Here is a 72,089-nt window from a genome sequence, read left to right as displayed (position 1 = left end):
ACACACACACTACATACAGTTGAAAAAATAGAGCAAAAGAACTCCCACCCCAAATGACTTAAAGGCTAAGGAAATTGCCAGGAATAGAGAAAATTTTCTAATTAAATTAGCCTTTAGAGAGTAATCTTCAGTTTTGAGTGATAAATGAAAAAGAAAGAAGGATGTATCTAGTTGCGGGACTTTCACACACACTTTTGCACTTGAAACTTTGGTTTCAATAAGATATTGAAACCAGGGGAAAAGGAAGAGGACATAGTTTCAATAAGATATTGAAACCCGGGGAAAGGAAGAGGATCAAAATTCTCAAGAATATTCCCATTTTGATAAAGCAATGCCCAAGAATGACCTTGTTGATACTCAGAAGTCCACAACCTCCACCAATGACCATTCTGGGAAAAGTGATTGTAGTAGCCTCTCTAGCCAATAGTGCTTGCAGAACTTCCCTAATTTGAACCAATTAGCTTTGTTTTCCTGTGATGACTAGAAAAATTCAAGAGTGAATTTATGCTCAGAGTAGGCAATTGTCTCTTGCCTATTGATAAATGATTAAGTAACTAACATGCAAAAATTACATATGCTAGGATTTGCAATGTTGTGAATTTCAAAATGAATTCTCTCCTGTTGCACTCTTACAGATCAAATTTCAAATATTTCTAAGTCTTTCCCTCTTTTATTTATAATGCTTGCTTTAATTTACCATGAAAGAGAAGTGTTTTCTCGAGTAAAGGTACTGTATCTAACTTTATTTCCCACCCATTTCCACAACTTCCTCATGCTCTAGTTTTTCTTCAGCTGCTTTTGAATTTCAGTCATCAGCTAAGAATATACTTTAGGTTTTGGAAATCCTTAAGGCTCAGATACTGAATAATTTTTAGCACCATTTCATCAGTTTATAAAAGCAAAACCAGTTTGAGGGATGGTTGTTGCTTCACTAAATTTAAACCATTGCCACAAAAGTAAAAAAATTATAGAAAAATATTTTTCTCACTACTATTGTCATGCACACAAAACTATATAAATGTACATGCACACAGCTATATAGAGAAATAGCTATAATAGATTTTGACTTAAACTTTTATGGCAAATAAGTTATCATTTCTCATGTATTAGGAGGGTCACATGCTGAGAAGCCATATTGTAAAATACTTGGTTTAAGGAAAAAAAATTTCCCTATAGCTGAGTTTTCAAGGTAGCAGCTAAAAAGCAACCATGCTTTTGAATTGTACTTTCTCAATGGTTTATTCTTCTGAGTTTATGATGCTATATTGAACTTATGAATTAAAAGACTTTATTTTCACTTGAAAGGCTATCAATTATGAATAAATATAGAGAAGCAAAGTAGTAGAAAAATGATTGTTACTTTTCTTTTTTATTGTAAAGGTGATGTACAGAGGGGTTACAGTTATATGTCAGGTACTAAATAAATTTCCTGTGAACAGTGTCACTGCTTCCCTCATTTTCTACCAGTTTTCTCTCCATTTCCCCAAGTTGTAGGGTTTGTTTCCAACATAGGGTCTAATGAGTATTATTGTTGAATTAATTCTCCCTTTGTCCCATAGTTTCTGTGCCTCCCCTTCCCATCCTCCAATCAGACAAACTTATGCTAGGCAAAACTACACTAATCAAATATGTGACAAAAGTGGGGAAAGGTAGAAAAATAATGCAAAAACTGAAATTAAAAAAACCTCTTGTTTCTACTTTTGGAATTCATTTCAATAGACACCTTATTATTATTATTATTGTATTTTATTGTCAGGATAATGTAAAAAGGGGCTACAGTTATGTTCATCAGTTAGTAGATAGCCACCTTTGTATTGTTTACAATAGACAAGATATGGAATAAAACCAGAAGTCTCCTAAGTCTACAAATGGATCAAGAAAATGTGGTACATACAGACACACAGACAGAGACACAGATACACACACAGATACCCAGATACACACACACACACACACACACACACACACACACACACACAATTTTATGCTTCCAACAGAAATAATGACATTGTCCCATTTCTGAGGAAATGGACAAACTTGATTGTTACTTTTCAAAACTAAACTTATATGAGACACACACAGATAGACACACACACACACGCACACACGCACACACGCACACACACACACACACACACACACACACACACATGAAATTCTATCCTTCCATCAGAAAGAATAACATTGTCCCATTTCTGAGGACTTGATGGTTACTTTTCAAAACCAAACTTATATGCGCCTACTGATGCACACTAAATTGGAGGACAATTTATAATTCTTCAGATTAAGATATTTTGCTTTCTCTATGGGTTAAAAAATAATGTGCTGTCTGCTCATGACTCATTTCTGGCACATTTCCCCATTGTATCTGGAAGCAATTTCACAACACAGCACATGCTCCTTGGTCACATAGGCAACTGCAGAAAGCTGTTGAGGTGCGCAGAGCAACTAAAATCTATTTATGTTCTCTCTCTTCAGGGCTAGCATGCAGAAAGGAAGATAGTACCCATTGTTTCCGTTCTTCAGACAATTGGCTGTGATCAAACATTAGATGACATGGTTATTGATTAACTCTTATCTGTAATGCTTCATTTCTACTGATCTAAGACACCTGTAAACAAATGAATTGTTGGAAGTATCAGATATGATATATATATATGGGTTTACTCCAGTGCTTCTGTTACCAAGATTAAAGTCTCTTTTGTGTTTTTGAGTCCCTTTGATGATTTGAACTATGAGTCTTGGGAGAATATTTTCAGTTTCTCTTTTATTCTCATTTACCATGGACAGTGTTCCTGACGTGGTATATTCTTTAACAGTTTATTGGATGGATACTGCCAACAAAAAAAAATCACAATTTAGTAGCTTCCTTTATTGCACAGCAATCTATTAGAATAGATTCAGAATAGATTCAGCCCTCTTTTTTTCTGCATTCTCCCAATTTAGCAAAAATCAATCTTCTAATGGTGAGTCTGTAAAAAAATAACATTATAAAGTTTACTTTGAAGTAGTGGAATATTTTACTATTATTCTCAGCATTGGAAAACATGTATTTAAGACCCTCCTTAACATTTATGTAACATTTGGCAAGCTGTCTAATCTCTGTGGATTAAATAGGATAATATTAGAAATCATCTCATGTTGCTATGAAAATTAAATGTAATTAACAATTGTAAAAACAATTTCAAAGTGCCTGGAATATAGGAAATTATATGTAAAAACCAGTCACCATTAGTCTGCACCTCTATGATGCAGCTTAATTCCAACCATTTTACCAGGAAACTTTTGACCCTGAGGAAAAATTGAACATACTTAAAAAGAACGTGAAAACTGATCAGATTGAATCAAACATCATAGTTCCAAAACAAAAACCTATTTAGTGGTGGTAGATTTCGACAACAATTTATTTGAAAAATTTCTCTCCTATATTTATATTTGATGAAGATAAGATTTGACTGCTAAGTTTTAGAACATTAAGCTTTACAAAAAATATCATCAACAATTAGAACTTTTAATCTTAATGTAAAAAATTAACATTTCAGGGGCCGGGAGTTTGGCCTAGTGGTTAAAGTGCTTGCCTAGCATGCATGAAGACCCGGGTTCGATTCCTCCGTACCACATACATAGAAAAAAGTCGGAAGTGGTGCTGAGGCTCAAGTGGTAGAGCTCTAGCCTTGAGAAAGTCCAAGGACAGTGCTCAGGCACTGAGCTCAAGTCCAGGACTGGCAAAAAAAAAAAAATTAACGTTTTAAGTCTGGGACTGCATTAAACTGCAGAGCTCCTGTATGGCAAAGGACATAGCTAGCAAATTAACTAGAAAGCCTATAGACTAGGAGAAGATCTTCACTAACCATACAATGGACAAAGGCCTCATATCTAAAATATGAGCTGTTGATACAGCTCAAAAAATTGAATCACTCCAAAACTAATCTCCAAAGAAACAACCATCCCATTAAAAGATGGGCCAAAGACTTAAAGAGAGTGTTCTCTGAAGAAGAAATAAGAATGGCCTATAGACACATGAAGAAATGCTCGACATCTCTGGCCATAAATGAAATGCAAATCAAAACAACTCTAAGTTTCCACCTCATTCCAGTTAGAATGGCCAGGATCCAGAAGTCTAATAACAACAGATGCTGGCAGGGATATGGCCAGGAGGGATCACTACTATACTGTTGGTGGGGGTGCAAACTCGTTCAACCACTATGGAAAGCAGTATGGCAGTTCCTCAAAAGACTAACCATAGAGCTCCCCTGTGACCCAGCAATTGCACTCCTTGGCATTTACTCAGTAGTCCAGAAACAAGGGCATACTAAATCCACTAGCACAATGATGTTCATTGCAGCACTATTTACTATATAGCAAAGACATGGAACCAACCCAGATGCCCTTCAGTTGATGAGTGGATAAACAAGATGTGGTATTTATACACAATGGAATTCTAAGCTGCTGTCAGAAAGAATGACATCTCCCCATTTGTAAGGAAATGGAAAGACTTAGAAAAAATCATATTAAGTGAAGTAAGCCAGACTCAAAGGAACATAGGCTCAATGTTTTCCCTCATTTGTCATAATCAGTGGAAACCTTGGGCTCTCTAGCAGAGATTTACAAAAGAGCAAAACCTAGATACATAGGGCCATATAGAATGACGCTAAATGAAAGGACCTCCAGGATATAGAAACCAAAGCCATATAATGAGTGATTGTTTTCCTTAATGTACTATGCTATCTCTTATTTCTTTTGCTGTCCCTTGGTTATCTCATGTGGTTACACTTGTTATCTGATATATTGAATATATGTGTATTTAGGTTATTTGAAATAGGATAGGGAAGAGGGGAAAACAAGATGAGGGGCAGGAGTGGAGGAAGGGAAATACAGACCAAGCCATGAGAAAGGGTATCATTGTTTGTGAAGTAATGGAAGTTCTGTCTGGTGAATATAATGTAACCCTTCTATTAATTACAATAAAAAAGAATATATTCTTAAAAAAAAGAAATGCAAAGCAAATCAACTTTGAAATTCTACCTCAGTCCAATTAGAATGGACAAAAATTAAGAAATTTAATAACAGATGATGGTGGGGATGTAGCCAAGAGGGATCACTACTACACGGTTGTGGGAGTATAAACTTGTCCAACCACTATGGAAAACAGTGTGGCAGTCCCTCAAAAGAGCTTCATAGGACCTAGCAATTCCATTCGTTGGAATTTAGTCCAATGTCCAGAAACAAGGACATACTAAAGCTACTTGCACAATGATGTTCATCTTTAGCATTATTTACATAGCTAAGATATGGAACCAGCACAACTGCTCCTCAGTAGATGAGTGGAGCAAGAAGATATGGTATGTATACACAATGGAATTCTATGCTTCTATCAGAAAGAATGACATCTCCCCATTTGTAAGGAAATGGAAAGCCTTGGAAAAATCAAATTAAGTGAAGTAAGCCTAATCAAAAGGAAAATAGGTTCAATGTTTTCCCTCATTTTTAACATTTATTACATATCTAGAACTTTCCTAGCAGAGGATCACAATAGCTCAAAACCTGTGTACGTAAGGTCATATAGGATGAGACGAACTCTAAGACATGGAAACAAGAGGTTTATCTTGTTTGATTGCTGTTTTTAATGTACTATGTTATTTCTCTTCTCTTTCTTTGCCCGTATGGTTAATCTCATGTTGTTACTGTATCTGACTTTGTTACCTGGCATATTACACATACTTTTTTTGTTTATTTGAAATAGGGAAGGAAAGGGGGGAAAACAAGATGATTGGGAGGGGTGGGGGAAGAGTAATGAGGACAAAACATGAGAAAGGTATCAGTGTGTGAGAAGTAATGCACCTACTACTTGGCAAATGTAACTGTAACATCTCTATACATTATCCTCACAATAAAAGTCAAAAACTTGGATTTCACATTCAAATATTTTTTTAGATAATGGAAAGTGTATAACATTTTATTAATTAGTAATAGATACAATCATTTCAAATTTTTCTGTTAAAAACATTTTTGTTGTTTTGTACTTTGAGATTCCATCTCAGTCCAGTTAGAATGGCCAAAATCAAGAAATCCAATAAGAACAGATGCTGGCAGGGATAATCACATAAACTAAATCTCATAACTATTCATTGAACTCATTTCCAATTTTTTTGCTTCATTGATAACATCAGCTACTGATAATATTGCTACTTATACTTAATAGTTACAGGCAATTGGACTCATTGACTTCGTATTGATCTGTGTGCATACAATACTGAAATACCAATTAACCTTATAGAATGATATATGCATTTTGTAAATGTTTATGTCACTTCTCTTTCCAAAAGAGTTAGAGATCGCCATAATATAACAAAGTCAAAGTGTTAAGAGAAAATAACATTTTTGTAATATTATAAAATTTTGATTCAAAAATTACTAAAACACCACCCTGTGTTCTACTCTATTAGTCTAGTTATAAGGACTATTCTTTGAATAAATGATATACAATAGATCCGTGGAAAGGATAATAGCCCCCAAATGCTCACATTATGAAGATTTAATATCAAATATAGAAGAGATATTAGAAGAGATATTCCAGCATATTATAGGTATAAATGTGCTTATGATGATACACCTATGTTATTCTAAAGAGTATAATCACATGAATCAATTTTATTTTATTGTCTGGACACTGCCTAAGAGACTAGTACTTCAAAATAAGATACTACCACAGTCATTAATGAGCATCTTATCTAGAGCACATAGGTTCATACAGGTAGAGCTGTAGCTGAACATCGAGTTAAGAGCTGACACTTCCCTTGAAAATTCGGTGATATTTAGGAAGTTTCTTTATATGTGCTAGGAAGATAAGATATTTATATAAGTAATAAAACTGGATGCCACATTGCTACAAAATGAAATCTGCCAAAGATATCACCTTTTATAGTATCCAAGTAATATGTACAGTTCTAAGTGCTGTTCCAAATAGTTTCACTATATTTTCTTTCTTTAACCTCTTCATGTTCTACATATTTACATTCAAAACAATTACAAATTGAATACTAGTATCCTTAATTTTGAAGAATTTGTAATGAAATATTCTAGCTACATGCTAATGAATTAATACTCAATGGATGTTTAATACCAGTACTGCTTGGAAGTATTTTTTAACCAAAGCATTGCATACATATGGCTGTCCCTTTAGGGTAAGATCACCAAAAATGTACATTTGCTTAGCAATAGTCCCTAATATTTAGTATCTGTATCCTCGGCAGCCTAATACCAGTCATTCTCTTGTATAATTTAGTTTAAATATGTTTTTTAAAAGTCTTTTGAGACAATGTGTAGCCTAGGCTAGCCTTGAATTAAAGTCCTTCTACTATAGTTTCCAGAACTCTGGTATAATAGGCATGGGTCACAACACCTAACTCAGTTCTGACTTAGTAGAGGTAGAGTAATTTGTTGTTGTTGTTTTTAAGTTCTCCAAACACATTCCCTGGAGAACTGCTCTTGAAACAGCAGTTAGAGAATAATTGCCAAAAATCCATGACTGATAACTGACAAAAAAATCCTACTTTGCTTCTAAATCAGATCTAAGGCAATCATTTTTCTAAACATATGCCAATGAAAAAATTGCATAATTTGATTGCTTTGGCCTGCATAATTAGAAATTTATTTGGAAGTACCGAAATGAAAACCAGAATATATATTAAGGAAAGCCTGAAACTTAGAAAAAAATTCTCAATCCCAAAGTAAAGAAAATCTTGATACAGATATGTGTCACATGGCAAGAATTTTTAGCATCTGAGGAAATTAGAAACATTTTGCAGTTAAAGAGGAGACAACCCTCCTTTGTTCTGAGCTGACAATACAGCCATTCAAGAACATTATTAAAAAACACGAAAGTATCTTATTTTTAACTCTCATGGGCTTAGACAATTAGATCATCTTGGGTTTAATTATACAATTTACAGTCATACAAATTCCACTGTGAATGTGCTTATAGACTGCTTTTCAACATATAAAACACTATCTTGTGAAGAACATATTTTATATTAAATATATATCCTATGATTGATTCTTCGTGGTAGATCCCAAATACATTTTTCATTGGTGTCATATTTCAAAATATCTCTGGCTCCAAGTTTGATGAGATTAGGATTAGAGCTGGGCACAGAATTTTATTTGCTGAAGAGTTATACAGTCAGCCTCGTGACATCATTGAGGTCAAAAGTCACACATTTAAATGCACAACGAAAATTTCCCGTGTTAGAAAATGGATATTTTAATCTATAAAAGTAGGTAGAGTGGAATTGAAGTCTGACAATTTTATAAAAATCTTATATCTTATGGGAAAAAAGTAGGCTAGGCTAAAAATAACCACATGAAATCCCAAGGCACACAAAACAAAAATCTTTTCTTGTTCCTCACTTTATTTTGTTCTCTAGTGTCTTTCACTTTGATGACAAGACTGGAAGAAGGATTTAAGTTTCCTAAATAAAGGAAATACATTCTCTCTTGAGTAAGTATGGCATGATGAAAGCTTAATCTTCCTTCTGAGCCATTTTAATATTCTCATCCCTTCATCCTTCTGAGCACAGGGACAGATAATATTCTCATGGGACTTTAACATTTGTCACTTGAATGAAATCGTGTACCACGGCCTCTGGGCATGTGGTCAGAGCCTCCAATGTTGAAGTATGCCATTAACAGGGTGATAGAATGCTTTTTCATCCTGGGCAAAGAATGAAAATTGCCACCAAGAATATCAGAGCAGTTTTCTCTCTTCTCTCCTCAGTGTTGCAATTTGCTTTAAGTGTTGTAGCTACAGCTTTGAATGTTAATCCTGCATCCACCACCTTGTTTTGCGTTCAGTGATATTTCCATTAACTTTTATGGTCTACAGGGAATTTGTAAAATCCACACCATCACTTGAAAGCTGAGATTTCCTCTTGGGGCCATTGTCTGTGGCCCTCTTTCTAACTAAACATACCAGGACACTATTTCCTTTATGCACAGCCACTAGATATGGGATGTTGGAGTGAAGACACCTGGTCATCCCCTCTCTAAGTTCTGCAAAGCCCAAACTGAAGTTCCTTTCTTCTGATTCCTCACATCCTGTGCAAGGCCAGAAGTATTAGGGCTTGAGTGGGGAATGAGAGGTAGAGCACACTGCTGCTTTCTCAATGGACCAGAAAGAAGTCCATCCTATCCTTTCTTCTGAATCATTGCCTCTCCACATATGTCCATGCTTCAAAGTTACAAGAAATCTTTGTTTTCACCCTAAACATGTTAATTTAAAACTTCCTAACTACTGAACTTTTGGTAATATACAGATACGTAACTACCAATGAAATCCCAGTACTATTGAACAATACCAATCACATAGATGTATCCTTAAAGTGTATTGTTTCTAAATCATGAAGGTGAGTTCATACTAAATCTGAACTGAAACTGAAGATTCATACCACTTCAACTTTGTTTTTATTCTTATAATATTCATTAAAACATTTACAAAAGGAAATAAGAAAGTATCTCTACATCTACCATTTTTATTTAACATTGTATTAGAGAGCCATCCATTGTGATAAGGGAAAAAAGAAAACATAAAAACCAGAGCCAGGAACAGGTGACTCACACCTGAAATCCTAGCTACTCAGGAGGCTGAGATCTGAGGATTGCAGTTCTAAGCCAGACTGGGTAGAAAAGTCCATGAGACTCTTATCTCCAGTAAACTGCTCAGAAAAAGCTGAAAGTGGCACTGTGGCTCATGTGGTAGAGAAGTATCCTTAAGCAAAAGGATTTCAGTGGCAATGCCTAAGCCCTGAGTTCAAGCCACAAGACTGGCAAAGAAAAATTTTAGAAAGGAAAAATAATACTGATTCTATTTAAATCATCTAAATAGAAAAGTCCAACTAATTTACAAAATAATAAAAATAAAAATGAAGAGACCTAATAAGTAGGTTAGAAGACATTATAAAGCTCCACATGCAAAAATCAAATATGTATTTTCTACTATGTGCCATTAGAAATTTTAAAACTTCCATTTATAAGACAATAAACCTAAAAATATTAAGACAATGTTATAAAATATAAGTATAACATGCTGAAAAATGCTAACAGAAATGAATAAAACTGATAGATACTAATTTTTCATAAATAGGTGCATATTTTCAACACACATTCAATTAAAAGACCAGACTTTTCTTTTGTAGAGACTGAAAAGTTGATTCTAAATTTGTATGGAAAAAAGAATTTTGAAAGAAATTAAAAAGTAGAGGAGTTGAACTACAAGCTTTTAAGCAGTAAAGTTCTATTGATAAAGGGAATATTTATGTAAAGTATAAACACATAAAGATATGCTTACATATACATAAATTCAATTGACTTCCAACAATGATATCACAATAAATCAATAGAAAAAGAACAGTCAGGATTGTCATGGTGATTACATACTCGTATTACATTTGTTGAAAATAAACTCTTTGGGCAATCATTCATTGCAGTTTTCAGAAATACAGGCCAGCAAGTCAGCATGAGCTATAGAGATGCACTGTTAATGAGTATAAGTACACATTTTATAAGTACACAATATACATATGTATGTATGTATATGTGGATAAAATCCCTAAAGAGAAAAGGATAAACTTCACAGTGAACTGTATTTCAAAAAACCTGACTTAAAGTTAACTCAAAATTTAGATATTGGCTCTGAATCATTTTAAGATGATGTATAATGTCAAATTTCCTGAAATTATCCATATATCCATCTTAGATTCAAGATTCCACCTTCTGACTAATCAGACCCCTCCCAGGTGATGCTCCAGTCTCACTAGTTGTCCATGTGGAAAATTAATGGCATATACTTATTCCTTTCTCACTCTGCAGCAGCTGTCAGCTCTATCAGTCGCTTGGACCACTAATTTCTCTCAGGAGAAGAAAACAGCAACCTGACATCAGCCGAAGAGCAGCAGGACTCTGAGTTAATGGTTCCAAATAATGACAAGGAAGGACAAGAAGGAAATGAAGCATGATCAAAAGTAGAATAAGAGGTGAGACTGAAGGCACACAGCTAACAGTGTGGCACTTTAGACTCCATGCATGGCAGCCAATTGAGCTTCCAGCTTGTTTCTGTATCTTTTCCTGTCTTGTCTTGAGACATGCTCTTTAAGTGAGGGAAGTCACATCATGGTAATCGAGAAGAGTTAATAAAGCATTTTAAAGTCTTTAAAAATCACCTGACACTTGAGAGCACTATGCTTCTTTGCACACTGCATATTAGTGAACCTATCCATTCATGATATACAAAAACAAAATAGCATATGGATCTTTGAGAACAAAGACAATACCAAAAATAGTGACAAAATTACATGTGGTTATCATGCCTGTTAAGAAATTTAAATGTTACACTTTTAGTTAGTCATTCTGGCTTATATATGAATATTTACATGGGATATTCTTTCTGCCTCCAAAAACTAGCAATGAGTGGTGAGTCCCCTGAAGTGTAATACAAATGCAGTACTTTAAGTACAACAAGGCATATGTAATTTTTCTAAAACCTCTCAATATAATAAATGTGTATAAAAATTGCCTCTTACAGAGCAGCTGACTACCTTGTAGGTAGTTTCTAGGACTGTAGAAATATACAAATACATGGCCAACTCACTGTATTTCTGCTAATAACAAATTATCTTTAGAGGTCCATATAGAAATAGTAGTTAGCAATTATTAGGTGCTTTAGTGAACATATTAAACCACTTTTATTTTTCATATATTTTTTGTGATAATTAATAGAAGAGTTACATTATATTCACCAGATAGAAGGTGCATTACTTCACATACATTGATACCCTTTCTCATGTCTTGGTCCCCATTTCCCTCCCACCACCTCAGCCCCTCATCTTGTTTTCCTCCCTTCCCTATCCAACTTCAAATAACCAAATATGCATATATACAATATATCAGATAACCAGATGAAATATTGTAACAATATGAGATAACCAAGGGACAGCAAATGAGATGAGAGATAACATAATACATTAAGTAAAACAATCACTCATTCTGTGGCTTTTGTTTCTATGCCCTGGAGGGCCTTTCATCCCCTCCAGCATCCTTCCTGTCCACATCCCCTCCAGCATCTGTTGATCCTGGCAATTCTAACTGGAGTGAGGTGGAATCTTAGAGTTCTTTTATGGCCAGAGATGTTGAGCATTTCTTCATGTGTCTATAGGCCATTCTTATTTCTTCTTCAGAGAAGACTCACTTTAAGTCTTTGGCCCATCTTTTAATGGGATGGTTGTTTCTTTGGAGATTAGTTTTGGAGTGACTCAATTTTTTGAGCTGTTGATATATTTTAGATGGCAGTGGTGGCTCACGCCTGTAATTCTAGCTACTCAGGAGGCTGAGATCTGAGGATTACAGTTCAAAGTCAGCCCAGGCACTAAAGGCCATGAGACTCTTATCTCCAAATAACCAAACCAGAAATGGTGCCATGGCTCAAGGGGTAGAGTTAGAGCCTTGAGCTGAAGAGTTCAGGTACAGCACCCAGGTCGAGTTAGAGCCCCACGACTGACAAAAAAAACCTATCTTGCTTCTATTTCTTGGAGTGTATTTTGATAAGCATCATTTTATATACCCATATGTGTATACTGATTGAGCCCTTGCAATCCTCTCTTAAGAATATCATCTTTTATTCTCACTGTATGAATATTTAGACCACTGTTTAATTAATCATATCCAAGTGTAATTATATGTCTGTTACTATCTACTGGGTTTACTTGTAGGTTTATAGGAACATAATAATGATTGCAAATGAGGAAACTTGTTTTTTAATTTTGTGCCCTTCGTCTTGTATATGAGTTTACCTGATTGGGTGGGGAAGCAGAAGCACAGAAATGGTAGGACAAAGGATGAATCAATTCAGTTCTAAAACCAATTTGATACTATATTGAAAATGAACCATACAACCCGTGGAGAGGGACGTCAGGAGGGGAAACCTGGGAGAGAATGAGGGAAGGGTTGACAGTATTCAAAAGGAAATGTGCTCATTACCTGACCTATGTAACTGTAACCTCTCTGTACATCACTTTTACAATAATTTTTTAAAACATTGGTGCAAAAAATGAAAGATGTCTACACTCTCATGCTTATTGTATCTTACTCACAATAAGTTAGAGATGGAAGTAACTTAGTTGTCTATCCATCCCTTGATGAATGGGTAAAGAGAGTATATACATACACATATATATGTATATATTTTATATATAATATGTATAATTTTTAAATCTGAAAATTGAAATCCTGTGGCAATGTGGATTAAACCTTCAAAACACTGGGCTATGTGATGAAAGTCTGGCTTGAATAAATGAATAGTGTGTGAGCTCAATTATATAGAGAACCTTAAAAAGTTATTCAGAAAGTTAGAAAGTAAATCAGTTATTACCAGCATGAAGGAAAGTAGTTAGAAAAAGAGGAGAAGTTGATCAAAGAGTAACAGGTTTCAATTAGGAAGCATAGCCTTTAATAACCAATGTTATAAACTATAATAGATAATAACATATGCTTTGAAATTGCTAAGAAATATTTTAATATTCTGCCTACAAAAGAATACAAAATACACATATTGGGTCTGTACGTATTTAGTTTTATTTAATAATTTATCCTTGCTTACCTTTATATAATTATTTTCCATTGCAAATATATATCCAAATAGCCCATAAATATATATACATATGTGTATTCCTTGTCAAATGTAACTAAATGTATTTAAATGTACAATATTATGTTTTAAATGTGCAGCACTGAAGAACACATCCAGTTTGGTTGTATGACAACTCAAAAGACCTTTTTCTGTAGCTAAGTTTATAAACAATTGTTCATGCAAAGTTTTGTCAATTGCTATGAAGGCATGCCACAGAAGGAACACATTTATTTAAGAAATACTATTGCATTTGCAAAATACAGTGGTATGGCTTGATAACAGTGGTATAGAGATTGCTAAAATGAGTGGCTGGCTACCAGAAGCAAGACCTCTCTTTCTTTCCTCAAGAGCTCTGATTTTATTTGTAACCAAGAGTGGGACATTCAAATCAAAGGATACTGTTGGAGATTTTGATGGCAAGCAATTAAGAGAAGGCTGATAGCTCTGTGGAAGTACAAAGTTAAATTGTAGAACAGTTTGAAGCTTAATGGAGAGAATCAGGGACAGAAACAACTGAGAGTCTTCTTGGGATCATAACAAGCTTCAAACTAGCTTCAAAAGTGATCCCTGCAAAGAGGCCTACATTTAATGAGATCAAACTGTGGAGCAATATTTGCCCTAAGGCACTGTCAAATATAATAGAGCAATCATTGGGTATCACTAGAAGCTACTAATATGATATTAGAGGTAGTCAATTTTGAGAGAGCTCAGGAAAAGAGAGGGATACAAAGAACTCAAATATCATTGCCAGCTCATGAGACTGTTAATATGTCCAGGTCTGTGCTAATGAAGAATTCCATGAGGAAGTTGCAGACTGCTTGTAAATTGGACTTCATGCAAATCATCTGAACAACTGACTAAGGCTAGGAATGTGGCTTGGTGGTAGAGTGTTTGCCTAATATGCACGAAGCCCTGGGCTCATTTGTTGACTACCACATAAGCAATACTACTACTACTACTACTACTACTAATAAAAACAACTGACTAGTAATCTCATTATAGAGAAAAACTAATGAAAATAAAAAACCTCCAAGAAATGTACAATATCATTGAAAGCATCATACATAAAAGGAGAGTATGGAAAGAGAAATCAAAAACTCATTTTAGAAGAAATAATGGCAGGCCAGAAGTTTGGCCTAGTGGTAAAAGTGCTTGCCTAGCATGCATGAAGACCTTGGGTTTGATTCCTCAGTACCACACACATAGAAAAAAGTGTTACTGAGGCTCAAGTGGTAGAGTTCCAGCCTTGAGAAAGGCCAAGGACAGAGTTCAGGCACCAAGCCCAGGACTGGCAAAAGAAAATGAAGAAGTAGGAGAAGGAGGAGGAGGAGGAGGAGGAGGAGGAAGAGGAGGTGAAATAATAATGGTGAAAATAAGATTCTTCCAAAACTTAATGAAAAACACCTAAAAGTACTGACAAGCTCCATTCCATGTAGGACAAATGCAAAACCATCCAGATTAGAAACATCATAATAAAAATGTTATAAAGTTGAAGAAAATATCAGAAACAGCAAGAGAAAAACATCATATTCAAATAAACCTCATTAAAAGTAATATACAACTTTTCAGAAGTATTAAATATCTGAGGGTATGGGATAATATATTGAAACTGTTGAATGGAAACAGTGTTAGTCTAAAACCGTTTAAAATGTATTTTGTTTCTTAATGATTTGACAATGGTTCCTTCCCCTAGACAAAAATCTTGAAGTAATCCATAACATTCAGATAAATCTGGGAGAAAAAAATTATAAATATATCTACCCCTCTATACATTATCTCGACAATAAAAAAAATAAATCTCTATCCACTCTCAGAATTTATTTCCTTCAATGTCTGCTCTTGTCTATCTTCAGTAAGCCTTGAAGAAGGCAGTGGAGAAGGAGAAGCTACAGACATAGAAATCATTTTCAACGAAATACTATCAGAAACTCTGAGAAAGAAAAAGTTTCCTGCCTTATTGCTCTGAGTAGGAATTCCAATACTATACTGAAGAGAGGGGAGAGCAAACATCCTTGTCTCTTTCCTGATTTTAGAGAAAAGGGTTTTAACTTTTCACCATTAAGTATGTTATCTGTAGGTATATCATATACAGTCTTTATTTTACGGAGGAATTCTAGGATTTCTAGGTTCTCCAGAATTTTCACCATAAAGGGGGGTTGGATCTTGTCAAATGCTTTTTCGGCATCTATTGAGAATGATCATGTGGTTCTTTTCCTTGCTCCTATTAATGTGTTGAACTACATTAATTGACTGTGTATATTGAACCAGCTTTGCATTCCTAGAATGAATCCTGTTTGAACATAGTATATGAATTTTTTGATTGGTTGTTGAATTCTTTTGGGAGAATTTTATTGAGAAGTTTTGCATCAATGTTCATTAAAGAAATGGGTCTATAGTTCTTTTTCTTTGAGTTTGGTAGTGAACTTTCCCTTTCAATTTCATTGAAGAGTTTGAGGAATATTGGAGTGAATTCTCCATTTAAAGCTTTATAGAATTTGGATGCAAATCCATCTGGCACTGGGCTTTTCTTGGATGGGAGGCCTTCTTTGCCATTTCTATTTCGATACTTGATATGGGTCTGTCTATTTGGTTGGTTTAGATATTCTTTTTTTTTTTGCCAGTCCTGGGCTTCGGCTCAGGGCCTGAGCACTGTCCTTGGGTTTTCTCAAGAATAGAGCTCTACCATTTAAGCCACAACACTACTTCTGGCTTTTCTCTATGTATGTGGTACCGAGGAATCAAACCCAGGTGTTGGTGCATGCTAGGCAAGCACTTTACCACTAGGCCAATCTCTCGACCCCTGGCTTAAATATTCTTAGTTTACTCTGAGTAAACCAAGTATGTGTTAGAAATTCTTCCATTTCTTCCCAGTTCTCAAATCTGTCAGCATAAAAGGAATATTACAAATATTCCTTTGTAATATTCTGACTCTTGCTTGTTTCTGTTGTGATGTTCCATTTGGGTATGTTTGCTTTTAGTATACAAAACAGACAAGGCCAAAATAAAATATCTTCCTCACACCATATCATGATTAAAACATTAAATATCAATACAAGGAAAGAACATAAAAAGATGCAAGAGACAACCTCCAATAAAGTCAGTTCTAAAGGCAAACCCATCTAAATAATAGCAAAGTTCGCAATTTAAATTTTAAAGGTAAGGAGAACATGGAATGATGTATTTCAAGCTCTGAAAGAAAAGAAACTCTAAAACTAGATTAATGTACTCAGCAATGCTATCTTTCATAAGGAGGAGAAATGAAACTTCATCTAAAAAATCTATCATCTTAATGATTGGCAAATCTGCTCTACTTTCACTGGCACAATCCAACTCAGACAGCATCAGAAATTTTCAATGTATTTCTTTGACTTAGCAAATTGAATTTCATCTAAATTTCTGGCAATAGTCTAAGATTCTGCTTTAACTTTGATGTATAAATGGATATTTTTTATATTTTTCTACTCTTTTCATGTTTGTACAGCCAAATGATATGTCAAACATAAAGTAAAATGAAGACATTTTCCTATAAACAAAGACAAGATTTGTTACTCCCAGACTTGTTACAAGAAATTTTAAAGGAAGTTTTTTGGATTGAATGGAATAGTCTTAATTTTCAAAGACAGATGCAAATACAAAATATGCATGTAAAGGTAATAGAAAATAACAGTATAATTATAAATCACGTCTATGTCCTATGCTTACATATTTGAAAATAAGTATATAATTATATGCACACAATTATACTACTAGGAATAAAGACATGAAAATATAATGCATGTAAAATAAGAATATAAAGCAATGTGTGGGAGTAAAACCGTATTGACATAAGAAAACAATGCCACATACTGTTAGTCAACATTCTATTACTAAACCAAACTTCCATGATAATGAATTGGTAAAGTGAAAGGTTTGTTTAGGCCCACACTTCAATAATCCATAACTGACTGATCTCATTTTTTGTCGCCTGTGATAGGAATGCATGATAGAGCATGATCAGAAAGTGAAAAATTAGAAAGAGAAATATGAGGGATTCCATTATTCCTTTCAAGGGCATATGCTCAATGACCTACTATACTCCAATTCTTTTTTTTCATACATTTTTATTGTAATTAATAGAAGGCTTACATGATATTTGCCAGATAGATGGTGCATTAATTCCCATACATTGATACCCTTTCACATGTCTTGGTCCCAATCTCCCTCCCCCCCACCCCCACTCTTCATCTTGTTTTCCCCCCTCCCTATCAATTTCAAATAACCAAATACAAATATATCCAATATATCAGGTAACAAATTCTTAATGGTTCCACTACATTGGCTGGGAACCAAGCCCTTAACACATGGGCCTTTGTGGAACAATCCAGATCCAAACTGTAACATGCGTAATTCCACATGAACAAATGTAGAAGCAGGTAAGGTAAATAAGGAAGTTATTATTTGGCAGGGTATGCATGTTTTCTAAGGTAATTTGAAATCACAAGAAATTGAGATTTTGATAAAGTTTGGAGCACTGTTTTGGCTCTGTAGATAGAATGTTGAAAATAAGCCCCAAGTCACATAAATAGGTTAAACAGCACACAATAACAGTAGCAAGATAAGGCATATGTTAAATGTGGTAGGCAAGAAGAGATTTATACCCTCAACATACCTAGGATAGGGAAAGGTGTTCTGGTTTGTTGGTAGAGTGCTTGTGTAGTACACCCGTGTTCCTGATTCAATTTCCAGCACTATAAAACCAAACCAAACCAAACACACAGACAAAAACAAACCCAGGTACATTTTACTGGCTTTGTTTTCTCAAGGATGATTGAAATGGTCCTCAATGTTTTGATGCTACATTTCGTTGTCAAGCATTTTTGTTTATATATTCAATATTTATTAAGCATTTATAGCATATGAAGTACCTAGCACTGTGAAGGTAATTTATGTGTTCAACGTATCTTATTTGTACTAGCTGTGATATTAGATGCTAAAGACAAGAGCAGATCTTGTTTTCATAAAATGTACAGTGTGGAAAATTGGGAAGGGATGGTTAAAAGAAAATGAGAAGGAAATTTTTGTCATTTCCCACAGCATGGATGAACTTGGAGGACATTATGTTAATTGAAATAAGCCAAGCATAGAAAAACAAATACTGTACCATCTTTATATGTGGAATGTAAAAAGTTAAGCAGCACAATCCACACAGAATGAGACTTACCAAAGATTGAGAGATTTTGGAGTGGAGATTGGAGAGATATTCAATGAACACAAAATTTTAGTTAGACTCCAGAGAAGTTCAAAAAGATCAATTGCACACCCTGGTGACTGTATTTAACAACAATATATTGAATACTTGAAAATTGCTAGCAGAGTAGATTTTTAGTGTTCCTAATACACAAAAAGCATGTGAGATAATGCATATGTTAAACATTTTGATTTAATCATTCCACGATGTATGCATATTTCAAAATATCATGCTGGACATCATAAATATAGCAATAAATAACTGTTGGTAAATACATGAATAAATAAAGTTAGGAGAGCTTAGAAAATCAATCTGCATAGGTGTAAAGTATTCTATAGTAATAATTCATGAGACTTTCTATATCTAGTCTCCTTTTCCTACTCCATCATTTGTAGGAACTGACAGGTCCTGTGTTAACTAATTGAGAGTTGTTTTGAGACAGGGTAGGAAGTAGACTCCTTGACTGCTTTATATTTACTCCAAAAGCCTATGCCTGTGCATGATATTTAAAGTTGAAAGGAGCAGAAGTTGCTCTGAAATTATACAGGAAGATTTTTCTAGGCTGAAGAGAAAAGGGCTTATCTGACAATATAACACTCAGTGAGTCTACATATAACAGGTCACAGCAGATAATAATGCTTCAAATAATAGATTTTATCATCATAGAGACTATGGCAGAAAGCAATATCCAGAAATTACTTAAACTCTCTTCAGCAGTATCACTCCCTAAATTCTAGATTGGAGAGCATAAGACATTGTAGTCTGTGGGTACTATCCAAGAGTACCTTGCCAATATAAAATTAAACATTACCTTTACAAAAGAGAAACCCTTGTCACCTGCTACCATATAGGCAAACCTAGAAGACATTAGACTAACTAAAATAGGCCACATATAATATGCAGTACGTCATTTCATTACACCAAGAATATAATGTTGTCAAACTCATAGGAGTAGAGAGTAGAAAGATGCTTCTCAGAGTAGGCAGTACATCATTTCCTTAGACCAAGAATATAATATTGTCAAACTCATAGGAATAGAGAGTAGGAAGATGCTTCTCAGAGGCTGAGATAAGGGAAGGGGTGGAAAGAACAAGGGAAGGAAGAAGGGAAGAGAAGAGTGAAGAAAAAAGAGGCTAGGATTCCAAATCTTTGCAACCTCAGATAAAGCTTTGTCATTTTACCAGTGTGGAAGCTGAAGTGCAAAGAAAGGCACACATGACACTTTCATGTGAACACACCCTTTTAGGCTTCCATCTCACCTTGAAATGCAAATACTTGAACACAATCTCCTGCTTCAACTTCATCCTAGAAAAACTATACTTGCTCTGTTAGATTCAATGAATTCATGCATGGAGAGGGTTTATAAGATTATTCAGAATGTAATAAAGCCAAATAAGACCCTTTTGAATTTTGAACATATCTTAAAACTATTTTTAATTTTCAAAATATCTAAGAAGAAAAATTTACAAGATGATTAATCTCTTATTAGCTCAAATATATAAAATTGATATCACCCCCTCAAAACTCAATGAAAATTTAATGGTCATGCAGGATGTATCCACTTTGGTCAAACATTTACATTAGTACAAACATCTTCATTTGTTCCTTCAAATAGAGTATGAAATTATATGCCAAACCTTCTTTTTCCCATATATTTTTTACTGTAATTAATAGAAAGGTTACATTATATTGACCAGATAAAAGGTGCATTACTTGACAAACATTGATACACTTTCTCGTGTCTTGATCCCCATTTCCCTCCTACCACCCCTGCCCCTCATCTTGTTTTCCCCCTTCCCTATCCAACTTCAAATAACCAAATATGCATATATACAATATATCAGATAACCAGATGAAATACTGTAACAATATGAGATAACCAAGGGACAGCAAAAAAGATGAGAGATAACATAGTATATTAAGGACAACAATCACTCATACAGCTTTTGTTTCTATATCTTGGAAGTCCTTTCATTTAGTGTCATACTATATGGTCTTATGTATCTAGGTTTTACTCTATTGTAAATCTCTGCTAGGAGATCCCAAGGTTTCTACTGATTATTTTAAATGAGGGAAACCATAGAGCCTATGTTCCTTTGAGTCTGACTGACTTCACTTAATATGATTTTTCCTAAGTCTTTCCATTTCTTTACAAATGGAGCAATGTCATTCTTTCTGACTGCAGCATAGAATTCCATTGTGTATAAATACCACATCTTGTTGATCCATACATCAACTGAAGGGCATCTGAGTTGGTTCCATATCTTTGCTGTGGTAAATAGTGCTGCAATGAACACCGTTGTCCTAGTAGATTTAATATGTCCTTATTTCTGGACGACCTCCAGCATCTGTTACTATTAGATTTCTTGATCCTGGCCATTCTAACTGGAGTGAGGTGGAATCTAAGAGTTGTTTTGACTTTGTATACCGAAGCTTCTTACAGGAAAAATATAGCAATTTTATGATTTTTCTAGCAGCAACTGCATTATAGAATATCTGCACATATGTTAATGAATAATTTTTTGTCATAGCAACTACATAGTCTCTTTTCCATTGTGCCTTTTTGTACTGTGAATTAAAAATAAATAAGTTATTTCCAAATAATTACATTCAAATGTGTAAAAAATAATCCCAAGTCATGTGTTTGAGAATATAAGTAAGTAACATCTATTTGACACAAGTAAGTCTCCATAAAGTGTTTTCTATTTTTAATAATGGTTTATACGTTAGGAGAAGGGAAAATAGAGAAGGTAATGGAGAATGAATATAGCAGAAATGCTCTATGTGTTAAAAATGTGGAAATAAGATTGTTTGGGAAATGAGAAAATAGAATGTGAAGGGCAGTAGTTTCTGATCAAGGTGCCTATGGACATGTCAAAATAAACTGCATCATGCAACTAACACATAAAATATGTGTGGAGACACATAGTGTATACATATGTGTGTATGAAATACATATGCACACACATATTCATGGGTCAATCTTTTCAAATATTTCCTCTGTGATGAGAAAATTGTTAAGGATGTAATTTCAGCCACCTCACTGGAAACTATATCCTGTTTAGAAAGTTTAGTTAAAGAATTCATATTATAATACTAATGGGGAAGGGAAACATTAATTGCTATTTATTATGATATTTTTGAAAATATACGTATATTATAAACATTTCTACATATAAGAGTACATATATCTAAAACATATAAAATACATAAATGTTAAATACCTAACATATAAAACAAAAACATTAATCAAATTTGGATATGATTCTACTTTTTTCCTCTGGAAATGAGAGATCTAAATTCATAATGTTCTCATAGATAATTAGAAAAGGTTGTGTGTGGGTCTATGATGGCCTTTAGTTCATGCACAAAGGTAAATTTAGACTTCTGCAATTCCTAGTAGAATTATAAGAAGGGTTATGCACTCTATTAGACTCAACAGAGCTCAGGGACAAAAGGAGCTTGAAATGTAGTATTTTTAACAATCTCATCTCCTGACTCTCAAGCCCTAGCCAGCTTGGAAAATATCTGTTGGGCAATTTAAGAACCCAGGTGGGGGAATCTGCTCATTATCTCTTGCACTTCATCATAGGTATTTCAGCTCCCTGCTGGTACTCTGCAAGATATTGCTGGGTGGAGGCACAGAATGATGGGCTACAATTTCTTAAAATCATACAGTTTCTGGTTAGAAAAATAACTTAAAGGTCAGCTAACCCAATCTTAAGTGAATTCCTGATCTTTTTACAAATTTAACTTGTCCTTTGTCCATCATTTCCTGCTCATCAGTCTTCATTGATATATATGCCTATCGTGTACTTATCCTAATTCAATGAAAGGGCAATATGCTTAAAGAAGCAATGCATTTTAATATGTTCTACAATCCATTAGCCAGCTATTTTTGGCTTAACTTGCTCACAGATTTTTGGATTGACAAGTGACTATATGGATTTCTGTCTAATTTAAATGCATATTCCTTCCCTAAGGCATAGAAAAGTTTAAACTAAGGCTTTAGAATTATTGTTCTTCTGCTACCATCATCAGGTGTTGTACAAAATTCCATGTCTGAAGGGAAGAAAAGGAAAATTTTATGAAAAATATGATTAGTTGTTGTTATGCCTGCTTAAGTAGACAGTTCACATCAGTCTTCAAAATTACATTTACAAATAAACATTATTACTATGATTGATGAATTCGGGGACAAAAACAACCCTGAATTATTTACTCTGCGATTGAATTGCACAATGTAACTTCATTGTATTTCAGCAACAACAACAAAAATTTCTATAATTCAGTCTTAGAGACATTAAGCAATTATGTATTGATTATTTTTCCCCTTAAGTAACCAATTTAGTTAGTATACCTTCATTTCTCAAAAGAGTGTGACATCCATAAAAAGATTGCTCTTGTGGGTGAAGAGTCTGTGTAATGCAAAATGCAGCTTAATGTTCCTGAGTTCTATTCACACTAATAACACCTCAGCAAGAAAAGTAGTAACAAGAATTGACTCCAATAGAAAAACTAGACCTAAAAAGAAAAGAAAAGAAAAGAAAGGGGGAACGTTCTCCTGAAAATAAGGTCTCCACAGATGTCAATTATGAAATCCACTGGACCACATTCAATAAAAACAGAAGTTTAAATGGAAAAATAAAGGGGGAAAATATCCTCCTGAAAATAAAAGTCTCTACAGATGTTTGTCAGTTGTGAAATCTACTGGGTAGGCATTCATTTTTTGAATAAGATAACAACAGGGTTGCTCTGTTTAATTCTTATCTTCCATACAAACTCAGCATTTGTACTTGACCATAGGAAGCCATGAAATTTTAGGACCCAGAAATTCTCTAGCCTCTATCAGATGTGGGAATTATAGGTTATTTGACATTCATTACTTATTCTACACTGTATTTTAAGAGGCCAGTGGCTAGCATACAGAAACAATGAACAAAATAAATAGCTCTTTTTTTACTCATAAGCTTGTAAGTTCTAGTAAGAGAAGGTACACATTAAAAAAACAAATAACATTCTTTCAAAATCTAATCAATACCATAAAGAAAACATACAGTGAGAAGAAGAGGTGGAGAGTGACAGTGAGGGAAGGGGTAATGTGATCTGGAAGGTGTGGGCTGAAGCTAGGGTCTCTAGCATGGTCACATTTGAGGGCAAGCTCTGTGAAAACAAGGAAGCAAGCCACAGAGATGGGGGCATATCTCTGTTTCTCAGTGCGACTGTATGTCACTTGAGGGCAGAAACACATGCTAAATTTTTGTGCCTCCCTCTCCTAATTTGCTTTGGGCCATAGTTCTTTCCCCTGCATTCTGTAAAATTACTAACATTTCTCTCTAGTATCTGTGGCATAAAGTTATACACTATTGTCATGAGACGGCAATATTAGCCTTATTAGACAAGAATAGTTTCCCAGTGCATCTACTTAGTTCAATAAATGTAAGAAGCTTCATAACACAGCATGGCAAATCCTTACTGGTGATAGGGAAATTCTATTTATTTCATCTTCAGAGTCAAACATACAAATATTTTTAGCCATTAATCAATTCATTGATTTACTAGATACATATCTCACTGTTTTAATAGACCTTAACTTATTCAGACATGCGGAAAACTATTGCGAATGTGAGTTCTATCATCTCCTTGTATGACATTTCAATTTGGAAAATCTTAGGATTTTATTCATCCAGAAAATACTTTCGATACACCTCTTCAATACCAAAGCCTATGGATACAATGCAGAAAAAAATGACCTGTACTTCAAAGAGATTATTTGCCAGTTTCCTTCTGATGTAACGTTTTCTATAAGAAATGATTCTTACAAGTGAGACAGCATGACACACCCAGCATTGTTTATAGACTCAAAGGACACTTAAGGTAGAAGAATATGGTAAAAGGAGCCCCAAGCTGGTATTCCTTTGCCCCAAAGTAGAACAGTCTCCTTGGGTGAATAATTCTGACCCAGATGGGACTTTTGAGGCACAGACAAAAGTATTAGAAACTGAGTACTTCACTCAGACAAAGCTCCAGACACTTATGCAAGCGCGCGCGCGCGCGCGCGCACACACACACACACACACACACACACGTCACATGAGGGGTACGGTGTAACTGTGCCCATCATCTCCCATACCATTTGGGAATTCCCCCATCCCTTTCACTGCTGGGCTTACTCTGCCGGAGCTGTTCTATGATATTCTATGATATTCTTGGGTCATTGACCCCTGGATGGGCCATTAAGAAATCTTTCAGAAAATACATCAGGAAGCATATGGGAGTAGAGAAAAAAATACTCCTCTGTAACTTTGACATTCAAATCACTAAATTTTAGCTTGGTTCGTAGATAAGCAATTTGAGTATGCCTTCATTTTACAGTGAAAAGGAAAAGAAAATGTAATCATCTGTTGTGTGATGTTTTACCTTGTCTTTCATATTCTTAGATCATCCCTAAAATAGAGCCAATAGTCCCAAGGCTGATCTACTTTTTCATTGGTTTGAGGGAATAGTATTTTACTGGATGCATTTTCTATTTTATTTCTTCTTTTATCCTTTGCTTGATTGTTTTGTTGAGGCAGACAAAAAACATTTCTTTAGTAGCATCATCAACTGACAGCTCATGAGCACAGATGTGTCAAATTGTTCTCTGATCTTACCATGGTTATGTGTCCTTCTTGTCCAGTTCTGATGGGAAATCTGACACACTGTGATAATGCCATAATTTGGACAGAGGAAATTTAGCTGAAAAGACTACGGTCTCCCACACAGATAGCCTAGAATGTCTCCTTTTTGTCCATCCATTGTCCATATGGGATGTGAACACACAGTTAGAACCACACCAAGAATGATGCCATGCTTAGTTTAATGAAGAGAAACATGTACATTTTCTGCTAGTGCCAAAGTGGCTATTTCCAATTGTAGAAAACTTATTTTGATTTTTTAAACATTTAGTATGTTCTCTTAGATATCTAATTAAATAATGAAAAGTATAAAATAGTCTTAGACAACAATTAAACTGGAAGGCTGGACTAGAAGAAGGAAATTAGTGGCAGGTTGAAATTTAGAGAATCAAAAGAAAATTAAACAAAATGAGGAAAACAATAATCAATAATACTGGGGAATTGATTGGTTGCTGTGTTGCTTTCTTTTCTCCATCAGCATTGAAATTTCATTTCCTGGTTGATGGCAATAGTCATTTTAACCCAGGCATTTGGAATTATTTACTATGACTTTGAAAATAGAAAACCAATATTTATCTTCATTTTTCTGCTTCACAACATTTACTAAACAAAAAAAATTCTAAAATGTCATTACAAATCTCAAAAAGCTGTCTTTTATCCCTGATACAGCATAGCTTTTGCTCATATTCAAGGTCACCTTGAAAACTTGTTTGATTTTACTTACTGAGTCTTTATAAGGAATGGAGTACAAACATGTCCAAGCTTTCATTTTTAGCAGTAAAAAAGCACAGTTTATGGGACTTCATTAAACTACAGAGCTTCTGTATGAGAAGGACATAGTTAGCAAGCTAAACAGAAAGCCCCCAGTGGGAGAAGATCTTCACTAATCATACAACATAAAGTATATGAACAACTAAAAAAATTGAATCACTCCAAAACTAATCTCCAAAGAAACAACCATCTCTGAACAAAAAATAAGAATGGCCTATAGACACGTGAAGAAATGCTCAACATCTCTGGCCATAAAGGAAATGAAAAGCAAAACAACTTTGAGATTCCACCTCACTCCAGTTAGAATGGCCAGGATCAAGAAATCTAATAACAAGGCAGGGATGTGGCCAGGAGGGATCACCACTACACTATTGAGAGTGTAAAATCTAACAACCACTATGGAAAACAGTATGGTGGTTCCTCAAAAGACTAAACATAGAGCTCCCCTTTGACCCAGCAATTCCACTACTTGGCATTTACCCAATCGTCCAGAAACAAGGACGTACTAAAGCCACTAGCACAACGATGTTCATTGCAGCATTATTTACCATAGAAAAGATGTAGAATCAACCCAGATGTCCTTCAGTAGATGAGTGGTTCAAGAAGTTGTGGTACTTATACACAATGGAATTCTATACTGCCATCAGAAAGAATGACAGTGCCCCATTTCTAAGGAAATGGAAAGGTTTGGAAAAAAATGATATTAAGTGAAGTAAGTCAGATCCAAAGGAACGTAAGGCCATATAGGATGAGACTAAATGAAAGGATCTCCAGGATCTGGAAACAAGAGCTATATAATGTATGATTGTTGTTCTTAATGTACTATGTTATTTCTCATCTCTTTTATTGCTCCTTGGTTATTCTCATATTGTTACAGGATCTTACCTTGTTATCTGGTATATTGTATATATGTTTATTTGTTTATTTGAAATAGGAAAAGGAAGGGGCAGAAACAAGATGAGGGGAGGAGGTGGGGGAGAGCAAAATGAGGACAAAAACATGAGAAGCTGTATTAATGTATTTGATATAATGCACTTTCTGTCTGGAAAATATAACTGTAATCCTTCTACTAATTACAATAAAAAAGAACTTAAAAAAAGACTTATACCAGGTAGGTCTATAGTTACAACCTAGGAAAATTCTCTTGTATCTTTTTTAAAATTTTTATTGTAATTAATAAAAGGGTTACATGATATTTGCCAGATAGAAGGTGCAGTAATTCACATACATTGATACCCTTTCACATGTCTTGGTCACCATTACCCCCCCACCCCCCATCTTGGTTTTCCCCCTTTCCCTATCCAATTTCAAATAACCAAATACAAATATATCCAATATATCAGATAACAAAGTGAGATACTGTAACAATATGAGATAACCAAGGGACAGCAAAAGAGATAACAGATAACATAGTACAGTAAGGACAACAATCATTCATTATATGGCTTTTGTTTCAATATCCTAGAGGTCCTTTCATTTAGCATCCTACTATATGGCCTTATGTATCAAGGTTTTGCTCTACTGCAGATCTCTGCTAGGAGAGCCCAAGGTTTCTACTGATTATGATAAATGAGGGAAACCATTGAACCTAAGTTCCTTTGAGTCTGGCTTACTTTACTTAATATGATTTTTTCTAAATCTTTCCATTTTTCATCATTGAAATCTCCTATATCTAGCTCCCTCTTTTCTCTTGTATCTTATAAAGATTTTTAAGGTATAAGTGTATAGAATTAATGGAATAAATAGCTACAGGCTATTTGAGCAAAGCGTGGCTTGAGTTATTTAAGTTGCTTCTAGCTAGTTTCCTTTTCCTTCTTGTTTTTATTGGTATGTAAAAATCAAACATCTTTGCAGGATAACATGTGATATTTCAGTGCATGTATAGATCACATATACAATGTTCAACTTACACTAAGCATATTTGCATAAACATATCTTTTGGTGAATAGTAAAATTATGCAAAATCTTTTCTTCCATCTTCTTTTTTCTTTATAAAATTTTGTGCTTAATCCTCAAGGATAAAATGTAGTGAGAGAATGAATATCAAAATATCTATAAACTTTTGAAGAATGACATACAATTTAATTATTTTATGGTATTACAAAACTAAAGATCCTATAGTTACAAAATATAATCTATCTATCATTTCTGAAGCCAAAATGTTAGGTATGTATTATATACATATCACTTCCAGAAAGGAAATATGGTTTACAAGGACTGTTACTTATGTTATCTAAATTATCAGAATTTTTCCAGTTAAGATCAAGCTGATTCAATTATAGAACCACAACACATGAACTTATTTAATGCATGACTGTTTGAAGATAAGAATTGGACAAGCTATAATTTTTTTTGTGGGTCATGGGGCCTGGTTGCTGTCCCTGAGCTCTTCAGTTCAAGGCTACTATCCTACCATTTAAGCCACAGCCCCAGTTCCCATTTTCTAGTGATTAATTGGAGATAAGAGTCTCACAGTTTTTAGTGCCCTTGCTAGCTTTGAACCTTGATCCTTAGATCTCAGCCTCCGGGGTAGCTAGGATTACAGGTGTGAGCCACCACGCCCAAAAAGATATGAATAAATTATATTCTGAAAGTTAGAACCTTACTTGTTATAGTACATTTGACAGAGTCTAGGTGAATACAGTGGATTATAAGTAATATAAGGCGGTGTTCTATCACTAATTACCTCTTCTTGTTCCTATTCACTGAAAAAGCAATGGTGCTAGGGAATATTTCTGATGTTATATAGTTCACTATATTTCCATTTGTTAACAAATATTTATTAGGAAAGAAATCGAAAGGAGGAGAGAGGGAGAAAGGGAGGGAATATAAGAAATGATGGGATAGGGAGAAGGAAGGGAAGAAGAAAGGAAAGAGAAGAGAAGAAAAATACATGTATCCACTTATCTCTCAGGGAGATGCAGCCCTTGGCATAAACAGGGAGCAAACTTTGAACAGATAAAATCAGGCCCGTATAAAGAAATGTCCAGGCCCTGCAACCATGCTTAGTCTTGATTGGACTGTTTTATGTAAATAAGGAATGCAATCATGTCCATAGCTGAATAACATTCACATAATACTGCATTTTGTAATTCATTGGGCAGATTTGGACTTTTACTGCATTGTTTGTCTTGCAGAACAGACAGGGAACAGTTCCATTCAGGGCCACAAAAATTAGCACACTAAATACAGTGTGTGAATTTCCTGCACAAAAAATGAGTAACAGATTCCAGTTTGAAATTTGGTACATTTACCAACTTGAGACCTTCTTGGAGACTGAGTATTTCCTAAAGTTCACAAATTTCTAGTCTGATAATCTTCTTGTAATCCACTTGTCCTCTTACCAACTTACTTTGTACTGAAACAATTACATTCATATTTCTTCTTATCACCAAACTGAAAAAATGAAGTCTGTATGGAATTGATCAAAGTTCAGATTTTAAAGAAAAACACACAGTCTACAGTGAAGGAGAGTGCTTCTTGCAATATTTCAGGGAAAAAATGCCACTGTTATCTGGTTATAAGAATGTTTAATTTCTATGCTGGCCTTGCACTTAAACTTTCTCAGTTTTTCTGAATACTCAGTTACAGTCGTGAAGCTTGTTACACTGTGACTTATGAAATATTCTTTGCTTGTGTTAAAGGAAGAATGCCAGAATGCTTCAACTGGTAGTATCATTTTTATGAGACTTCATTATTGCTTCTCCATTCTTCCTGTTCTACAGGCTATACTTGTGTGATTCTTAAAAGAAATGACTTCTAATATCAGACAAAAATTAAGTTAATTTAGAGGTAATCAGGTTGAAGTATTACAAATATAGGCTGCCCACATCAAATACTAGTGTACACTAATAGCATTTCAAAAACAAACTATAAAAAGTCAAGAAAACATTGCCAGATAATGCCTTTTATTTTCCCACTCCTGGGGCTTGAACTCGGGACCTGAGCACTGACCTTGGGCTTTCTCAAGGCTAGAGCTCTACCACTTGAGCCACAACACCATTTCTGACTTTTTTCTATGTATGTAGTAATGAGTGGTTGAACCTGGTTCTTTGTGCATTCTAGGCAAGCACTCTACCACTAGGCCAAACTCCTGGAACCTTACAATGCCTTTTAAAAAATATTCACTTCAAGAACTCTAATAATTACCAGCACCATCGCTTTCTTTCTTAGTTTAATGTAAACCAATGAACGACCCATCTGTTTTACAAAAATCAATTATTAATAGTTGTTTCATTTAACTTAGTTCAAATCAAGAAAACAGCATTTTCTACTTTGAAGCTTCTTTCTCTACTTGAGGTTTTATTTTGTTTTGCTTCCACTTTTTTTTCCTGTTAAATTGCATCTATTTATCTCCTTTCCCCCATCTTCCCTCTGTACACAATACATTGACAATTAGACTATTTGTCATTCTCACTCAAGACCATGGAAAGCTACATCCTTTCTATAGCTTTAAAATCTTTCAAGACTAAAGCTTGGAAAACAACCTTACTCTTCAAATTTGCATTTTATAATCCATTATTTATTATTTTTGCATGCCCTCCCTAAACATTGTTCTTTATATACTGCTGTGAGCAATATATATAGTCCAAATGCATTATCTTTGTCCCTTTGTCTATCCAAAACTAAAAGCCAAGAGAGAACTCATTTTCAATACTGCAGATCATGCTGACACGATGGCAGAATGATTAAAATGACATTCCATGCTGGGTTCCTGGGGGACTGTTCCCAGGCTCAGAGCTTGACACGTTAAGGTGCATGTCATTTCTGTTAATTCATACATAAAACTCTCCTATTTCTCATTTCTTTAGGATCCTAGTCCCTGAATGAGTTGATCTAGACATAAAATAATTAACAAAACATCAGACGATACTGCTTTCCATCTCTCTTGGCTCACACTAATCATTATTGTTCTAGGCATTCTCTATATATCAACAGAATCAGATTCAAGACACAGTACTCTCCTTCCTAATCATAATGGTGGAAAACACTTTCTCACCTTTGCAATTTCTAAAGATAACATGTTTCCACTCTAAGAGTCTTCTCGTTATTATTAAGGGAATATGGAAAAGCAATAGTCATTCCAAAATCATAAAATATACATTGTCAAGTAGCATGAAAAATAACAAAACAGGAATAAAAATGTAGGATGGAGAGAAAAACAAGAAAATTGATTCTAGTGAGAAAGTGAATATCCTTTTAATCTTTCTGTTTTTCTAAGCCACTTACCAAAGTTGTTAGTTTATCTTATATACCATTTAATCAATCTTTCAAATATCATTTGGAATAAGGAACTGTTATAAAGCTTTTATATATTTTATATCTTTAAAACACAGACTTATCTCTCCAGGCATAGACAGTGGCTTTAAAATATCCATTTTAAACACTGAAATATTATACATAAAAGTTAAATATTTTGGCTCTTCAAGAAAAGTTTCACTACTACTAGAATAGCATTATCTGCCTACTTAGTAAAGAGGCTACTTAGTGTAAAAGAAAAAAAACTTTGTAAATTCATCATCTTGAATGTGATGCTTGCCATCATTTTTAACAAATGATAGTCTAAAATCTAGATAACAATTAAAATAGTTTTTCCTTTCCATAACATAAAATCATCACAAATTGAGATAGTATCCTGGAAAATTAAATTCCAGTCTATTTTAAACATGGCAAATTTGACATGAAATTGACAGCACGCTCTTTGCATCTACATGGTTAGATGATATTTATTTTTTATACTGAATAATACATTGAAATAGCTGTTGTCTATTCTTGCCTTCAGACTTAAACTGATAAAATAAAATTCACTGTAAAATTATGCACTCATCCACTCTGCACTCTTTCTATCCTTTGATATTTATCAGAATTCTAGCTCTTATCTCAATAGATGCAGGAAAAGCATTTGACAAGATCTAACAGCCCTTTATGCTAAAAGCTCTGGAGAAACTAGGAATATAGTATATAGTATAATAAAAGCTGTGTATGATGAATCTACAGCTAACATTATACTAATGGCAAAAAGCTCTAAAATCAGGAATGAGACAAGAAGGCACACTCTCTCTATTCCTCTTCAATATAGTACTAGAATTCCTAGCCAGAGCAATTAAGCAAGAAGCAAACATAAAGGGGGTCCAAATAGGGAAAGAGAAAGTAAAACTTTCCCTCTTTGCAGATGACATGATTCTGTATTTAAAGAACCCTATAGACTTCACTCCCAAGTTGTTTCAGCTGATTTGAAACTTCGGCAAAATAGCAGGATATAAAATTAATCCACAAAAATCGACTGCTTTCTTGTATGCCAACAATGAGAAAGTGAGGTAGAAATCAAGAAAGCAACTCCTTTTGCAATAGCCTCAAAGAAAATAAAATACTTGACGAATGTAACTGCAACCCCTCTATATATTACCTTGATAATAAATACAATAAAATAAATCACAGAAAAGAAAATTCTTAGGAATTATTAACTAAGGATGTAAAGGATCTTTATGATGAAAACTTTAAAAACCTGAAAAAAGAAATTAAAGCAGAACTAAGAAAATGGAAAAACCTCCCATGCTCATGGATTGGAAGAATTAACAGCGTGAAAATGGCAATCCTGCCAAGAGCTATCTACAAATTCAGTGCAATACCCATCAATATCCCAATGTCATTCTTTAATAAAATAGAGGAAGCAATCCAAAATTTCATATGGAATAATAAAAGACATGAATAGCAAAAACAATCGTTAACAGAAAGAACAATAGAATATCAATACCAAACTTCAGACTCTATTACAGAGTTATAGTAATCAAAAAAGCTTGGTACTGGCACAAGAACATATCTGAGGACCATTAGAATAGAATTGAAGACCCAGAAATGAACCCACGGACCTATGGCTCCCTAATCTTCAATAAAAGAGCCAAAAAAAATATAGAAAGACAGCCTCGTCAACAAATGGTGCTGGCAGAATTGGTTAGACACCCATAGAAATGTAAAGCTGGATCCTTATATGTCACTCAGCACCAGGATTTATTCCAAATGGATCAAAGACCTTGAGGTAAAAGTAGATACCCTGAAAACTTTACAGGAAAGAATAGGAGATACACTAGGACTCCTTGGCATAGGTTGAAACTTTCTTAATAAAGGCCCCAAAACACAACAAATTAAAGAAAGTTTGGACAAATGGGACTGCATTAAACTGCAGAGCTTCTGTATGGCAAAGGATATAGCTAGCAAGTTAAATAGAAAGCCCAAGAGTGGGACAAGATATTCACTAGCAATACAATGGACAAAGGCTTCATATCTAAAATATATCAACAGCTAAAACAATTGAATTACTCCAAAACTAATCTTCAAAGAAACAACCATCCCATTAAAAGATGGGCCAAAGACATAAAGAGAGACTGCTCTGAAGAAGTAAGAATGGCCTATAGACACATGAAGAAATGCTCAACATCTCTGGCCATAAAAGAAATGCAAAGCAAAACAACTTTGAGATTCCACCTCACTCGGTTAGAATGGCCATAATCAAGAAATCTAACAACAGATGCTGGAGGGTATCTGGCCAGGAGGGAACACTGTTGATGGGAGTGTTAACTTGTCCAACCACTATGGAAAACAGTATGAGGATTCCTCAAAAGACTAATCATAGAGCTCCCCTGTGACCTAGCAATCCAAGGATTTGGCATTTCCTCAAATGTTCAGAAAGAAGGGCATGCTAAACGAATTGCACAATGATGTTCATTGTAGCATTATTTATCATAGCTGAGATATGGAAGCAACCCAGATGCCCCTCAGTTGATGAATGGATCAAGATGTGGTATTTATACACAATGGAATTCTATGCTGCCATCAGAAAGAACTCCATCTCCCATTTGTAAGAAAATGGAAAGACATTAAAAAAAATCATATTAAGTGAAGTAAGCCCATCCCAAAGGAGCATAGGTTCCATGGTTTTCCTCATTTGTAATAATTAGTACACATCTAAGAATCTCCTAGCAGAGGATTACAATAGCTCAAAATCTATGTGCATATGGTCATACAGGATGAGACTAAACGAAATGAACTCTAAGTAATGGAAACAAGAGGTTTATCTTTCTGATTGTTCTTAATGTACTATGTGAAGTTATTTTTTTTCTCCTTTTTTTCCACTTACAGTTCATCTCATGTTGTTACTGTATCTGACCTTGTTACCTGGTATGTTGTATATAGGTTTATTTGTGTATTTGGAATAGGAAGGGAAGAGGGAAAACAAGATGATTGGGAGGGGAAGGGAGAGGGGGACAAAAACATGAGAAGGGGTATCAAGGTTTGAGAAGTAATATATTCATTACCTGATAAATGTAACTGTAACCCCTCTATACATTATCCTGATATTAAAATAAAATAAATAATTCTAGCTCTCAATAGTGCTTAAAATGTCATGTTTATTTGTTAAGTTAATTATTAACTATCAAGGAGATACAATTAATACTCACTATGATTTAAATATAAAATCTTAACCCAAAAGGCTCATATATGGCAAGCTTAGCCCCTACCTGGTAGAATTATTTCAGGAGATTCTAGAGTCTTTTAAGCTACAGGAACTAGCTGAAGGAAATAAGTCACCGGGGGCATGTCCTTGGGAGTACATCTTGTTCAGGCCTCTCTCTTGTTCTTTCTCTCTTCTCTTTCTCCCACTCTTTCCCTCTCTGTCTCTCCCTGTCTCCCATCCTTCTTCTACCCATGTCTCCACCTCTACATATATTGCTTAGTAGCAATAATAAAATGCAGAAACTTCTCCACCTTATGCTCCCACTACAATGATGTACAGTGACAAGTTTCAGTGACCATGGCCAGTATCCTCTGAAATCATGAGCTTAAATAAACTCATCCTCCCTTCAGTTGCTTGCTCAGATGTTTTGTCACAGCAACAAATTGTAGGCAATATATGTATATATGTGTATCTATCTATCTATCTATCTATCTATCTATCTATCTATCTATCTATAATCTGATGGCTCATACCTGTAATCCTAGCTATTTAGGAGACTGATACCAGGAAGATTGAAGTTCATTTGGACCAGAAAACTCTGAAAAAATGTCATCTCTAAGTAGCCATCAAAATACCTGGAATGGAAGTGTGGCTAAGGCTGAGAGCACAAGATGTGAGCAAGAAAGCCAAGAAAGAACATGAAATCCAGAGTTCAAGCTCCAGTTCAGGTACAGAAAAAAGGAAAATAGGAAGGAAGAAAAGAGAGAGAAGGAGGGAGGGAGGGAGAGGGAGACAGAAGAGAGAGAGAGAGAGAGAGAGAGAGAGAGAGAGAGAGAGAGAGAGGTATGATGCCAGGTACTAAAATGGTTCATTCCTGTGATTTTAGCTACTTGGGAAGTTGAGAACTTGGGAAGTTGAAAATTGGAAGCAAAAGGAACATTGCTAATAACTTGTATGATATTTTTTGCACACCAAATTATGCTATACTTGACAACCCTTACCCTACAAGCATCAACCAACACTCTAATTACATTGAGCCTAAAAATGTTCAGGTAACACTTATCACCGGGATTTACATCAAAATATGCACTTCCAAGTTTTACAGCAAAAAAAGAGGAAGATATTTTTAGATGTCCAAACCTATCATCTTGTGTTGCTAGTGGCGTTTGTGCCAGTTGAGAGAAACAACTGCTCAACAACTACCATCCAAATATCTTTCTCCCTCATCTAATTCCTCAGTAAAAGAACAAGATACACCGCACTGTGGTCCTTAACTCAAAAGGACCTCAGCCAATCTCAGGCTCACACACTCTTGGCACAACTGGAATATATTCACTGAAAATAATTTTTAAGGGAACCTTGTCAAGTAGATTCCCATGTCTCAAGAAGTCTAACACACATACAGATAGCCAGAGAAGCCATCAAATAACATTACAACTTCCCCAAACACAGATACCTATTGTGTCGATAGCCTACCGACTGCCTATCCTGTCCTCAAATCAGGAATAAAGAAGTGTTTCATAAAACTTACAGAGTGACCTGCGGGGTGGGACGCTCCCGATAAGTTGGCATCCTCAGCAAAAAGACAGACACATCAGCTAGTGTGTCTTGCTTCTTGTTCAACATGGCCTCCTTTCTAGGGATCAGGGCCTCTGTCTCCCCTCTCAGATTAATGCCTACCATGATACTGCCTAAATCCTCGCCCCTCACTTATTTTAAGGTTTAGGGAGGATCAAGTGACCTAAGTCCCTTGCTGGAAGTCTAGATTCTGGCTTGGCCTCCTCTTTTCTTCTTGTTTTGGTGATACCAGAGTGGAAGATCACAGGCTGGATTTCTTAAGCAAGTCCTCTGTCACTTGAGCTGCACCTGGTGTGTTTGTTTGCTTTAGTGATTGTTCAGATAGGGTCCCTTGCTGCTTGCCTAGAGCTAGCAAATCCTCCTATCCCTAATTACCCTGGAGGAACTTACAGGTGGAAGCTACTGTGCCCGGCTTATTGGTTGAGATGGGGGGGGGTCTCACTAACTTCTTATTTTCTTGATCATAACTATCCAGAGGGCTTCTATTCAAATCTCAAAGGCCATGCAGTGTCTGAAGTAGCTGGGATTACAAAACCTGGTCGAAAACTTTTGAGATATATATATATATATATATATATATATATATAGGCACTGGTATAACTGGGTTATGTCCAGTTAACCATCAGAAAACCAGAAGTAGAGTTGTGGCTCAAAGTGGTAGAGTGCTAGCCTGGAGCAAAAAGAACTCAGGAATAGCACCCAGGCCCAGAGTTCAAGCCTCATGATCCCCCCAAAATAAAAATAAAATTTAAGTGTTATCCCTCAAAAAAAAAAAACTTACAGAGTGAATAAAAACGCAGATGGGTAAATGAACAAATGGTGCTTCAAGAATTTCTCCCTAAAATATAGATTTTTTTTCATGTAAACAGTTCCAGGGCACTTGCAAGGCCTAGAGTAATTGGAGATCCCAGAAAATGCAAGCAAGGATGTGCTCAGCACCCACACTTCTGACCACTTCTTTCCACACAGAATGCACAAGGGATGGTTATGGAGCAGCCATAAGAAGCATTAGCAGAGGTTATCAAGGAGACTGTCCACACATTCACTATCAGAATTGACATGGCCCACGATATCTATGACTTGAAAGACCATAGCAATGAGAAAGAGGGATAGGGCCCATCCTCATGGAGTTTTAATGTAGGACTGTATTATCTTGATAAGGAATGCTGCATCTTTAGGCCTAGAAATACAAGTTGCACCAAATTTACAAGTTCAGTATTGCATATTGATAAGAGGTACAATGTCACAGACACACACACACCATTGTAAATTGTATAACTCTTCTTGTTAATGAAATGGAGGTATGTTTCAATGAGCAGTAACACAAAGGAGAGAGCCTGGTAAGAGGTCACTACTGCTGGGAAGACATATTTCTCCCAGGGTACAAGAATAAAGAAAGAGTCTCTTTCTGCCATCCACCAAAATGGATGAGGTGGACAAGATATAGATAGACACACAGATGTTCTCAGTGACAAGAGACTTCAGTGCTGAGCTCAGGGCCACAGGGGAGCACGTAATTAGAACCAAAAAGTTTGAAAGAGGAATCTATAACAGTTTGAAGGATCTTCTCTCCAGGATAGACACAGCTGTCTCGCACAGCCAAGCCAAGCTTTTCTGTGGCCTCATTTTATAAGGGAATGAAATCTCACAGCCATCCCATGGTGTCAGCTGTCATCCTGGCCCTCTCATTCTGCCTGACAAGCTGGGAAATGAAGTGCAGAACAATATATTCAGCTTTTTCCAATAGGCCCTGGCTCTCAGGCTCATCAGTCAGTATGGGTGTATTCGGAAGGGTTCCCAAAGGGCTTTTAAGCACCAAATGGATTTTCTGAAGTCAAAATTCCATACAAATCTCAGAGAAAGTATCTTGTTTTATTTGTGTCAGATGCCTTCAGATCATTCTAGGTTGTGTGTGTTGCTAACAAGCCATGTCTCTGGTCATGGCCATCTAGCCAGATATATCCTCAGCTGTCCAGAGTGAATAAACTCTGAAATATATGGTAAGTTAGCCTTGACCCAAAACACACACGCACACACTCATGCACACACGCACACAGTGGGGAAAACAAAGGGATTTATTAAATAAAAAGAGAATGTACAGGAAGCCAGAAAATTGATGTCTATGACTCATTTCTATGGGCTACAAGATGCAAGGAAAAAACTGTAGGACTGTGTAAATACCCATTTGTGAAAATAACACAGCTTCTCTTGTCAATCAGGCTGACCAAGTTCAACCAACAGTCAACTGGGATTATTTTTGGAGACAGGACATTTTTCATGGGTTGGGAGTACCCTAAGTGTATGACTTAATAAGATGCCCCCAAAACAAGCATTTATTGAATGGTTTACTTTAAGAACAGCTGAACACAGAAGTCTTGGATAGCAATTTGCTTAATGAGATTGAATAGTTCAAAAGGAAGATAAGTAATACACTTTTGTTCAGTGCTCAGAAACGTTTTCCCTGGGACAATAATTTGGAGGAGGAACAGAATGTATCCCAAGAGGTAGAATTAACCTTCAAGACTAAGAGAAAGTTACATATGCAGGTGACTTGATTGATTGGTACATGTGGTTGCACCAGGACAAGGGAGAAGGCGAAAGAGTTGAAAGAGTAAATCAGTTGGCCATGGTCAAAGGCAGGAGTGTAGAAGTATACTCCTCACTATGGCAAAGATTGAAAAGCTTCTTTGCAAATGGAGGAAGGAATAAAACCAATAACTCAATTTATGAGGTAAATTCACCACTATCAGATACCTTCAATTTTTAAAATAAAGAAAAAATGATATTTACAAATCCCTAAATATGAATGAAATGAAAATAAAGGTGACTTCAGTTTTTCCCTCAAATATGAAATATCAGAATAAATGGAAATATTCTATACTAACGTACCTCCTCCCAAAGAGAGTTTATCATCAATTCTCAGGACCTACGAATATGTTATCTCACAAAGTAAAAGAGAAATGTGCTAAATTAAGGATTTTTTTTAATGTGAAGAGTTCATCCTTGATTATCTAAGTGGCCTAATATAATAATTGAAGTTCTTGTAAGACCGAGACCTGAAGATTGGAGTCAGAGAAAGATAAAGTATAAAAAGCTGACATCAGAAAGGAAAGAAGATATGGCATTAAAGTTGGAGGGAGGGCATGCACCAAGAAGTGTTGGTGCCCTCTATAAACTAAAGAAGGGAAAGCAACACATTCTGCCCTAGACCTTCGAAAGGAACCAGCGCTGGAAATATTACTTTAGCCTAAGGAAATTGATTTTAAACTCTGTCATCCAGAACTGTAGGATAATAATACATTTGTAGCATTGTACACTAGTAAGATTGTGATAAATTACTACAATAGCAACAAGAAATGAATCAGATGATCTAGAGAAGTACAAAATGGGAAATGTTCTGTTCTAAACAAGGGAATTGTTTGTAGTTTATGAGAGAAATAGAAAAATGTCACTAGAAGGCAAACATTCTGGAAATATACGTATTTCAATCACTTCATTTTCCTAATTCTCTGTTTAGGTCATTTCTGTGAATAATATCTGTACTGCCTTTGGAGCTAAGTTTAATATTATGCTCTTCCTTTGTTATGATCGAATTGTTCATTTAATGAATATTCATTAGAATTAGTTCTCAAAGAAAATCAAGTGATGCTACTTCTGGGATTTTTATTTCACGAAATAGATGTTTATATTTTTATAGTACATATACTGTGATATGTAACTAATATGTACAATAATACAGTTCACACTACTGACTTGCTTTATAATTTTATGTCCAAATCTTTACCCTCAAATACAGCTTTAAATATTTTCTTGTTGAACATTAAAGATAAAATTATTAGAATTGCCATTCCTTGGCATTTACTCAAATATCCAGGAACAAGGACATACTAAAGCTATTATTAGCATAATGATGTTCATCGCAGCACTATTTACCACAGCAAAGGTATGGAACCAACCCAGATGCCCCTCAGTAGATGATTGGCTCAGGAAGATGTGGTTCTTATACACAATGGAATTCTATGCTCCCATCAGAATGACATTGCCCCATTTGAAGGAAATGGAAAGACTTGGAAAAAAACATATTAATTGAAGTAAGCCGGACCCAGAGGAACATAGGCTCAATGGTTACTCTCATTTGTCATAATTCGTACACATCTAGGACTCTGAGTAGAGGATTACAATAGCTCAAAACCTAGGTGCATAAGGTCCTATAGGATGAAACTAAATGAAAGGATCTCTAGGATATGGAAACAAGAGCTTTATCTTGTGTGATTGTTGTTCTTAATGTACTATGTTATTTCTCTTCTCTTTTGTTGCCCTTTGATTAATCTTATACTGTTACTCTATCTGACTTTGTTACCTAATATATTGCATATATGTTTTTTGTTTATTTGAAATAGGGAAGGGAAGGGGGGGAATCAAACTGATTGGTAGGGGGTAGAGAGAGGGAAATGGGGACAAAAACATGAGAAGGAGTGCCAGTGTGTGAGAAATAATGCACCTACTACCTGGTGAACGTAACTGCAACCCCTCTATACATTATTACCCTGTCAATAAAAAAATAAAAAATTTAAAACTTACTGGAATTGGCCATAACCCTCACATTTTAAGGAAAAATACAAGAAAGTCTAATAAACAACTGAGAATATGGTTAGAATTATGGCTCTATTTAGACAGACAGTAAAGTCAATGAAATAAACAGACTTCTTGCATATTCAGTTCTTTTAAAAATGTTATTGTAATGGTGATGTACAGAGGGGTTACAGTTACATGATTCAGGTAATGAGTACATTCCTTTTGAACAGTATCATCCACTCACTCATTCTTTCCCAGTTTTTCCCCTCCCAACTTTCCTTCCCCTATATCTGACATAGTTTATATCTGGCATAGGGTCCAGTTGGTTTCACTGCTGAATTTGTTTACTTCTTGCCCCCCCCCCCGGGTTTCTGTGCTTTCCTTTCCCCTTCCCAAATCAGATAAACTTATATACAAGACAAAAGGTGCAGAAATCAAAAACAGAGACAGAAAGGAATTAGACAAAGAAAAAGAACAGGAAAGAGAGAGAGAGAGAGAGAGAGAAAGAAAGAGAGAAAGAAAGAAAGAAAGAAAGAAAGAAAGAAAGAAAGAAAGAAAGAAAGAAAGAAGAAAATCTCAAACAGTACAATTTAAAAAAAAAAAACAAAACCTCTGACTTGTATTTCTTGGAGTTTGTTTCAACAGCATCATTTTATGTAATCTTATGCTCATAGCTATTGAGCCCTTGGGATCCTCTCCTAAGAATATCCTTGACACATTTAGAGTTTTCTTTAAAGCTAAAATACAAGTAAGATCACTAGGAAATAAGTAAGGACATATGCTTAAAAATAGAAGATGAGATGTTTCAGAAGATGTAAAGGGATGCTTCCTCAAATCACTTAGATATGATGGTTTCAGTATGAAAGTGTTGAAGGCTTGAGGTTCAGGGTCAAGGCTATTTATTGAAAGTTAACTGGGTCCTGCTGATGCCACATATCAATGGGCTAACCCACTAGTGAATCTAGACTTGGGATACTAGGAAAGGACGTGGTTAGAGGAGAGGAAGTAAGTCACGGGAAATTTGCATTTGAATGGTTAATCTTGCTCCCAAGTCTTTCCTCTCTCCCTTTTCTCCTCTGTCCTTTCTCCTCTCTCCCCTTTCTTTTCTCTTTCCTCTCTCCTTCCTGGCTAGTATGAGCTGAGGATCTTTGCTATACCAAGCTCCCCTCTTTTACCATGATATTAAATCTCACCAGAACAGCAGAGCCAATTGATCATAGACTGAAACCTTTAAATCTTTCCTTGCTTTTATCACATGCATTTGTCACAAAGATGAAGAATTAACATACTATGTAAAACTTAGCTTTATTTTAAGATTGTCAGTAGCTATAATTGTCAAACTTTTTTATAAGGAGTATCTTAAACATGTAATTTGCTTGAGTATTCAGAATGTTCTTGTTTTTAATGTGTCATGTCTATGTATATTTACAGTATTAGAAATATCATCTAGAAAATGTTTAATACATTTGAATACACAAACATCTTTTCCACTAGCTGCCAGATTAGTGAGACCATAACAAATCATCCATTTTCTGGAAAAATCTCATATTCCCAGAAGTATATGAAAATGAAGAAGATAAGTAGCATCCTAGTTTTACTATGAAATTAACTTTGACCTTTCAGTCCCTTAAAAATTGCATTGTACTACACATGGAATATCATTAATCCTTTACCAAACATCAAATTATTCTGTGGAATAAAAATTACCAAGGACCAGAAAACAGAACACAAAAAATTAAAAGTTCCTTATCTTAGATCTTCCTGCCCTTGCGGACTGTGCTCTTTCCACTATAACACAGGGACTTTTGGAAACAAATTTACCCATTTACTACTTTACCTTTCAACAAGCCTGGGACACTGCAGAAATTATTGCTTCATCATCCTCTTTCTAATTTTGCCATTTCAAGCATTTAAATTTCTATGCTCTGTAATAGTGTTCTTGGCTTCGTCAAAGAGCAAAATTTTATATGGATAAAATACACTAAAATCCTTTATAAATACTTAATGGATGTACTAATTTCTTCTTTGTGTGGTAACTAAGTTTATGTACTCTTCCTGAAAGTTGCATGAGAAGCTAAGTATATTAAATTATTTATCTACACCACTAAGAATTAATTTTACCACAAATGCAATGTTGATTTAGTATTCATTTGATAAATATTGTTGACAAATAGTACATTAAAGGGGACACATTTGTTGAAAACGTTATTTCAACAAATACTAGAAAACCATTGAGGTCATTGTATATTATTGATTTTTAAAAGAGGACCAAGAGTAGGAGAATCTTCTTCAATGTATAAAAGAGCATGTAACTTAAATAGCCAATACAAATCCTGATAACTTATCACTGAAATGTTCCATCAAAATAAAATAGTCAGATAAGAAAATCTACATCCACTATAAATTTACATCCATTATGATTTGCTTCATGTTATTTTGACAGGAATATTTTGAAAGGAATAAGACATGAAACAATTGACTTTCAATGAAAAGTAGAAGAAATTTAACATTTGAGTTAATTCTTTAGAAATGTGTGAAACATTTAGATGAAAATGAAGCATTAAATATTAGTCTAATCAACTACATATTTCACTACATAAAAACTTAAAGTTCTATAAAAAGCATATATATTAAGTTGCAGCCTCTACATTTGGAAAACATAAAAGTATCTCTAACAAATCCATAACAAAAAGGTGCAATGTTAGTTGTGTGTTACTTTAGAACGAATTATCTCAAAATTAAATGAATAGTAGTTCTAATAATTCTTAGAATAGTTTGTCAGAGTCATGAGTTTGGGAGGGACTTATAAAGGCAGTTCCAGCTTGGGAATATCTCCTGAAGTTTTCCTCAACGTCTTCAGTAACCTAAATAAACAACTGCACATGAGAGATTATCTTCAAGGCTGGATCTCACATCATTCAGGCTGTTGCTGGGTTTGGAGTAGAGCTCATATTGCCTTCATATTAGTTTCTTCACAGGATGGCTTGGAATCTTTATAATACCATGTCTTGTTAACACAGAACAGAAGATATAAATGACCTAGTTATACAATGTTTTTCTTAACTTGTTCTTGGATATTCTCATGACTTTTTCTCATTTTGAGCATGTAGGTCAATCCTAATTTGATATGAAAGTACCTAAACAAAGGAATCAATACTGAAGAAGTGGATCCAAGGGCCCTCTTGAAGATTAAGTAGTCCAAATAACATGAGAAAAGGATGGCTAGTGCATGCAAGAATAAATATGAATTTCTAATAGTACTTGAAAAAAACAATCTCACTATATTCCAAGAAATAAAATAAAGGGTCTTGTTTGTTTGTTTGTTTTTCCTTTTTATTAAAGAATTTATTAACATTGATTTTTACATCCTATTTCAAATGACATGCTTAACGAACAAGTGTTCAAGAAGGGAATCTCTATATACAATCACTGGCACTTAGTTTTTAGAACATAATCAAAATTAGACTAAGGGTTTGTATATCATAGATACATATTTGAGACAGAATCTCATATGTAGGCTAAGCTTACCTTGAGCTACTGTCTTCTGGCCTCAGTCTCCTGAATGCTAGAACAAGAAGGCACTATTCAGGTTTAACTCAAAATATCCTAAATGGATTTATACAGTGGAAAGTTACACACTTACATTATCATGAATTTTCCCATGAAAGAAATACCACAGATCCAATGTAAATGTACATGAATATTCTTTGCATATACAGGCAATTTTGCATACATACTAGTTATACACTTATGTATATGTTATGTACTGATAACTAACATCTTATTCTTTAAGTTTTACTATATTAAGATTTTTATATGGGACTTTATATTAGGTCATAAAGAACCAACTTATGTTTTAATTACTGTTTTAATTAATAGAGACTGTAGTTTATTTGTAGTTGTCTTCAAGCCTCCATTTTTCCATTGCCTGGGAGATTGAGTGTAATCTCAATGGGTACAATTTCTGATCAAGAGTGATAATTTAAAGGTGTGCAATGGCCCATGTTAGTTCAGTTAAAATGAAGCTTAGATCATCTGATTAATAAGGGAATTGATTCTTCTCTCCATAGATGAAAAATAAGCATAGAGCATACTGCAAACACAAATGCAACTAGATCCATCTTGTAGCATATACTGTGAAATGCAGAGCAGAGAGACTATGTCTTTAGGTACAATAATATTCCAAGAGTTGATACCACAGAGTTGAGCCCATTTTGCCTCTGGATTTCCAAGTGATCCAGGTGTTTTTTGTAGTGTCAGCTGTGTTACTTTAATCTAAAGAAGTACAATTCTAACTGGGGTGAGGTGGAGTAAGAAAATTTGACAATATATACACAATAGAATTCCATGCTTCCACCTGAAAGAATAATGTTGTACCATTCCTAAGGAATTGGAAATTGCAAAAAATATGTTAAGTGAAGTAAGCCAGACCAAAAGAAATGTAGGTTGCACAGTTTCCCTTATTTGTTGTAACTGGAATATGCCTATGAATCTAAAGACATTGGATGGTAAAAGACAAAAAATATTCTTAGACATGATAAATTATATGGGACTGTAGGCATCCCCAGAGACCAAATAGGATATTCTTAGGAGAGGATCACAAAGATTCAAGAGCTATGTGCATATGATCAGATAAAATGATGTTTACCCAAATGAATTCCAAGAAATGGAACCAAGAGGTTTTGCTATTATTTTGTTTTGTTTTGCTTTTCTTTTGTTCGGGGGGGGGGATTCTTTTTTTTTTCTCTGAGATTTTTTACGTCTTTATCTTTTGTCTTGCATGTAAGTTTATCGATTTGTGGGAGGGAAGCAAGGAGCATAGACATGTGAGACAAAGGATGAACGAATTCAGCAGCAATACTCACAAGAGTCTATGTTGAAAATGAAATACACAAACTGTAGGAGTGTGGGTCATAAGAGAAAAACTGTGAGAAAATGAAGGAAAAGGCGATCTTGTTCAAAAAGAAATGAACTCGTTATCTGACTTATATGACTGTAACAACTCTGTACATCACCTCTACAATAACATAGCCAATATCCTGCTGATAGATAACTGACAGACTTACAATGTTTTGCTATAAGCAAGACAGTCATGAATGTTTTATACACAATATTTTAAGAATAGATAATATATATATATATATATATATAGTGATCATCCTTAGAGGTTAAGTTACTATTAAATGGGAAGTATTTTTAAATCGTAGCAGAACTGTCCAAATTTCATTTCACAGAGTATGGAGTCTTTTATATACATTAACAAAATATAAGAATATCAGTTTCCCAAACATTCATTATCACAGGGTTATCAAATCTCCTGATCATCCAAAGTTTTGTTTTTAGGAACCACATTTACTGGTGGTAAAGGCACATGGGTCAGACATCCTTGTGTAATTCTGTTAGGAAAGTGAGATTGTTTACAACCTTCTGGAAAGCAATCAGGCAATATGAACCAGGAGACTTAAGTTCATTCTTTCTGACCCAATCTTTTTACTTCAGGGACCCTAACATGAGGAAAATTTCAGAGGATTGAAGAGCAATTTATATACACAAGGATATTGATTTCTTATTTAAGAGAAAACAGTATACCTAAGATGAGAAAAATGACCAAACAAACACTATGGAGAAGCCATAGGATATTATTCAGCCAGTAAAATACCATGTTTTTGCAAGAACATTTAATAACAATAAAACATACTTCTAATATAATATTATATCAGAAACAGCATTTGTGTGGGGTAAAATGTTAATTTTAATGTATCTATATTCATATAAATGTATACATCACATGCTTAGCATGAGCATATATGTGTATGTGTCTACATTTGACAAAAATATGCATATAGGTATTTCTCTGTTTATGTTTGTAAAATATTCTTTTTTCATATATTTTTATTGTAATTAATAGAAGAGTTACATTATATTTGCCAGATAGAAGGTGCATTATTTCACATACATTGATACCCTTTCTCATGTCATGGTCCCCATTTCCCGCGCCCACCCCCTGCTGCTCATGCTGTTTTCCTCCCTTCCCTATCCAATTTCAAATAACCAATCAAGCAGATATACAATATATCAGATAACAAGGTGAAATACTGTAACAATATGAGATAACTAAGGGACAGCAAAAGAGATGAGAGATAACAGTACATTAAGGACAACAATCACTCATTATATGGCTTTGTAAAAATATTTTCTACAAAACATTATTTCTAGTTTTCCTCTCTTGATAGGTTTAAAGGTAAATGATAGTTAATTTATTCTGAACAGCCTGATATTTATAAAATGCCAGGTAATGAACATGAATTACTTCATAATCAAAAATGTTACTTTCCTTTACTCTCCCTTGTCTTTAGTTTGACAAGGCATTTGAATTCATAATTAATCAAAAGAATAGAAAATGACCTGTGGTTCATGAAACTTTCAGCATGATGAAAAATGAATACTTTCCATAACATTTCTGAAATGCTGATTCTTCTAGAACCACAATTTATTAAATAGTAAGGCCACAAATAATGCATTGCTTATTTCAAATTCCTCTGCTTTGTGTTCATTTAAAAAGTTTTCTGAGGGGACTAGGAGTATGGCCTAGTGGGACAGTGCCTGCTTAGCATGCCTGAAGCCCTGGATTCAATTCCTCTGTTCCACATACACAGAAAAATTTGGAAGTGGTGCTGTGGCTCAAAGCGTAGACCTCTAGCCTTGACAAAGCATAAGGACAGTGTCCAGGCCCTGAGTTGAAGCAGCAGGACTGGCCAAAAGAAAAAACAACTTTTCTGAAATATTTTAACCTAGCTATACAAAATTCCAAGATAGAGCATATACATGAAGTAAAGTTAACATTCAATATGCTGCAGGGTTGTGAAAATATATATTCTGATATTTAGTTGCTATCATTTGTTTTCACTACTAACCATATTATGTACCATACTGATAAATAAATTTTACAGCCGAGAAATAAGCGTTTACAAATAATCACATAAAGAAATATAAATTAGGCCAGGTACTGGTGGCTCATGCCTGTAACCCTAGCAATACAGAAAGGAGGTAAAGCTGAGGGTCTGCTTGAAGCTATCTGGGAAGGAAAGTCTATGTGATTCCTACTCCATCAAAAACACAGAAGCAGACAGCTGTGACTCCAGTGGTACAGTGGCAACCTTAAGCAGAAATGTTAAGGGATGGAAGTGGTGGCTCAAGGTATTAGAGTGCAACAGAGTGATAGAGAGCAAAAGAGCTCAAAGACAGCGCCAACAGCTGTGAAGTTTTTGAAGGTCAGCTCTTCCTCATTTTCTCCCAGTTTTTCTCTCCAAACTCCCATTCCTACAAGTTGTACAGTTCATTTACAACGTAGTGTCTTGTGAATATTGCTGCTGAATTAATTCACCCTTTATCTCACAATTTCTCCCCTTCCCCAAACTGAAAAACTTATATACAAGACAAGACCTATGACTAGTAGCTTAAGATTTTTAAGTAGGCTCTGAGTTCAAGCCACAGTAATGGCACAAAAAGAAAAGAGGAAGGAAGGAAAAAATGGAGGAAGGGAGGGAGGGAAGGAACCAAAAGAAAAAAATGATTATTATGATAAATGTCACTAGGGAAGGGGGCAACATAAAATGACATATTTGAAGAATGAACCCTGGAATTGGATGCCTGGGATTAATCCCAAGTAGGTGTGAACAAATAAATCCTCCTTCTGCCCAGTTTGCTGATATGGAAAGGCTGAAAGTCAATATTTCACTGGATTATTATGAATATTGTTATTTAATATGAGGACAATGATATTTCACACATAGTAACTTATAATCAGCTTTATCTAAAATAAATAGAATGGTGTGTGGGGTGTGTGTGTGTGTGTGTACGTGCGCGCTTGGAGAGCATTTAATGGAAATGTGAATGGGTAGCCATAAAGGGTTTTCCCTCATGAATAGCAAGAATTTACTATATTAGAGGCATGAGGTAAGCTATTAGTACAAGCCTAAAGTAGAATATGGAGAAAACTTAATTTAATTATGTACAATATGTTGACCTACATTAAACGTTTTGGGTGTTATTTGAGTACTGTGTGGAAGAAGTGAGTTTAAAACAGTTTGCAGACCATGAAATAGACTGTAAGAGATCATCTAGAGCAAAAGGAGTTCCGTTAGGAAGCTATAATAGTAATCTAAGCAAGTAAAAAGTTAGCTTGAGCAATGGAAAAAAGAATAGAGTATAAGGAAAAGGTTCCATTTGAGAAATACTGATGATAGACCAGAAATTGGCAACATTAAGGTTTAAGATCTGGGCTTCTGGACCTAATAAACAGGGGCCAGTGGGAGAATGGAAAATTATATTTGACCAACAGAGTATGATTTCTGACTTTGAAAGCTGCATCTGAGGCCACTTTGAGTCATCAAAGTAAAATTATCAAATCAGCAGTTGAGTCTCTGAATCTGAACCTCAAGAAAGTATGCAGGAAATCGGAATTAAATGTGTAATTTTGTGAATTCTCTGTCCCTGTGAGAAAGTGCATGAAATAATTTGAAGCCAGGGAAGATGTATGTTTAACTCAGAGCTTCAGAAATTGTAGTCCTTGGGTCAGTTGATTCTTTGGGAGCCTAATGTGACGCAGAACAAGATGGCAAGGAGTTTATCATGCAACTGCTGCTCACCTCACAGCATCCATAAGAGAAAGAGAGAGAGGAAGGAAAGAAGGAAGGAAGGAAGGAAGGAAGGAAGGAAGGAAGGAAGGAAGGAAGGAAGGAAGGCAGGCAGGCAGAATCCTCTACAATGGACATTGCCCAATAATATAACTTCATCCAACTAGTCTCAACTTGAAGGTTCCACCACCTCCCATCAGTACCTTCAGCTGGTGGCCAAACCTCCAATATACGGATTTTAGTGATCATTTATAATCCAAACCAAAACAGATAGAAGATATAATCAAATGTCGCTGAAGTTGACTACAAACGTTCCTTATTTCATAATACAGAAATCATTTGAGGCTTATAAATAGGCTTTTTTATATTTTTTATTGTAATTAATAAAAGGGTTACATGATATTTGCCAGATAGAAGGTGCATTAATTCACATACATTGATACCCTTTCACATGTCTTGGTACCCATTACCCTCCCCCCACCCACCCCCGTCTTGGTTTTCCCCCCTTCCCTATCAAATTTCAAATAACCAAATACAAATAAATTCAATATATCAGATAACGAAGTGAGATACTGTAACAATATGAGATACCCAAGGGACAGCAAAGGAGATGAGAGATAACATAAATAGGCGTTTAAAAAATACAGTGGACTATTGCAGATCTCTGCTAGTAGAGCCCAAGGTTTCTACTGATTATGACGAATGAGGGAAACCATTGAGCCTAAGTTCCTTTGAGTCTGGCTTACTTCACTTAATATGATTTTTTTCTATTGATACATAAGGCCATATAGTATGAAGCTAATTGAAAGGACCTCCAGGATATTGAAACAAAAGCCATATAACGAATGATTGTTGTCCTTAATGTACTATGTTCTCTCTCATCTCCTTTGCTGTCCCTTGGGTATCTCATATTGTTACAGTATCTCACTTTGTTATCTGATATATTGAATTTATTTGTATTTGGTTATTTGAAATTTGATAGGGAAGGGGGGAAAACCAAGAAGGGTGGGGGGATTTGGGGGGAGGGTAATGGGTACCAAGACATGTGAAAGGGTATCAATGTATGTGAATTAATGCACCTTCTATCTGGCAAATATCATGTAACCCTTTTATTAATTACAATAAAAAATTAAAAAAATAAAACATACCAAAAAAAAGGATTGCTTTTAACAAAGTAAAAAAAATTTTTTTTTTTGGCCAGTCCTAGGGCTTTAACTCTGGGCTTGGAAACTGCCCCTGAGCTTCTTTCGCTGAAGGCAAGCAATCTACCACAAAGACCACTTCAGGCTTTTTTGAGTACTTTATTGGAGATAAGAATCTCACAGATTTTCTTGCCCAGGCTAACTTTAAGCCATGATCTTCAGATCTCAGCCTCCTGAGTACCTAGGATTACAGGCGCAAGCCACTGGAGGCCAGCTTATGACCACTATCTTAAATAATTTTGGAAAATAAAAAGCAAATAAAATTTAAACCTAGCACAAATTCACTTGTAAGGCAATTTTAAAATCATCAAAAATGGCTCAAGTGGTACAGCGCCAGTCATGAGCGAACAAGTAGCTCACAGCCTAAGTTCAAGCCCCAAAATGAAAACAAGGGAAACAGCATTTATAATATAGATGTAATTGTACAATACGTATTAAGTATCATTCTTCCTTTATACTTACAAAATTAAGATAAACTCAATTATAATGTATTAACTAGCTTTGAATAAATTTAACTTTAAATATCTTTAAAAGTAGAAATAAAAAAATGAAAAGTACAGTGGAGACTAAAACTAAATGAGGAAATCTTGATTAAGGAATGAGGCAGGGTGAAGAGTCTCCTCACACATTATACCAAGTGTAGATATTATTTTTCTCAAATAACTGGAAAGAAAAAAAATGTGACAGCTGGAGGGAAATTGAGAATAGATGGAGGATTGCTGGCTTTTATTTTCATGTATAACTTCAAAAACTGATGAGAAAAACCTAGTTGAGATGATGATATTGAGTCTATGCACATGTAACCAATAGCTCAAGATTTCTAAGTGTCAAGTAAATAAATCAACCACAAAGAGAAGAGTAGAAAGCCTGTTTTGAAATGGGGATAAGGTGGATTAGAATATGTCTCTATCGTGTGAATCGCTTTTTGCAATTCTGGATTGTCATAACCAAGGGTTGTGAAGCTGTCTGGACTACCTTCAACCTCCCACTTCTCTTCATACAATGTTTTGAGAGAAAGAGGACAAATTAACTTAACCTTAAGTACAGGGAACCTATTAATAGTTCTTCAATTCCACATAGATATCAACTGTATCATGCCACACTATCGTGTAGCTGTTTATGACTTCTCTAGCAACAATGAATAATTTGACATCCCATCTGTAATTGAGGTTACTGTGTAGAAGTGCTGTAGTCCACAGTGATTTTTCAGGACACACCATTCTCTGGTAACTTAAAAGGAGATAAGAAAATGATAGGGGTGGTGGCCCATTTTCTGCTATTATCTTTTGCATTCTTTTCTGACAATGCACTCATGGCCACTTGGGAGGGTTTTTGTTTGATCTTTATCATTATATTATTTCTTGCCCCCAAAGGCCAGAGTCCACATTAACTATGCCCATCTCAATTTTATTTTCAAGAAGTTATCATGGAATAGATCATAGACATAATAATTACCTTAGAAACTTGATTTTTTTTGGTAGAACTTCCTAAGTCTCCTATACCATTACTTCAGTGCAGTAGCCAAGATGGCACTTTGGTTTCCCATTGTGAAATTCACCTCCAACCCCTGTTCAATAGTCCTTAAAATGGCTAGTTATTTCCCTTACGTCACTATGTACTCACAGGCCCATTTAAAGAAATCACTGCAATATGCTGTTTTGCCTGTGAGTTGCCTCAATTTTCTTCCTAAGCGTGAGACTGTTTACAGCAGTACATTCTAGATCTGAACATTGGCTCTAGGCCAAGAATAGAACAAGGAATTGTTTCTTTCTCTCTCTCTCTCTTTCTTTCTTTCTCTCTCTCTCTCTTTCCCTCTCTCTTTCTCTCTCTCTCTCTCTCTCTCTCTCTCTCTCTCTCTCTCTCTCTCTCTCTCTCTCTCTCTCTCTCTCTCAGTAGAGTAGCTGCCTCTGATTGATTGTGGATGTTAAATAGCCTACCTTTTTTGTCCCTGTAGGATAACACTATACTCTCCTAAACCTCTCCAGAGTTTCTTTAAAAGTTACTTAAGGGATATTAAAAATGCTAAACCCAGATGACCTAGCTATTCCAATCCAAAATATTTAATTATGAGAAAGGCAAGGACACGTTGATACCAAAACTTGTACATAATATTCATAGCAACTCTATTAGAAATAGCCCTAAACTAGAAATATCCATCAACTAGTGAATGATAAACTGTACTATGCTCACATTCAGCAATAAAAGGGAATACGAATACATGAAATTAATTGAAACAAGAAACACCATGAATAAATTTCAACAACATTATGCAAAGTGAAAGCATTCAACCAAAAAATACTATAGATGCTATGTATTTACTTATTAAAATTCTGAAAAAGACAAAAGTGTAGTTCCAGAAAGCTTTGTAGTTGTGCAAGGCTGGAATTAGAGGAAGAGAGCAGATTTCAAAGCTGCACATGAAAACTTTTCAAAGTAAGAAACACATTCTTCATCTTGATTATCATATCATAAACATTGCCCAAATTCACTACATTGCATTCATAAACTGCCAAAGAAAGGCAGAGGGAAGCTGGGAGCTTTCTTTAAAATGTTCTCTTAAGAACATGAAGCATATTAAATATGCTAAATCTAGATAACCTAGCTGTTCCAATCCAAAATATTTAGTGATGAGAAAGGCAAGGACATCTTCATACCAAAACTTCTTCATAGTATTCATAACTACTCTATTTGAAATAGCCCTATCAACTAAATGTCCATCCACTAGTGGTGACAAACAACTGTGAATGACTCATAGCTGTATTCCAAGCTACTCAGGAGGCTAACAACTGAGGATCACAGTTCAAAGTCATTCTGGGCAAACAAAACTAAGATGCTCTTTATTTCATTAAACCACCAAAATACCAGAAGCAGAAGTGTGGCTCAAGTTGTAAAGCACCTGCCTTAAGCTGAAAAGGCCAAACAAGAGCACAAGGCCCCAAGTGCAGACTTCAGTCTGGGCAAACATATACAAAAAAAAATAGACAGTGGGATAAAAGAATAATAAAAATCTGGAAGAAAAAGTCATTAGTAGCCTACAATATGTTGAAATAATATTGAAGGCAATGGGGAGATGGCAGTAAGAAAATTGTGGGCAGACAAAACAGAGCAGAAATTTGAATACAGAGTTATAGAAGTTGTTACAAACAACATAGAGTGAAGTGCTAGGCTTTAATTAAAAGTATCGTACACAGTAATGATTTCAAAAATACTTTTCAAGTTTCAGTCTAACATTTATTTACAGATTTCTCCATGAGATTATAAGGTGTTAATTAAAGCTTTTCTCAACATTTGCACACAGTAATTTCACCATTCTCTGGGGAACTATGAAAAAACATTTCTTCTTTAAATGCTATCTTTGGAAATGACTTATAAATGTAAAATTATAAAAAGGCAACTTTAGATATCTTGGCTGCTGGCAAAAATCTCATTTTGACAGGGAATAGATAAGATTGGATTATAAACTAGAAAATTCCCAAAAGTGTTATGATGATTGAAATAAATTTCTCTTCCCCTAGGGTTTGGTGACTAACTTAGGAAACAAACAAAAACTGAAAAAAAAAGAAAAGAAAAGAATGTTTTCTCTTAATGTTCTGTTTCTTAGTATGGAAAATGAAATTTTAAGAGCTATGCTATTTTGACTGGAAAAAACAAATCTCTGGCAAGACAGCAGGTGGTTATCATTTTGAAACAGAAAAAAAAAACATCCTATATCTTTACATACGAAGTGTTTCTTTGAATACAGTCCACTTGTGTTTCAATGTCTCTTGCATATTAATGTCTAAGTCTGAGCTCCAAAATGCTAACACAATGATTGGACTGAGTTTACTGCAGTGTATCTCAGAGTAATTCCAAAACAAAGCATCTTACCCTCTTCTATTATACACACTTCTGAAAGTAATATCCACTATGGGAACATTCATTGGAAATCTGTCAATGATAATAGAGTGGAAACATTTAGTAATGTCCACTCTCTCTGAGTAGTTATGTCATTTGAATAGCACAACATGCTTTGTTTCCCAAAATAATTTCTATGCTTTATGTGATACACAGAATATCAAACTGATTACACGTTCAGTCTGATTTTTTTATCACATTTCTGTAGTTATAGCATTTATTTCATTTACTGATTTCTATGATGAAAGATAGGCTTTTCCCAGAAGACAAAGAGACAATCTGTCTTAACACGACTTGTAAGTTCTGCACAATCCTTGGTGGACTGTTTTAATAGAACATGAGAGTGAATGGATCAAGGCCTGAAAATTATACAACCATGGATATTATTCGATAGAATCTAATGCCATACGCTAAGGGATTATTTACTTTACATTCTATCTTTTACAATATACATGCTCTACAGAGGACATATTGCATGTTCAAATACATGCCACGGGGAATAGGTTAACAAAAGCCAACAATCATAGAATACAAATTTTTATGTCATGCTTTTAACTGTATGAGAGTATAAATTTTTCCATTTTGTACAGTAGGACACTGAAGTGAAGTGATTATGTACCTCATCTATGTGCTAGTCATGGCAGAACCAAGATGTGAAACCATATACTATAGTCTCAGAATCAGGGATAATCTTACTAAGTTAAGACAGTGTTTCTTACCTCCCCAAATAAGATAAAAACAACAACAACAAATGATAGAACTCATGAGTCACATAATGAAAGGAAGTTTTGTTATAGTGCTTGATTTACTCTTTAAGCTTTGTTTCTCAAAAGGAAAGACCGGATCTATTTCCTAGTAATTTTTAAAAACATAAGACCAAATAAATTGACCATGGCAGCTGAGAGAGAAAATTTAATTATGCAGCAATTACTTCTTACTTCTTAACAGGATAGCATCAAACATGTACAAAGAGTAAAGAAACAACAGGGAGAGTTTCTTAAGAAGTAATTACTATAACCTCCTTTTTTTTCAGTTCCAATCTCTACCCTGAATACCACATGGTGAAAAGAAAAGCATGGGTTTCATTGTATCAGAGGTTTTCTTTAGACTTGTTAAGTTTCTTTGCATTTAATGTTAAAGTTGCAATAAAAAATGTTAATCTATATTTATAAAACATAAACCATTAGCATACTTAAACATTATTTTTTCTATTGGTCTTATGAAAGCAATTTCTGGTGTTTCTGTATCTGATTTTTCTCTTAAAAGGTATTATAAACCTAAATTTTCAAAAGCATATCTTGTCATATTTGGTTATATGATGCATAAGATAGCTTTTCTTCGCTGTAACAACATACCTGAGGTTAGCAAGGAAAAAAGGATAGATTTATTTTGGCCCATGGTTTCATAATTCTCAGTCTATGACCAGCTTCTCCCATTGCTTTCAGACCTACGGCAAGGCAGAAACACTGTGGTAGGACATGGGAGAAGAACTGCTCACCTCATGGCAGCCAGGAAACAGAGAGCAGGAAAGGTCTGGGGACAAGATATATGCTTTACAAGCATGTTCTCAGTGGTTTACCTTCTCCAATTGATGTCAATCACTTAATTTCTTTTTTCTTTTTGCCTTTTCTTTTTTATTTTTTGTCAGTCATGGGTTTTGAACTCTGGGGCCTGGGCACTGTCTCTGACCTCAGGGCTAGCGCTCTACCCCGTAAGCCACAGTGCCACTTCCAGTTTTCTGGTGGTTATTTGAAGATAAGAGTCTCATGGACTTCCCTGCCTGGGCTGACTTTGAATCAGGATCCTCAAATCTCAGGATCCTGAGCACCTAGGATTATAGGCGTGAGCCACCAGTTCCCCACTTGCTCATTTATTTCCTATTGTTCTCATTCATGATATCTATTGTGAAATCATCAACGGACTAACCCCTTCACAAAGCAAAAGCTCTCACAATTCCATTTCTTCTTAAAAACTGGCAGCCGAGCTTTTATATATGAGCCTTCAGAAACCGTTCAAATTCTGATTACCATGTGGACTTTTCATAACATAAAATTGGCTGTTATTTATCTAGTCACTTATTTCTTTACTTTGAGACAGGCTCAAGCTATGTTGCTCAGGAAGTCACTGAGCTCAAGTTAGCCTCCAACTTGTAATCCTGTTGCCCCAGCCTTCAGATGGCTGATGTTAGGGTCATGAACCACTAAGCTATTCACTACATGATGTCTGATTTTATTGCAAAGTTCAAGCAGATCCTTACTGATTAAAATGTAGAAGGCAACTTCATGGTACAGTTTTTTCTCTAAGATGTATCTTCCTACTTAAAAATATTCATATATCATACTCAGGTCCTGACAGGTAACATGATCATAAAGATTTTACAACTGAGCTAGTAAGGAATGTCAAGGTGCACATAAAAGAAACTCGGGGAATTTGTAAAAGGCTTCTCAAGAAAATGGATATCATATATCTGATATAATAATTAGTATTGGAAGACAAAGTTATTTGGGTAGAAGTTGCTTGCCAAAGTTAAAAGTGGAAAACACCCATTTAAAATTCGCCTTAGCCATAATAACTCAAAATGAAAAACTCACAATCAATAATAAAGACATTGTGATCTGAAAACACAAGCAAAAAATTCCCATCCTAAAATCTCTTCAGTTAAAATGATTTTCTTGCAAACTAGGTTTAAATGTATCAAGAAAACAAATACATTAAAGAGAGTGGATATTATTCTAGATTGTTTTTAGTTTCCTCTGGAGGTTGACATTGGAAACTTAATCTGAGAAACTGTTTGAGCCACCTTGGAAAGCTGAAACATCCACATAATTGGTTTTGCTGATTGGGAAGAAAAGCTGAGGCTACATGCCATCTACTTTGCTGTCTCTGAAGAATTTTTCATAACTTTTGAAAGTGTTCATATGAGCATTACTATTTAACTTAGTAACTAGCAGATGTAGACACAGCCTCTACTGATGAGGAAGAGGCTGGGAATGTGTCAGAAAATGGGCACCTTATCCTGAATAGTAAGTTCCAGGTACATCCAGGGTAAGCACCTTCTTTCTAAGAAGTATTGGGGTGTGTGTGTGTGTGTGTGTGTGTGTGTGTGTGTGTGTGTGTGTGTGAGAGAGAGAGAGAGAGAGAGAGAGAGAGAGGGAGAGAGAGAGAGAGAGAGGGAGAGAGAGAGAGAGAGAGAGAGAGAGAGAGAGAGAGAGAGAGAGAGAGGGAGAGAGAGAGAGAGAGAGAGAGAGAGAGAGAGAGAGAGAGAGAGAGAGAGAGAGAGAGAGAGAGAGATGAGAGAGAGAGGGAGGGAGGGAGGGAGGGAGGGAGGGAGGGAGGGAGGGAGGGAGAGAGAGAGAGAGAGAGAGAGAGAGAGAGAGAGAGAGAGAGAGAGAGAGAGAGAGAGATGCTTTCTATTGGTCCAGCTAAGCCCAAGGAAATGAGAGATGCGTGGCTTAATAAAGCAATGTATTATCAATAAGAGCTTTTCTCATCCTTTGTTCTAACTGGATCTGAAGGTCAGGTGATTTATACCAAGAAAGGCTATCTAGAGTAATCCATAGTAGAGAACAATGATTAGCAGAATGGCACGAACAAAATAAGAAATGAAGGAATCAGCAGCTTCTATTCTCTGCTCCTTTTCCCTATTGCTGCTTTCCTTTCTAAATCTAATTTTCTAAGTCTTGTGCACTAAGAACAGATGTTAGGGGTTTATTCTTTTGTTTTTCAGTGATAAGAAACCCCTTCAGTTATCATCTGAAGAAAGAGGAGTTGAAAATAAGAATACTCAGTGAAATATTCTTTCTCTTTGCCCCAATCTCCCTTTATCCCTGTTTCTCTCTATATTGTCACTCATTCTCTCTCTCTCTCTCTCCCCATCACATTATATCAGTGCACTCCTTTATAGTCCTATTTTGTAGATGACTTTGGCTGACACTGGCCTGATCTATGACATCCCTCCACAAAATGAATTCCCTTTTTGCCTTTACATCTGGGTCCCCATATAGGAAATATGGTTGGCTCGATTAATTCTTCTGCATTCAGCTTTGATTCTTAAATACTTGGTCAGTATTATTGGGTGAAATGTGTCCTCCAAAAAGCTATACTAAAATCCTAATTCTTCATATCTGAAAGGAACCATTTTTGGATATGAGATCTTTCCAGAAGTAATCAAGGTAAGTTCATTGAGGGGAGACTCCTAATCCATTATGTAAACATGAACGTGAATGAGTGGACTGGGTTATGATGAATCTTCACATCAACAGGAGATGGATTGGCTTTGTAATCTGTGGACACATATTACAGAAGATAAGCACAGATCCTTGCAGGTTCTTCATTGCATTGCATGGCTGTGCCACTTAAGTTGGACCTATCAGGAAAGCACATCTGCTGCTTCTGAGGACTGTTTCTGAAGACAGAGATATTCTTTCTGACTGAAGAAATTGTATGGGTCTACAGACCCCCATCCCTAGCAAAAACATCATATACTATGACTGAAAAATAAACAATAATAATAATAACAATAACAATATGTTATGTGCCAGATATACATAATGGATTTTTTTCCAGTCCTGAGGCTTGAACTTAGGGTTTGGGCACTGTCATTGAGCTTTCTACCACTTAAGCCACATTTTCTATGTATGTGGTAACAAGGAATCATACCCAAGGCTTCATGCATTCTAGGCAAGCACTGTACCATTAGACCGCACTCCTGACCTTACATACGGGATTTTGTAAAGGTAAAACAGAAAAGCTGGTAATTCCCTATTCTATTAGGACAAGGGGCCATATCAAATGGTAAATCATCAGAAATTTTGTGAGTCACTTAACATCACATTATTAATTCAAAATCTGCCAGCTTGGAAATCCTTTCTACAGAACATCAGTGAGTCTACGAAGCAAGATCTTTTGTCAAGAGAGATGATGGCTAGTTTTATCAAAATACCTCTGATCCTATTCAACCCCTAATTCACAAGGCAAAATGGCCTCATTTGACGATACGGTCTACCTCTTCAAACTATCCAGCTGACTTTCATATTCTCAGTGTCTTCCATTTCTGACTCTTTTTATCACCTTCCCCCCAGGGCTACAAAGCGACAAAGAAACAAAATCAGCTGATATACCTCCCAGCAACAACACATCTGCTCTACACGTCAGAGAATCCATTTCTTATTTTTCATGGTTATTATTATGATTTTGTGGCAACCGACTCCACCTTCTACAGATGTTTCAGGGGTGATAAAATATTTCTAAAAGGCAGTGGAGGTTTAAAAGTGGCATTTGAAAATATTTACTGGTTGATATTCTAATCTCAAACAATTAAAAAGGACCTCCTCCCCCTCTCCCTAAGACAGGCAGAATAATACTGATTGCCCTGCCACATTGTTTTTGCAAAGTCCAGAAGAAAGAACAGCTGCAAATGTTGGCTTCTATCCAGTTTGACAAATTAAGAATGCTCGGCTTCTGTTCATGGAAATATTAGTGTTCACAACTTTTCTCTTTAAGAACAATAACAAAGGTAGTTTATCCTTCAGGTTTTCAATCAATTTCTTGCATACGGAAAGGGAAATAAAATTTATACTAGAAGTAAACTTTTCCATACTGAAATAGTAATATAAGACTATAAATCTTATTTTTTTACAATGTTCATAACCTTCCTTTCCTATAATTTTTGTGTCTAATTAAATAGGAAGAAAGCCGGTAATATCCCATCTTAACCACATTTTCAATTTCTGCACTCCTAGTTGCTCATGGTCAATCATTATATATATATGTATATATATATATAAATTCCTGATATAAATGGTTCTTATTTTATTACAATATATGATTATAATTGTTCTGTTTTAGAATTCACATATGGTACTAATGTGCCAAAATTTTAAATTAAACCTTAAAATAGGCATATAGAAATAGAAAAAAACATGGAATTTATAGACTATCATACTATCCTCCATTTTAGGTCTTCACTGTACACTTTGAATATTCTTATAGATAAGAAGTATTACTATACTCATTAAAACCAATTTATCCGTTTGATTTCTGAGAGCTACACAAAAATGTTATCCTGATTAAAAAATTCCCCCTCCTGGATCAGCCATAATATATACATGTCCACTTTACAATTTACTTCTTTGCTTTAGAAAAGATATGTAAAATCAATGAACACTTTCCAATGCATCAAATCATCCAAAATTTGGACAACTCATTCTTTAAGCTTTATGGTGTCCTCAGAGATCCAGAAATCCCAGACCACATTAAGGAATCTATAAATGAAGAATGGGCTAGACCAAGAGAAATATTCCCAAAGAATACATGGCAGACTTATTTCCTTGTTGCAGGGGGGAATGTTTGGGAATACACCCAAGATACATTGTCACAAAGCAGTAGAATTAAGAATTAAGAAATAATATAAAGTCAAGGCTCCAGAGTCTTTTCCCTGTTTTGTTTTCATTAAAGAGAACTGAGGGAATAATCTATGTTGCAAGGCATCTATCTTTGAGTTGGAGCATATCCTTGTCCTGAACGATCCATGTTCCACAAAGTGAAAAAACATGACCTATTATTCTGTCAAAATCCTCAGAAAAAATAGCACTGACAAATTTTACTTTATGGATTTTGAAATCCATGTGTGGGGGATTTAATGAAAGGTGACAATAATGGTTTGCATTTAAATTCATTTCTTATGGCTGCTACAACAGAGCAACATAAACTGAATAACTTAAAAGAACTCATCCCTTTGCAATTAGTGGAAACAGAAATCTAAAATCAAGGTGTTAATAGTACTGGCTTCTTATGGAGAGCCAAGGTAAAAACCTGTTCTTTGTTATAGCTCCTGGCAGATGACAGCATACCTTAGCTCATGACAGCATCTTTTCCTGCTCTGTGCTCACATTGTTTTTCCTCACCTTAGGTCTATATTACCTTCTTCTACCTTCCTCCCTCAAGAATATTTATGAAATCATTGAGGGTCCATCTAGCTAATAGTTCCCTTGTCTCAGAACTCTTATTTGACTTAATGGCATTTTTAAACATTGTTTTCCTAAAGTATCATTTATAAATTCCAAGGAGTGGGATTGAATATCTTTGTCTATTGGATATTGTGGGTTCCATGGTTTTTTTCACTTACTGATAGGAAAACAGGTAGTGTTCATTAGATTGTCCATGCCTTTGCCCCTTTAAAACAAGGACAATCTACTACTCTTTACCTTTTCATACTATCTTGCTATTGTTCATACCATTTCCTTCCCATGATTTTGATATATGGTCTCATTCCATGATACAGCACCTCTAAATTTTTTTTCATATATTTTTATTGTAATTAATAGAAGGGTTACATTATATTTGCCAGAGAGAAGGTACATTAATTCACATACATTGATACCCTTTCTCATGTCTTGGTCCCAATTTCTCTCCCCCCAACCCACACCCCTCATCTTGTTTTCCCCCGTTCCCTATCCAATTTCAAATAACCAAATACAAATATATCCAATATATCAGATAACAAAGTAAGATATTGTAACAATATGAGATAATCAAGGGATAGCAAAAGAGATGAGAGATGACATAGTACCATAAGGACAACAATCACTCATTATATGGCTTATGTTTCTATATACTAGAGGTCCTTTCATTTAGCGTCATACTATATGACCTTATGTATCTACGTTTTGCTCTATTGCAAATCTCTGCTAGGAGAGCCCAAGGTTTCTACTGATTATGACAAATGAGGGAAACCATTGAGCCTAAGTTCCTTTGAGTCTGGCTTACTTCATTTAATATGATTTTTTCTAAGTCTTTCCATTTCCTAACAAATGGGGCAATGTCCTTCTTTCTGACAGCAGCATAGAATTCCATTGTGTACAAATACCACAACTTGTTGATCCACTCATCAACTGAGGGACATCTAGGTTGGTTCCATATCTTACATATGGTAAATAGTGCTGCAATGAACATCGTTGTGCTAGTGGATTTAGTCTGACCTTGTTTCTGGACAATTGGGTAAATGCCAAATAGTGGAAATGCTGGGTCATAGGGGAGCTCTGTGTTAAGTCTTTTGAGGAACTGCCATACTGCTTTCCATAGTGGTTGAACAAGTTTGCACTCCCATCAGCAGTGTTGTAGTGATTCCTCCTGGCCACATCCCTTCCAACATCTGTTGTTACTAGTTTTCTTGATCCTGGACATGCTGCTGAGAAAAGTCATCCTTGAGATGCCTGAGGTTATATAATTCAAATTGTGGTTAGACTGAATATCTACAAATGTTTTTGCTCTAAGCCAAAGTTAGGTGTGGGAGTGAAGGAAGAGGTATTGCCTGGGAGTCTCCATTCATTCATTCTTTGACTTACAGACCTGAGAATGTGAAAAGTAAGCTTGATCTTGAGGACAAGGATGGAAGAAAAGCTAGACATGGCATAAACCACTCTTGACTTCTCCGTGACATGGTAAGAGATAAGAAGATACCAGACAACACAATGGAATTCTATGCTGCCATCAAAAAAAAATGACAGCACCCAATTTCTGAGGAAATGGAAAGACTTGGAAAAAATCATATTAAGTGAAGTAAGCCAGACTCAAAGGAACATAGGCTCAGTGGTTTCCCTCATTTGTCATAATTAGGATAAACTTTGGACTCCCTAGCAGAGGTTTACAATAGGGCAAAACCTAGATACATAAGGCCATATAGGATGAGGCATAATGAAAGGACCTCCAGGATATGAAAACAAGAGCCATATAATGTGTGATTGTTGTTCTTAATGTACTATGTTATTTCTCATCTCTTTTGTTGTCCCTTGGTTATCTCATATTGTTACAGTTATTTTACCTTGTTATCTGGTATATTGTATATATGTTTATTTGAAATAGTATAGGGAAGGGGGGAAAACAAGATGAGGGGAGGGGTGGGGGAAGGGAAATGGGGACAAAAACATGAGAAAGGGTATTAATGTTTGTGAAGTAATGTACCTTCTATCCTGTGAATATAATATAACCCTTCTATTAATTACAGTTAAAAAAGAAAACACCAATCGACTGGGAACAGTGAAGTAACAGTCTTCTGAGTTATTTTCTAAAGCTATGCTAAAACATACATAATTTTCCATATATGAGAATTTGTATATAGAAAATTATTTATAATTATATACATCATAATATGTATCTATCACTATGTATATATAATTATCTATCACTATATATATAATTATATTACATTTAAATGGAAAATTACATATTTCAAATATAATATATACAAATATTTTTCATATGTGTCTATATAAATGGTTTTAATGTCCTTAATATAGACTTAATCATTTTACTTCCTGAAATTTTGTCTTTGAAAATATTTCAAAATACAGAAATATCTTTATATGCTAATTTTCATTCCCAAATAATTGTTTTTCTTTTAAGATGATAAAGAAATGAAACATGCTGATTGCCCAATAGTAGAGAAATAGCTAAATAAATAGCAATATATTGAAATCGATATAATGAAGCATATAAATATGCTTATGGATTGTTTTAATAAAAAGGAAAACTTTCATAAAATTTAATGAAAATAAAAACAATATGGCCTCTACCACATACAAATTAATTAACTCTAGAAAAAACTTTAGGAAAGTAACAAAATCTTAATTGCTCACAGAAAGTGAGCATCTGGATTATTTTATTATAATTCATAATCTAATTAAAATTATCTTTGACAACATGTATTAACTTTATATTTTAAAGCCAAATTTTTATAGCCATATTAAAAAATAAAACACTTGGACCAATTACAGACGGCAGAGTAAACACATATGCTTACTAGCTCCTTCCCCAAATCCTACTGGATAATATCAAAAGGATTTTTTTAGCGTAAACCTGAAAAGAAAGAGCACATGAAATGTGACAACATACAAATAATTTTGAAAACTAGGAAACTGTTAGATAAATTATGACAAAGTGGCAATGAGAAAGGCAATTTTTATACTTATAGTGACGGAAGTCAGGCTGATCTAGAGAAAAGCTCAGTAATTGTGGACAGACTCCAATATGAGAGTAAAGTGGATTATTAAAATAAGGAAATCAACAATCGGTATAAAATTCATTCCGAACATAGTACATTAAGTACAACGATCACACATTATATAGCTCTTATTTCCATATCCTGGAGGTCCTTTCATTTAGCCTCATCTAATATGGTCTTATGTATCTAGGTTTGAGCTATTGCAATCTTCTGCTAGGAGAGTCCAAGGTTTATACTTATTATTACAAATGAGGGAAACCATTGAGTCGTTTACTAGCTTTTTTATGCTTTGATTTATTCCTAAAACTGTATAAGGGCTGGGAGCATGGTCTAGTGGTAGAGTTCCTACCTAACATGCAGGAAGTCCTGAGTTCTTTTCCTCAGTACTACATACACAGAAAAAGCTGGGAGTGGTGCTATGGCTCAAATGGTAAAGTGCTAGGTGTGAAGAAGCCCAAGGACAGTGCTCAGGCCTTGAATTCAAGCTCCAGGATGTCAAAAAAACAAAAAACCGTGAAGTACTTAGTAATGAGTTACTTATGCTGGTCTCTTCTGCCATCTTAATGAATTATTCTAAAAGAAGTAGAGACCGTAAGTGGGACTAAATAGAGGAAGAGATTGAGAAGCTTGTGAAAAAAGATATGTAAGCTGTGTCCATAAGTAAATGACAGATCTTTTTAAGACAATAATTGATTGAGAGTGCTGGACTTTTCTTTACATGTTTAAATTAATTGTACAAGATGATTATGGTTTTGACTTTTATCTCCTTATTGATTGGCAAAGTTGAACATCATTTTTTGTGCACCTGTGGCCAATGTATATTTTCACTGGTGAAATTATTATATATTCCTTCTCCTCTTTAGATAATTAGGTTGGTATTACATTTTTCTATTGAATTGTTTAAATATATATATGTGAATTTTATAAATTTAAATAACACCTTCTTAGAATTTTGCTAGAATTTTAACCCAAGAGTTTCAGAAAACAATCTACTTATGTTTGTAATATACATCCAAATAAAAATCAATTCATTTGTAAAAAAAATTCATTCAGAATTTCCCCTTTCACTTAAAAAAAACTTCAAAATTTTTCTTTCCTAAAAAGACCAAATCACAGAGATTTTGGACTCAATATAGTAAGCAAAGCTGAGGAATTGCTTGTTATACTGAAAATACCATTATCAAATGAATGGTGAAATTCCTGCTTCCTTTTAGAAAGCTGGTCTAAAGGCTTTCAGATGGAAATTTGAGCAAACTTAGAGAAAAGACACATTCTGGAAAGAGTGGATTCTGCCACAGGGTAATCATTGATAAGACTTTCACATTTATACATATTTATATGTATATATATATATATGCCTCTTTCTTTTAAAATAGGAAAACCAAGAATCACAAGTCATTTGAGGAAACTCCATTATAAAACAGAGTCTGAGAAATTCTAAACATTCAACAATTATTCAGAAACATTTCAGCTGGCAAATAAAATCGTCAAATAAGCAGTCACTGCAACTCATGGAGAGGTAGACTAGTAGACTTTATCCATAAAGTAAGAACAAAAAAGCATAAATATATGACCTTGGGAGGACAATGAATGTCTTAGAAAATTAAAAGTGATGTGAGAGTAAAACGAGAATCTCCAGCCAGATGCAGTGTTTCATGTTGCCATTCCCATTTCTCGTCAAAATATGAGGTTAAGAAAGGCTCAGTGGTTTACCTCATTTGTAATAATTAGTACACATCCAGGACTCTCCTAGCAGAGGAATACAAAAGCACAAAACCTAGATATGTAAGTCATATAGGATGAGACTAAATGAAAGGATCTCTAGGATATGGAAAGAAGAGCTTTATCTTGAATGACTGCTGTTCTTAATGTACTATATTATTTCTCTGTTTGTTGCCCTTTCGTTAATCTCATATTATTACTGTATCTGACTTTGTTACCTGGCATATTGTATATTCATTTATTTGTTTATTTAAAATAGAAAAGGGAAGGGGGAAACAAGATAATTGGAAAGAGGTAGGGACAAAAACATGAGAAGGGGTATCAATGTGTGAGAAGTAATGCACCTCCTATCTGGCGATTGTAACTGTAACCCCTCTATACATTGTCCCAACAATAAAAAATAAAATAAAATAATATGAGGTTGAGACCAGGAAGATCATGGTTCAAGACCAGTGAGGGCAAAGGTTTTGGGATATCTCATCTTAAACAATACTGTTGTTTCAATTATGCAAGAATTGTAAATAGGAGGACTGCAGTTCAGGCCCACCTGGGAAAAATGCGGGAACTATTCAGAATAACCGAAGGAAAAAAAATGGCTGGGGATATGACTTGAGTGGTGGGCCTAACAGAACAAGGCCTTGAGCTCAAACCAAATACTATGAAGGGAAGGGAGGAAGCGATGAATGGAGGGAAGGAGAGAAAGGAAAATTAAAAGGAAAGAAAGAAAGAAAGAAAGAAAGAAAGAAAGAAAGAAAGAAAGAAAGAAAGAAGAAAGAAAGAAAAGGGTGGAAGGAAGAAAAAGGAAAGAAGAAATTGGACAAATCAAAAATAACATTTCCTGAGCAGTTGCAATGTTAATTCTCGAACACAATTTTTAGTCCAAGGTGAGAATGCACCTCGTTACCTTCCACCAATGCCTGCCCCCTCTCACTGATGTCTACTATGCTTTGAAGAATTCATCTGCAGCTTGAAGAGTTTTTCTATTGCATTCTATCACTGATGTCTACTATGCTTTGAAGAATTCATCTGCAGCTTGAAGAGTTTTTCTATTGCATTCTATCATTCTCTTTTCCAAACTGTTTATTCAGATCACATTGACATCATAGCAATAAAACTTTACTGGTAGACTCTGCCATCATCTTCCGCTTTTTCCATTATTCTCAAATGAGGTCTATGTGGTCATTTTTTGATGCCAATTGACCAATGTTTTCCTTTCTTTTTCCTGTATGTGCTTTCAAAATAGTCACTCATTGTAACATCATTGGAAATAATAACAAGTCAGGAAGAAACACTATTCCCCAAGGCAATACCCAGTTCCTTAGTAATTTTTGTTCTCACCATCCCTATTCACAGGTACCAAAGCCACTCTCTTTTCCAAGGTCTAGTCCACCTGAGATCATTAATTAAGCCCATCTGGAAGCAACGTGTGCAACAGTTGTGGGTGCTGACAATTCACGCCCCTCTCCTTTTATGTGGCTGTTTGAAATTGTCACAGCATCCAAGGCCAAACTTTAATCTTTTGATTCTAATTCACTTTTGTACCAAGTTGTAACAGTGTTTAAGGACAGTATGACAGATCTGGGACTATAGAAACACTGATGAAGTGTCATTCTCACAGTCAGGGGTGTAGCTTTGTAGAAAGTTAAAGACTTGTTTTAAAAAGGCTTTAGACTTTTAATTTGTGCTGGAAGCATTTAGTTGTTTTTGTTGTTACTGTTTGAATTACACTGGCATTCTAGAGAGACCAAATATTGGAACCTGGCTGCATTGAGTCAGAATTACTCTGTAAAACATTGTTTCATTAAAAATCGATGTGCTATTGAAAGGCAGGGCAAATGTATCCTGCCAAGAGAAAGCTTAACACTTGAACCCATGAAACAAATATGCCAGAGGAAGTCACACTCATCACCAAGGTGCCCAGTCAGTCAGAATTTAGTTCAGAATTGAAACTTTTGGTCCAACTAATATCAAATCACATGTTTCACAGTTTGGGAATGCAACACAGAAGTTTTCTTTTAGGAGATCTATAGCCTTAGCTGATAGAGCTCACAAAATAATTTTACACATGAATATTATCTCATTGAACCTATTTGTGGCCTGAAATCCTAGCTACTGAGGAACCTGTGATCTGAGGACTGTGATTCAAAGATAACCCAAACAGTAAGGTCCATGCAAATTTTATCTCCAATAAAATACAAAAAAAGGAAAGAAATTCATATGTAAAGTTGTAGCTCCATATGGCAGACCACTAGCTTTGAGTAAAAGACGCTCAGGGACAGTGTCCAAACCCTGAGTCCAAACCCAAAAATTCACACACACACACACACACACACACACACACACACACACACACACACACATTGCAGAGCAATTATTATCTCCAATTCATAGGAGGCAAAATGAATGAATTCCTATAATGAAGTAAAACAAGCTTCCTTCGAATAAATGCCCATTCTTTTCATATACCACTGCTTGTTGAAGTATAAGAAAGCTAGTCAAGGCATACCTTATTGAATAGAAAACAAAAAAGCCTGAAGAAAATGTCTTCTTCCAAAGTAATATTTTACTCAAGAATATCTTATTTACAAGGTTTTAAAGACTATTGTAACAATAATACATATTGTGAGGTACCATCTCAGCAAAGGTGCTGCTTTCTTTGGTTTCCTGAAGAGACAAAGTATTCCTTCAATCATCCTCCAGACATGAATCACCTTTTAGAAGAAAAATCAGCTTGGTTTGGCTAATTTTTATTTATTCCCTGTTCTGAAAATCAACAAGGTAAGTAAATAAGTTAAAACATAAAAGTTTGGGGCTATTCAGCAGAGGTCCAGGGTAAAGTGGAAGATAGTTCTACTATTTGCAATTACACAAAACAATCCAAAGAATGTCAACAAAATGACCTCAGTGGGCAAAGAAGTAAAAGTTATGACTAGCAAATAAAGTGTTTCTTATAACGGTTGACATTGTATTCATAGCTTGGTGACAATGGTGGCCACTATATCCCATAATCATGTGTTTCCAAGTATAACTATTTCTACCTCCTGCCCCCTGAATAGTGTCTGCATCTTATTCATCTTGATACTTCCAGAGCCTGTCTGCTACATGCATTGTGGAGCCTTGATAAATGTTACATGATTTAGCTCATTAATGAATAAACTGGCTGAAAGTTTGCTGGATGTCCCTTGGCAGAGAAAGACAAAAATTTAGTAGACTCAGAAACACTTGGAGTTAGTTTCCGGTTCAGCCAGATAGTAACTTGGTGATTGTTATAGTTTCTCAACCTCTCTGAGACCGGCTTACCTACTGTAGAAAAGAAAAAAGAAATTGACTTGAAGATGACAATACTATTTGTGTGGTTGCTCTGAGAAGCAATGAGAATACATGTAACATAACTCAAATATTTGCTTAAGGTTAATAAGCATAGTAACTCTTTACCCTGACAGTCTTTAACTACTTTAAATATACTTTAACTACAAAAATAATTTTGTGAAGCAAACTAAATTTCCTACCTCAAAATAACACCGCTCTGTATCATCAACTCTTAGAATAATAAAAGTCAACCTAATTCACTGTCTGCTTTTAATACTGAAGAAGGGGAATGATTAAGTAGAACAATATACCTGGTACTATTAATTGAAAATACTAAAATGAATAGTGTATGTTAAATTATCACCCATTAATATCACATTGTTGTCAGTTTGATTATGAATTTTTTGAGACTGAATATTCCTTTGAGTGTTTTAAAGCTAATAAATTTGTCCTAGTCATTTGTCAAAGTTTGAACTCTGGAATTAATAACAGCAAAATCTGTATAGAAACAGTATACTTCAGGAAGTCATGCTTCAAGCCTTGAGTGTGTAAAAGAAAAGAAAGGAGAAAGTGCAGAACCTCACAGGGAATTCTCTATTTCCATGATTATATGGATAGGGATACCTGGATGGGTGTGATTTCTAATTCCCTGCAAGCTCCTTCTGTAATGCAAATGTCATGATTGGAGAATTTTGGCAATTGCTTTAGGAAAATGTAAGTTTTCCAGGTCACTAGAAAATGTTTTGACATTTCAGTGACCCCCCCCACACACTCTGCTATATAAAAGAAGTTCCAACTAAGCCCTAGGCTTCTGTCTTATTTACTATACGCACTCTAGAAATGAAGATGGGTTATGCTTGCTTTGGGAGCAGAGATGAACACTCTGAAATAAGGACCAAAAAACTGGAAACCACCTCCCATGATGTGAGCTGATGAAAATTGCTGTTTTTCATGAAATTTCCCATTTCCTCCAGCACTGTTTTCTTTCTCTCTCTTGGCTGAGGCCCAACACAGATGTTCACTTTGGCTGGCAGGATACAGGGAAGAGACTAATGCTGGAAGGCTCTGGTCCTGGTTTTCTGCTAGGTTATCACGTAGCCTTGAATAAATCTGTCCAGACCTCAGAACCTACTTTCTTTCTTGTCCAAGAAGGAAGTTGCCGTAGAGATTTTTGAAGTTCTTTCTAACCTGCAATAATCTGTGATGTGTGCATTGTTGTCTAGAGAGAAAAAAAGAAGAAAAAAAAACCTCACAGGACAGCCATTGTACACTGTGGGTTTCCCTGTTCAACCAGCTGTGACCTGCCTGCATTGAAACCCAAATGTAAAATTGAAACAATAAAAGGTAACGGGCTGGAGTGCTCAAGTCCATTGATAGCTCAAGAACAAGACAGAGACTGCAGCCAGGACAGGGGTATTGCTCCTTTTATTAAGATTAACCAATGCTTTAACCTATATTAGTCACTGCTCAGAAGAACCAAAGGTTTCATTTCATTGAATCATGGTAAAAGAAGATTTCTTAATCTCCAATTGATTTCTGTCCTAATCTTTACTAACTTTCCATCTGCCAATTATGGGTTTGGCAAATTCTTGTTTTTCTAGGATGGTAAGGTACATCGTTAGGCCATTTATTTGAGATTGTTCTTTGTGGTTTTGTTTTCATTGTTACTGGGGTTTTTTTGGGGGGAGGGGGTTGTAGGTCTATGTTTATACCTGTAAACTTTCCTCTTAGCAAAACATTGGTTGTGTGTCATAAGTTATAGAATGTTGAATTCTCATTTTCACAAGCTTTTTGGATTCCCCATTTATTTCTTCAACAAGTCATTCATAGTTCAATAATGCATGTCGTGCCATCTCTATGTGTTTGAATTTTTCTATGGTCTCCTTGGCTATTGAATTCTAGTTTTCTTCCCTTATGGTCTCAACAACTACAAGGAATTATGTTGATTTTTGTCTATTTTCTCAGTCTTGCTGTATGTCCTAAAATATCAATTTTGGAGAAGGATCATGGGCTGCTGAGAACAATATCTATTGTGAAGCTGTCAGAGGAAATATGTCCATCACATGTTGATTAGTCTTTTAGTGTGATTTAATCCTGAGCTTTCTGTGTTGTTGTTTTTTTCTGGTTGGCATATATATTGGTAAGAATAGGGTACTGAAGTTATATTCGTCATCTGTGTTGTTAAGTACACTGGCGCTTGTTTAAGAAAGTTGTATGCACTGTCATTTGGCATGTAGAAGTTGTCAATTGTTATTTCCTTTTTTCAAAAATTTCATTGTTATGTACAGAGGGGTTACAGACAAATAAGTCAGGTGATGAGTACATTTCTTTCTTTTTCTGTGTGCCAGTCCTGAGCTTGAGCTCAGGG

The sequence above is a fragment of the Megascapheus bottae genome, chromosome 11 (genome assembly GCF_031878675.1).
Source record: "Megascapheus bottae isolate mThoBot1 chromosome 11, mThoBot2.hap1, whole genome shotgun sequence".
NCBI classification, from domain to species: Eukaryota; Metazoa; Chordata; class Mammalia; order Rodentia; family Geomyidae; genus Megascapheus; species Megascapheus bottae.
The sequence above is the reverse complement of the archived record's forward strand: the minus strand, read 5'-3'. Positions refer to the sequence as shown.